Raw genomic sequence first — 60948 nt, 5'->3', positions numbered from 1 at the left:
CATGTTCGCCTCCTTGAGGACACCTGGGTTCCCGGAGAACCTTTGACTATTCGTCAGGGTTCGAGTGCGACGGATGTTCCGTCTCATGTTTCTTCTATTAATCCGCATTCTTACGGCGTGGGATTCCAATGCTATTCATAGGCTTTTTAAGCCCTCTTCGGCTCTTCGCATTCTAGCTCAAGAACGTCCTAGTAGGCCTATGGATGATTTCGTTTACTGGAATTTCTTGAGGGACGGGGACTTTAATACTAAGTCTGCCTATGCCATGTTGCTTCAGAAGTCTGTGGGTTCAGCTGTGGCAACTACGCTCCCAGCCTCGTGGTGGAAGATATCTTAGGGTTTAACATTACTCCCGGAGCTGTAATGCTTTATCTGGAAAGTTCTTAATAATGCCTTGCCTCTTTTTGATGTTTTACAGGCTAACGGGATCCCTGTGTCTTCGACATGTGTTTTTTGTCATGGCCATTCGGAGATTTCAGCTCATCTGTTTCGGGATTGTCCGGTTGTTAGCAACATTTGGGCCTCTTCTTCTAATGGCTCCATTTTTTCGGTCTCGCTTAACAAGCCTTTTCCGGAAGCCTTTGTTGATGTGGTTTTGGATTTACGACACACCAGGAATTGGGATGACTGGGTTTCATTGGCGTCCTTTCTTTGGGCTGTTTGGCTAGCTAGTAATCAGAAAGTTTTCCAGAAGGCCGTTTTATCTCCGGCTCTTGTCCTACATTTAATGTACGACTGGATTTCAAGAAGTTCTTCAGCCTAGAGTTTCGAACTCTCACTCGTTCTTCAGCCAGACGTCCTTTCTCTAGGACAGGAGACAATTCGGCTACGTGTTGTCTTCGTGGTTCCCTGACCTCTTCCTTTGAGATTTGTCTTGTGTTTAAAGGAGCATGCAGGGTTCAGGACAATACGACTGGTGCTTGGGTGGATTTTTCGGAGCCTGATTCAAATCAGGTATTGGGCAGGGGCTTTAAGGCCTTCAATTCTAGTTCGACACTTCATTCAGAATTACAGGCTTGTCTCTGAGCGCTTCGAGTGGCGATTCGACGCGGTTATCGTCGTCGGCTGGTTTACACTATTAACTTTAGTTTCTTTCCTCCGTAAGGTTACGAATAGGGATATTTCGAGCGTCTGGCTGCTTCAAGATAATCGTACAGTTATCCGGTAACTCTCTGCTTGTGAACTTCGAAAAGTTCTACAGCAATGGGTCGCTCCTGCTCACTGGTTGGCAATGAAGGCTCGTCGTCGAGATTTCCTATAGTGGTCCTTTTAGCTTGTTTTGTTTTGTTTTGTTTTTTTCTGTTCTTTTCGTTGTTTGCTCGTCTTGTAAAAAAAAAAACAAAAAAACAAAAAATAAAAACATATTGATGAACGAGTAAATCATTCTTTGATTTGTTCTTATGTAACTAGTTTCATAATATTTTTTAAAAAATTTTTTTTAATAAAACCAATTTCATCATCTATTTTAGGACCTTCAAACTGGTGATTGCCTTCATGTAAGTAACTTTGCCGTACCATCTTCCAAACAGCAAAGGTAAATTTAAGTAAGAAACCTACAACAAAATGGTATGTTAATGACTCAAGACTTTCTAAGTCGTTAATAGGGTTTCTCATAGGAACCTAACCACCCATAACTGATCTCCGAATCCGAATTAGCCCAAAGGTTGAACCTCCCCTAGTCTGTTCAAATCAATCATCGAAATTCTTCTTTTCATCCTTTGGGGTTTACAATTCAACCTAATAAGTTCGCGTATGCAATCTTCTCAAAGCTAAGACTTTATACGAGGACTGAGAAAGCACATTCTATGATTGGTAGACCAAAACCATCTCTCCAATTACCATCAAACTATGTCATTAAACCTTGATGAAGATCCAAAAGAACACAGACCATCTGATTTTGACAGTAGACTTTATGGTCGTTACCAGTTGTTCAAGTGTGAGCTACTGGAGGCAGCCAAATCATCCATATAGTATGACAGGAACTCCATAAAAAGGGGGGCAGAGGAATCATCTAGCACTGGTTGAGATACAACAAAGCAATTACTATACATTTACTTCAACTCATTATACAGTAGGTTTACTGGTTAATAGAGCAGTGGTTTACAAACAAAAGCCTCAATATCGACAGCTCTCAGGAAAACTTTGGGAAGCAGGCAGGGCACCCAGCTAGTGTGTACAAAGAATGGTATAAATCATTGAAACTAACCTACATTATGATCTAAAGACTACCTAATTAACATGTACAAAAGGATGGCTTCACTACAAAACATAAGGAAGCCATCAATAATTTTGATAGCTACTGATGAATTGATGAACTAAGCAGCTCATAAACGATTGGTAGGATCAGTATTTGGAGATTCTGGATGCAAAGAGGAATCTCGTGGAAGCGTTAAGTAATCAGAGTCAAAGAGTGGTTTTAACTGCCTCTCAACCTCTTGACTTAAGAAATTAAACTCTTCATGAATCATGGATACAGCAGACTTGCAAGATTCCTCATCCCTAAATGCTAGAGTCCATCTTCCATCAACCAAAGTCCGTGCCTTTGCTTTTCCTAATGCAGCAGTTTTTGAAGGATTCAGGGACTGTAATGTTGGTGGACGAATCCTCAAGTGTAGCCATCTAGGGTGCTTGTCATCTATTCGGGGCTGCAGCACAGAAAACCAAGATGTAGGGATGGCACAAGAATAGAATGTCGTTAATTAATGATTGCAATAAATAAAACTTTACAGCACAGTTGATTTACAGTAATTATTGTCATAAAGGCATTTAAGTTTAACACATACATTACAGGCAGCCAAAGGAGCCACAACACGAACAACTCCAACATTTTGTCTCAAGGGGAGTTCTTCTACGAGCACAATCCAGCCAGATGTTCCCATTGATACAGCTTGAAACCAAACATAACGTTCTTTACCTCTTTCGAATGCAATTCTACAAGGAATGGCATCAACTGTATGTAATAGCGAGAACTTTATTATTCTTTCTTAAGCTAAATTTGAAAATTATTCTGAACAGCCTCTTACTCATAAAAAACATAGTGAGAGGGTGAGACAAATAACCAAGACAGAACACTGACCAAGTTTTAACTCAACACCTTGCTTTGGGCCAACAGTGTCAAGACCCATGGCTCTGCCACGAGAATTTTGAGGTATGTCAACCGGAGGAAAAATTGGTGCATGATCAGGCAATGGTATGCCTTGTGAGAAAACTTGAAGTTGATAAAGAAGTACAAATGCCTGCATTGGGAAGCATTTCAAAATTATTAAATCTATACGATCTTCATTCCAAGTGTGTGTGACACTTGTGACGTAGTTGGCGGAAGCATTAGCATGTGCTACTTTCCAGTAAGGGCTGTGCATGGGGACTATTTTTAGTTGGACCACAAACTGTTCAACTGTCTCCAAGACAGCTTAAACCAAGTTGCGATATTGATAAGAGCACACAAATGAATTACAGGCCATGAAAAAAAGGACACCATGGTGCCACTGCACAGCATTCATTGCATCTTACCTGTACCACCTCATACATTCTCTCTCCAGCCGCCAAAGATTCACTTGAGATGACGCCTACAAAAGATGAATATTTTAGTCATCTTTCTGTAGAAGACACATGTTACTTATGTAACAAAGACAAATACAATTCACAAGTTTCATTATATAACCTCCTGAAGAAGACGGCAAAAGCATGCACCTCAACTCATTCCTAGGGGATGAGGATTCTGTCACTACAACAGCACGAAATCAGAAAACAAGACCACAAAAACACATATAAATGTACAGTCAGCAGGTGCTGATAAGTTAGATACCTTTTTTGCACTTTCTCCACTCATCACAAAGAACCGAGATAAGTAAATCAGCCCATGTTCCTCTTGCCTCCAAGAGGATATTGCTAGAGCTTTTAACAAAAGATTCCTGCCCATGCAACATCCATAATGTCATTAAAAGTGAACAATACATTCAAAACTGGGAATACCCCTGCATGGGTGGTCCCTCTGTCATCTTCTCATTAGTCTTAACAGTAATTTGACAGAACTCGAATAAAAGGATGAAGAGCTTAACTAACATAACTATATATTTACTATTACGCAGTGAATTGATGGATAGCTCAAGATACTAGCAGCCAAATGTTTGTAAACTTTGACTCAATAAGTCAAGAGAGACATTGGGATGGACTACAATAAAGGACGTGTACACTGGGTCAGTTTCAGACATCATTTACAGACAATGTTACAAAAGGGTGACTATCATAAGCCACAATAATCATAGATAAATAAATATGATAAAATATAATCAACATAAGACGTGTCATTCAAGGAGTTGAATCAGACAAATTTGTGCAGCTAAAGGAAGTCACAATAGCTCCACTTCAACCTTGAAATTGTCGTTTCTTTTAACTTCCATAAAATCTAGTTTTTCTCAACTGAACAATGATGTGGAGTTTTACCATATGAGATTATGAGCTACTTTTACACTTATTTTTGAGGACATTGCAGCGTAATTTTGAATTTTTATTCAGCTGTCACCGTAAGTTAGGTCAGTATTCAGGATATCCAGCAAGATTGTAAATGATTGAATTCCTGACAATATATATTTTGTGGTTTAGGTAGTTTCCATATTCCTTGATATCTACTAACAAGAGATGCTAATGTTGTCAATTTACAAGATAACTATGCATTTTACTGGCATATATTTGTTGATAACAAATAAAACTTGTGGCAAATTGGCAATTACTAAATACCCTTTCTTGGTAGGAGAGAGTTCTTACTCTGAGCAGCTTAAGATGTTGCATATTAAATTCTGCCTCACTATAAGGGAGCAACTGCCTCAAAAGCCAACCACCATGCCACAAGGTCCCGGCAGAAATATCTGACCGGCAGAAAAGGTTAACCAATGCATCAAGCACCTGAAACAAAAAACTTACCATTAAATCCTCTAAACCATGATAAATGGGCAAAAGGTGCATGGGCAGGCAAGCAAAGACCAAAGCTGTCCTCACTTCCCATAGCGTGGCCGGTATGAAATTTGAAGTAATAAAAACTCATGCAAACATATACAATCACAAGACAACCAGGTAAAAGCTGAATATAAATACCCAAAACCACCTCCAAGATGACTAGCACTAACTCCATTATTTTATCCATCCACTTTCCAGGTTAGTGTTTTTTTTTTTTTTTTTTTTTTTTTTTTTTTTCTGTTTGGCTCTACCACTTTTACCTTAAAATGATAACACCTTATACCATCTTATCCATTTACCCCACAATTAATCCACCTTTTCCTCACACGCCAACTTTCTACTTCCTATCTCTTACTTTATCCACCATTTTCTTACACACTCTCATCTTTTTCTCACTTTATTTCTTCAAGCTGAATATAAGAGTATTACTATCATCAGGAAGGAAATTTGAAGACTATAGAATAGCTCCAACCCTACAAAATTTTGATCAGTGCTAAGCCAAATCCAGCACTCCCTTAGACATTAATTCATCCTGGAGCATCTGAAAACCTTACAAATAAGCTGTCTGGTTCTCAAACTGGGACAATGAAAACATATCCAAGAGCATGCCATATAAAAAATCTTTCACATGGAGAGTAATCATCATTGCTTTGGAAACTAACTGACGAGCATCTTCACCATTGTCGGACACTGAATTTTGTACAAAATTGTGTATATCTCTGATTTCTCCACTAACTTGAAAGAGCTCTCCAATTCTCTTCAGTAATATTATTTACAGAGCTGCAAAAGAAATTTTACTCACATGCCACTTCCGAATAGCCTTTCCTCCAATTTCAGACATTCAACCATTAGCACTAACAGTTGGTGATGCATAAACTTCGGGACGAGCACGTTAATCAAAACAATCATGTCAATAAACTTACTGCAAAAAAATTGTCCTAAGCATTATGGACCAGGAACTTCAAGATCATACAATACAGGACTTCACTCATACCAAAGGCAGATATTAACTAAAAAATAAGAGCCTTTGAATCGCACTATCTACTGTCTCAAATAATTAATTGCTTGATTTGTTCGGGAGTTATATCAGCATGTCAGGAAAACTCCACATAAATGTCCCAATCTAACAAGTCTTCTTTGTCCATACTTGATTTATTCAGGAGTTACACCAATAAGCCTCTAGCTCCTTTACGAATCTCACATGCCTCAACAAACTTTCCTTCAAAATTCCCTTATGGAGAGAGAGAGAGAGAGAGAGAGAGAGAGAGAGGAGGGGGGGGGGGGTTGACAAAAGAATTTTTAACATAGATTTAAATATTAAAGACTTCAATAGATTGAATCCAGCCAATACCTGAGATCTGCATGAGCGCGGGCTTGATCTAGGTTCAAAGGAAGTAGAAACCCCATATTCCTGCATATATATGCAGATCCAAGGAAAAAGAGCATAGTTAAGATGGATAAACTTTGTGCAGTTACATTCATAGCTACACAGCACACATAGAAAATTGAGAAATGATGCTAGAGATGTGGTCTAAGTCATCAAAGTAAAAATAATTCATGCACGAACTTGTAAAATTAGTAAGTAATAAAAACTGCCCTTGAGCAGATAAACTATTTGCCTGGTTATAATCATGAAAGTCTTGTTCAATCAAAACTGAGATGATAAAAACAAGGGGTGGAAATTGGCAATTATAATTTCTCGCCAAATAACAGGCTAACAGCTTTTGAACAGTGCTCAAGATCATCACCCCAGCCCCAATGCCTAAGCAAGGTATAAGGAAGACACATGTTCACAGCCTTCCCTCTGCAATACAGAGAGCCAAGAGAGGCTATTCCTTCAAACCCCTGATGGTAAATTGACAATACTTCGCACACATCCAGAAATTTTACAGAAGATAATATGCACAAGATATTAATTAATTCATTGTAAGGTAATCCATTATAACCTAAACCTTAAACGCTGTCAGTGATGTCCCTTTCAGCTCTATTGGAAATGATATAAATAACCTCTCTTGGATCTTCATTTAACGCCATTAAGGCTCCTCATAAGATCATTCAAAGTTGAGGGCTGAGGCTTACCAACGTCTATGATTATAGCCTATGGGAAGGGGTGAACATGATACTAGTAAAAACATAAAATATCATCTCCTGAATCATGTTGCAAAAGTCTATACCCAGGTCCAAGGTTGAGATTTTATTACTACTGACATCACTCACCTAATATGTATTATTTCACCATGTGTATAGAGTTCCAGAGGTCAACTACAATTTGGAGATATATTACATATTAGATCCACTCAAAATGTCCAATATTTATGTCTCACTTTCCTTAATTGGCCTGGGTATTTGAAGGTGAAATGAGGAGTCAAATCAAATTAAATAAAAAAACAACTTAATTCCAGAATCACAAACAGATTGATAATGTCTCAAGAAAAATCTCATCCCTTACCAAACATATAAATCAAACCTAGCAAAAAGAACTTCACCTCAACACTTAAATAGGACCCTTTCTTTCCTTATTTGTTAGCCTTATAACTACAGCTGTTTAGCATACACTCCAACTCTCCAAGGTTTGGGCTAGAAAGCCTAGAATAATACTTTTTTTTTTTTCCAGTTACAAGCCAACTTCTTTCATATACATAAGCAGCTTCTTCCGGTTCCATCCTTCTCATTAAACATCACTACATCAATAGTTCAAGATAAACAGCTTTGATTTGCCTCTAATTCAAAAATGATACATGTGCCTATACCGTCAGTCTGCCACATATAAATTTTTGCATCCAAGTTTCTCAATGAATGTTTTTTATCAATTAAGACTAGCACAACATCCTTCCAGTTTCATCCTTCTCATTAATATCACTTTACTGTTTTCCCAGTTTGTTGTAGGGTTACTGCAGACAAGGAGAATATGCAAGTCCTCAAGAAGCCCTTGTCGTGAAGAATAAAAAAGACCAATCATTTGAATATGTCTAGGACCCATGCAATATCCTGTTGGATATTTCTGAATACACTAGCCAAACTCATCTGAACCTGAATATCCAAGAACAGAAGATTTAGAACTACTAAGAGGTGAAGCCTGAGACCTCTTATCTATGATACTTAAGACTTCTCAAAGCACACATTTTTTTTCTTAAAGGTGTTAACAAAGCTTCACTTTAAAGTTATTGACTTATTGCAGTTTGAAAAAGAAGGATAAAAAGGTTAGCTTGCTAATGTGTGCATAATGGTCTTGTAAGCAATTAGATGATGCAATTGGAACAAAGGAGATGTACAAATTCTTATAGCATAGCTTTGCCCTTGTAAAGGTTTCAAATATCTATTATGACGGTTAGCTGAAGTCGAGTATTGTTGGCCTCTGTACAATATTTGATGTCCCTTGAATATGTAAAAAGTGGTTTAGACTAGAGAGAGCATGGGATTCATCTCCTTAGCCCTCTTGGACACAAGCCTGATTACCCACTTGGATAATATTATCATTTGTGAGGTGCATTACTCATAGGCAGTACTCTGCCCAAGACCACTAAGAACACAATCCCTCCCACCCACCCACCCACCCCCGGTCCTTTCCTTGCTTATGTTTCTTTTTACACATAAATCATCATAAGTAACTAGTAACAAATAGAGGAAAACATAGAAAGATTATGCACCTTGAGTTTTTGTAAGTAGCTATCCAGCTCACTAACAAAACCAAATCTTGTCGAGTTACTTCCTGAAGAGAAAAGTTGTTCTTCACCTGAGCTCTCGCCAACAAGAGCTTGCTGCAAAAGACAAGCCACTTATCATGTATAGAGGTCGTTAATTGCTTCAGTATAGAAAACAAAAGATGTATGGGGCTGAAGCAAACAAACATATAATATTGTTCTCTTGCGGAGAGGAAAGTGTTCAAAGCTTGAAATTAGCATTGATTCCCATAAATGTGGATTATGAACTACTAACACATGTTTTCCAATGGTGGAATATGAAAGTTACTAAGATAGCTGTGAGAAGGAATAATGATTTCTCTAGACCCATATACAGCCGCAGTTGGCTAAACAATTACTCATGTGCAATTATACCTCTTTGACAAAGAGAATCACAATTCTTGATTGATCAAATAAATTTGTTTTAAGCATCAAAGATGGCTTCCTGAATAGAAGGAAAAAGACTATAGAATGCTTCATGATAAGCATTAAAAGAAATATGTTACTTTATGCTCATCTCTATAATGGCTACAACTATATCCTTTTGAGTTTTGTTAACACCCTTCATACAAAGCGAACCTTGTTTCCGGGATAAGCAGATGTATAAAATGACCTGGGCTTCATCTCAAATGCCTTCCTATCTTTATTTTAGAGATCTACTTAGAATTGGCAGTGGCATCAATACCACCAAGCAGGGCCCTTGACTCTCAAAGTCTCAATACCTTATTTCCAGTGTAATGTTTTATAGAAAAATGAACCACCTAGTTTGGTAAAACAAAATGCAGAACAGCTTCTCATCAAATTTTTTTTACCAAGGAAATCTGTAATGCTCTTTATAAAATCCTCACTTAAAATTGCTAAAATCTAGCATGTTTTAAAGTGTGTCTGCACCTAAAATTACATTAATAAAACATTCCCTAACCACGGCTGCCACCATTACAGATCAAAAACTTCATCAACCATCAAGCACTGAAAGATCCAAAAGCGCCACATATCTCAATCTCCGGATGACTTTCAACTTTTCAAGTCCAGCTAGCACTTGTCTCATAGTCTCATGCAAAATTGGAATCGATAAGCTTATATCGTTGACCTTAAATTGTCAAAAGATGCAGGCATATATTAATCAGTTACTCTGCAGTGCAGAAATTCCATGGTCTCTAGCTCTCCTTAGGGCTGCAATAGCATTACCCATAAATAAATGAAAAAATGCATGTATAATCATGCAAAAGCGCTGATAGGTTAATGAAGAGGCATACAAAGAGGTATATCTCCAAAGTAATAATTGACAACATTAAGAAACATAACACAAGAATCTTCCAGCTGCAAAACTTCCAATAGTTTATGTTTGAAGCTCTCATAATCCATAAAGCTTAATCTTAGTTGCTAGCATTTCTGTTCCTTATCCACTCCACATTCTGCTCGAGAATAATGTCAGAATCTTGCGCTTCAATCTTTCTACTTATGGAACACGATATTATGTATGGTAACCCTATATGGCTATAGTACAATTAATTTTTCAAACAACCTTCACCTATTTGACATTCTACGAAATAACCCAAAATTTAAATAAAACACTTAGGTACGTACATCGCTTGAAGGGACTGCCTAGTTATTGCGGTTCATATTGAAAAATAACCTACCATCTTCAAGTCTTTTAATTATCACTTTATCAGATTTGACTTCATATAAGGCTGCAAAAAAGTACAGCATCCACAACTCTCCCCCCCCCCAAACACACACACACCCAAAAAAATTAAAAAAATTTATATAAATAAATAAATAAAAAAGGGAAGAAAATTTGCAACTGCTTCTTTCTCTTTCAAGCCCTCAAACCAGCTTAAATTGTTATCCAACTTTCCCTCTTCATATAAGGCTTATAAACCTTATGACCATCAAGGACTACCATTTAATAATATCAAACTTCATACCCAAGGACAAAACCTAAATATACTAAGCACCCAAACTTCCATACGCCAATACAAATCCCAAAAAAAAAAAAAAAAAAAAAAAAAAAAAAAAAAAAAAAAATCAAAAAATTCAAAAAATTGGAGAAACCTAATACACTTTCCCATTCATATTTTTCATAATCTTTCATAAATAGCATATGCAGTCCAATAAAAGTATTACTCCCACAGTTCCTCTAATTGATAGTCCCTTTTGGGCAATTTTTACGGGAATTAATAAGCATAAATAAGTAGTTAAAGTACATTGAAAAGATAAATTCACATTGGGTATGCAAAAAAGTAGAGAGAGAAAGTAATAAAAGTACATGAAAAAACAAAATTTATATGAGATAGTTAAACTTGCACAAATATTGTTGCAAATTGAAGGGAATTATGGTAAAAAATTAATATAAGTGGTTGTTGGAAAAAGCAAATGGGGTGAACATTTTGGGACTAAAATTTAGCTAAAAGGGACTATCAATAAGGGACCCGGGGGGGTTTATAAGTTTAAAACCAAAAACCTTTGCAAAGTGAGGACACACATGTTAACATAGTGAGCAAAAATAAGTATTTTCTAATAAGTAAAATATACATACCAGTAAGAGTTTCTTATGTTGCTTCCGTTTTGGAAGAATTCCAAAAGCATCTAGCATTGACTCCTCGAGTTCTAAAATTATTAGAAAGCTTTGGTAAGAAATTAGCAAGAGAAATACTCCCCCTGTCCCATATAATTCGGATAAACAATTGGAAGAATGTCACGTAAAGCATTTCCACAAGCACATTTCATTTTCAATTCTATTGCAAAGGAAGATTTACATTTTGTTGATTTATCATCCTGGTAAAGAGATGTCAGAACTTTAAGTGTTTAACCTCATACGCCTAATGGTTTGATGTACAATTCAAACCCTTCATTTGTAGTTCTCTAAAACCAAAATTGACAATAATTTCAGGTGAAAAATTTTAAGTAACTTCAACAAACTTGATGGGATAGCTTAGTATCCAAGCCACCTAAAATCAAATTTATTACCTTTGGTTTGCGACAATGTAGCAACTACACTTAATGATCCCAAAACTTGTACGTCGTTGCCTACATTAAGATAAGAAAGAACAGTCTCCCTGCATTCAAAATATAATTCATTAATTCCAATACGAACTCCATATGATAGAAGTACTTAACTAAACAATATAATAATTTTTAAATTTCTATAGTTACCTAGAAACAAGAGTCTAAGTCAAGCTTTCAGGAAGGGAAAGACCTTATAAACCAATGTTAAGGAAAATGAACTCATAACAGAAGCATACAAATAATTAAAACACCTTATAAAATATATAATTAAGCTGATCCTGGCTCCAACAATCGGAAATGAAAAAACAACAGCACAACGTAAGATGGCTTGGTTTACTATACAAGTACACAGCTAAAACTGTTTCTGAACCCACAACAAAAAGTAAAAAGAAAAAGTTACAAAATTAACATGATAGCTTGGATTCTGATTTTACCTGAGAGACTGATTTGGATCACCACAACTATCTTGCAAGCTGACATCATCAGGAATAGAAAGTTTCAAATTTCCTTCATCCTCTGCTACATATCCATTACTACTTTGAGCATTTTCTTCAGTTTTTAGATGTTGAAGTTTGTAAGAGATTGCAGCACCATTCATTTGAGCTTCTGGAAGTGATACAAAGGCCCCTTGTGGACAAAAGAAGGCGGCAACAATGGTATTTGCCAAATCTTTGATTTTGACTATTCTCAAAATGCAACAAAGCAGATACAATGATGTGACAGCTCCAATTCCTACGCCCTGGATGCAAAAGCTACAGAAGTCTTTACAACTAATACAAAAGAAGCACTGGTCATCATAGTCACTACAAAAAATATCACAACTCTCTTCCAATTTTCCTTTCAAGAAAATGCTGAAAATTCAAGTAAGCCACACCATATTGGAATATAGAATTGGCGATAAAACTGCGACAATCAAATAAGTGTGAAAAGGAATACGAATAAAGAGGATTAACAGGCAGTATTAAGTTTCACACTTACAGCCTCAATCAGAGAAGGCAGCAACAGTGGCAATATCAAAAGCCGCAGCAAATTGTCTGTTATCAATTTGTCCACATCTGGAATCCCTGCTGAGATAACATCACTAAAATAATACAGATTGTCCTCAATTTCATCCGCAAAAGCGATGATGCTAGATGAAAAATCCTTTGATGTTTCCCTGTGTCAAACGAAGAAATAAAGTATGCTAAGTAAAAGTTTGGCCTCTGTTTTATCAATTGACATTGCAGTATGAGAGCTTACTGTGAAGCCTGAACAACCAGATCATTCAATGTGAGGCACTGCTTCTTGAAAAAAGAAACCAAATCGGTAAAATAATTGGCAAGTGTTCCGCTGGCGACATATCTATTTACACTCTCATCCCCAACTACAAACCAAGAAAGAAGATAGGAATTTATAAGGTACTTATTTAAGGAATAGATAATAATAATAATAATAATAATAATAACAATAACAATAACAATAACAATAACAATAACAATAACAATAATAATAATAATAACAATTAAAAGGGGGGGGGGGGGGGGGGGGGGGGGGGGGGGCGTAACTGACCATGGTAAACATTAAGAGTTAATGCACGTATAGCAATACGTATCATACTCTCTTCATGGAAGGCATATTGGATGGCTTCAACATACAATGGGAACGATACCACCTCATCCTAGTTCAGGAAACAGGAGAATATTAAGGAAAGAAATTCATAGTGAAAAGAGAATCTTCCATAAATATTAGACACACACTGGGTATGCAAATCTATCACCAGTTTGCTACAAAACAAAACTTGCATCAATTAGCATTTTTAAACTTCGAAGGTTGTGGTTATTTCCTAAAATACAAAAGTCTTGTATGAATCACCATCTACGATTTAAACACCCTAGTCTCGCCATCAACTCTTAAAATCATTAACCAAGAACTTTCTTCATAAACAGCTTATATAACTACTTTTTCCACACTGTTCCACCCTTTTAATTATGAAGAGAGATAGACAGCAAGCTTTGATGACTATCCATCATCACAAGCAGTTTTGGTGAAAACCAGAACAGCCATCCACATCAGACCCTGATATAGCATGACAGTAAATGACGTTATGAAACAAATAGAAAATATTAAGCTTACATTCTGTGTCTTCACAAGCAATGCTATTGTGCTCTTGTTCAGATGCCCACTTATTGCTCTGCACGAATCCCAAAAAGCAACTCATTATAGCTCATTGCAAATACAGAATCAACAACAAAAGAATTAATGAAAGGAGTACATCATTAGAAGAGAACAGACCTTAGAAAGGATATATAATATGACAACAGCTCTTCATTTCGAAAGTCAAAGGAATAAGTTATGAGATAGTTAATGTGCTCATTGCTGAAGAGATAATCTATGAAATGACAAATATAGAAACTATCAGTTTACACACAGCAAACACAACCAACAAATGAGGATAGGGCTAACTTTAGACAACTCACATATTGCATGCTCATTTTTCAAGTTTTGAATCATGATGCTCATAGTCTGAAGTAATTGGAGCGAAACAGTGACAGTTCTACTGATCTTCAGAATGCGTATAAACTCTCCCAACACTTGCTTCTCCATAAAAAAACTGCAAATGAAGCAGATATGATAATAATATCAGAAGCTAGAATCGCTAAAGAATCCTTTACAAGAATTGCCTTAGTCACAGATTGTTTTGATTTTCTAAAAGCCGTCTTGTTTTATTTAAAAAGGGCAATACAAAGCCTACGTATAAGTATTTGAATCTCCAGGAAATTATAAAATTTGCATTAGTCCATTTCTCTTCGACATGGTGACATGGGCTTAGTAGTCATTGAAATAGCAAAATTTAAAACCCCAGATTTACCCTTGTGGAGACTTGCTTTGTCAAATATAATCCACCCAGGATAAACCAGGAGATTCCAGGCAGGAAACATAAATGGGTTCCAGACACAAGAGGTTAGTTCAAAAACCTGATGTTTCCAGTGATAAAAGCTTGCATATTTATAAATTTTTTGAAAGAAAGCTTTCTTCACCATCCTAAGTAAGTTATTTCAGAAGACATGTTACTGCTGAGTGATAAGATTTGTAAATATATTAATAAGGTTTATTCAGACTGTGAACATCAATAGGATGCCCAAAAGATGCACACTACAGTTGCTCTCTTTAAAAAGCATTGTCTTTGTATTATTAACAATGGATGATAAATTAATACAAATTACTCTAGATATTATATTGGAATTTTGTTTTCAAGTGTATTTTAGGTGATGATTACAACACTAGAAACAGTTTACCTAAATAATCGCTATTTTTGCAAGAAGGAAATTTTTAACCCTAAACTTTAACACAAACATTGCAGCAAGTACAGACAAGGAACAGCAAGCTATAAGTTGGACCAAAAGATAATCAAATCCCGAGTGATCTAAGATTGGAAGAAATTACAGGGCCCCTAATGACATCAGTCCAGCCAACAAGCAACACAGCAGACCCATATTCATCTCTCCAAACTCATCAGAATCTACTTACTCCAAATTCTGTTAATTTTTGCCGAAGATTGGTGCATCTAAGTTTCACAATTCCTTACCACATAGACACACATACAACAAGAGATGCATTACAGAAATTATTTATAAAATATTTCTGAGCTAATATGCTTACTCGAAGAAGGTTGAGTCATGCTGGTCTCCATATGTTACCAATTCCGCAATTGATCTCAGTGCCTCAATAACAAAATCCTTCATAAAATATACATTACATTCATAAATTAACCACAAAAGTCGGCTGCTTAAAAGTGAACTAAACATAAGATTCAGCTGACCTTATTAACTTCATTCACGATTTGAATCTTTTGCAGCTGTTCAGTTAGATATCTGCAGTTAAGGAGAAAAATCAACATGTAACATCAATGGAAAATTAGATCATACTCGCTTGACCAAATTGGCAACTTGGACAAACAGCCTAACACCACTAACTCTCCCAAGAAACCATAACAGAGTAACCAACTAAACCAAGTCAATTTCTATAAACATGGAAAACAATAAAATCAATAAAACAAGAAAATCAAAAATCAAAAGAACTCCAGCACATTACCAAATAGTAACTTTTCTATTCTACCAAAATTATGGACGTTTTATAGAACATATGCAGGTAGTAAACTGACTTAATTATTGGACAATCTTACTGATGCAAAATCAGCATGAATCAAATGTACACGGAAATGGGTGGTAAATGTGTACATAGGTCATGTAGTCATATATAGCTAACAAGATATGATAAGCAAATTAATAAGCAACAGATATAACTTAACATAAATGTTTGCACACAGAGTGATGAAGTGATCTCAGTATCTCACTCTTAGGACTATAACTAATTCTATTACTCAACCATGACATCATTATTTGAACTTTAGTCCCTTCCATATTACTTGGACATTTTTAAAGGCCCAATTACATATCAATACTATTTTAAAGAAGGTAACTTCTTCTAGATACTCTACAAAAAATTGGAGTTGTAATATCCAAAAGTGTCAGAATATCTCCAAATGCTCTAATGATCAATCAGCCACTCAATTCTATTACACATTCATTTTCATCTCTCCACATGTAATGTTTTTGCCGGTCAAGATAGAAATAATCGACAAAGAAACCCACAATAATAAAAGCACAGAATGAACTCAAACTTCTTGATCAAAATTACTCCCTCTATTAGAAGTTGATACCACATCATCTTAATCCCTCATACAAGTGAACATTACATGATTCACAACAATATTGTTGTGTCGATAGATACTTTCCCATCAGTCCATTTACGCAGTGCATTAATAAAATCCAATAGTAAAGCATACAATCATACTATGAAAAATGGAATATAAGATTACTTGCTCTGATATACATTTGTAGTAAATGAAACTATTGATTGTAAACAGAAACCAGTTGATTCATAGTTTCTATTTGTGATCCCCACTATAAGACTTAGGATTAAAAAAAAACCCGCCCGCCCACACCAGCAAGAAGTTCGGTTTCGCGGTCCTATACTCCCAGGAACACCAACAAAAAGAGAAATAGGCATAAGATAGCAAAAAACCCAGCAACAATACATCTCACTTTTTCTTTTCTTTTCCACATTTCGTATTTGCACATCCAAATCCCTCAATTAAACATTAAATCAACTAAGTCAAATCAGAAGAATTCGAAAACTATAAACAAACACTTAAAACTCAACTAAAGCATCAATTGAGTAAACTAGAAATTCAAAATCAGCTAACAAAAATTCATTCATAAAATTTAATTTAATAAATAACAATAATTGCAACATTAATTAATCAAAATGAACTTAAGATTGAGAACAAAGCAAACAAACCTGAGTTCCTCTAAAGAGAATCGATTTCGGGATCTCCAAAAGGAAAACCACATCATTAAACAATCAAGCCTTTAAAATTAACATCCTCAGCGATCATAAACTCAGCAAATTTCAAGCGAGTCAGATTAATTCCACATGAAACAGCAATCAATCAACCAATCAATCGATCAATCACAGTGTTAATTGTGATTCTAATTAATATAATTACGATGAATGTAAAGTTCCGGGATTAAACGAGAAAGATTAGGGTTTAGAATTGGGGGAATTGAAGAGGAGAGAGAAAAGAGGGGTAAAATGGCGATGATCGGTGGTAGGGAAAAAGCGTGAAGATTGTGTCGCCGGTAAGAAAGAAGCACGAAAGAGTGAGATTTGATTGTTTTTGGTGTCGACAAATTGTTTACTCCTTTTATTTGTGTCCTTGCCTGCTGTCAATTCTAAGTTGAATAGATTTAGGCCTTGTTTGGCAATTGACGATCGCCGTTAGCTGTTGACCGTTACTCTTGGCTTGTCTGACCAGCTGTATGTATTAATTTTTTATGTTCGTTGTTTGACTGTTGGCATTTAAAAAATATGAGTGGTAAAATTGGTTATTGGTTGTTAGCTGTTTGGGGCTAAAATTACCTTTAAGGGCATTGATATGTTTTAATGATCGTGTTTGGTAAATAGCTTAAAGTTGAAAGCTGAAACTGATTATGATAGTTGATTTTGACTAGCTGATTGTAATACTGATTTGACTAACTTATTTTATTAGTTTATTGTATAAAAGTGTTTGCTAAATAGTTGATAGCTTAAAGTTGGTTGAGTATGTGAAATGACCAATAAGCTAATTGTGGGGTAGGTAGTTTTGGTAGGATTTTAAATTTATTGGAAATATAGGTGTCATTTTACCATAAATTTATTAATAAGCTAATTGAAAAAGCTCCTAACTTTTTCAAACAGAGCTTTTTTAGTGGAATAAATTGTATAAGCTTCCCATCAAACACCTTGAATTAGCTTATTTAATAGTCAATAAGCTAAAATTGGTCAAATAAGCTGTTTACCAAACACAACAAATATCTTACTAATAACAATAGTAAATTATCTTTTAACTTCTACTACCAAGTAGTATCACTGCTACTCCGTATTTTTTTTATAAATAATATTTTATTTTTTTTGTAAATAGGATTATTATTTTTACTACTACTAACTAGTATCACTATTACTTCGTATTTTTTATTTCATAATAATATTTTTTTAATTTTGATGCTTATTATTATTATTATTATCATTATTATTATTATATAAATAACAAAAAACTTCAAAGTCAATGCCTAAAAAAAACCTACAAAGTCAATCAATTTATTTGAAATTGGTGGGGAGCTGAGATACAATCTGGGCCCCCATTGTAACACCCTAGAAATTCATTTCCTTTAAAATACCTGTTTTGCTCTTTTTAAAACTCAAAATAGGAAAATCTAAGATATTACCGCCACCGTGAAAACGGCTAAAGCAACTATCAAAGACACACAGCGGAAGACTAATTTTCAAAACCATTTAAAACAAGTCAACTTAAAAAGTCAATTAAATGAAAGTAAATTCAAACCAAAGTCAAACAAAGTCAAATAAAATCAATTTACAACTTGGAACCATTGTAGGCCCTTATTAAAAACCAAACCAACTTCAAAATTTTGCGTTAGTCTCATGAATAATAATATCATAAAATAATTAAAGCATTAAGCACATCATAAACTTATAGAAACTAGTTAGCATGATTTGCTCTTCACTCATGCCCCGTCATGAATATGCTTCAATCACTTATAAAGCTTCTCTCTACTTGTTTCCACTTCTCTCCATTAAAAATGGATTATCATAGGACCAAGGTAAAGCAAGGCCAACAAACACACATACACGCAATCAGCAAAACTGAGTACATTAGTGTATTTAAACACACTAACATGCTTTCACCTATCAACACACACTTACCTCAAAGCATATGTTTACAAGCACACAACATTCAACAAAAACCTTCTCAACTTGACAACTAAATAATTTATTTAGCATTGATTACGCATCGAACGGGTTTCTCACCTAACCTCCCCCAATAATGGGGTTACTGACACGGAAGCTAGCCGTGCCAGCATCAATAACCACTCGTACCTTAAACGCATGAAGCACCACAAATCATATCCCTCGGTGTTAAAAACACCTTAAGTGCACTAAGACACCAAAATATAATTTAACACTCGTGTACAAAGACACTTAAATAGCTCTTTCCTCATGCTTAAAACATCAATAAAAATTATATGAACCATAATAAAATTCCTTTTCAATATTCCAAACCAAATTAAACATTTAGTTTAATTAGATAAACCTTCAAACAATCCAATAATAAAAATATGGTTCAATGACAATATTCCAATATCACCAATTCTAATAAATAATTTATTTAAACCAATCATGCTTCACAAATAATTCACCAAAACCATTCTCAAGTCGATCAAACCAATCCAAATCACCAATCTCATTTCAATTCAACCATTCCAATCAATTCAATTCCTAGCATGACACTAACTTGGAATCGATTAAGTAAAATAGCATGTTTCTACACGCTTAATAAATTTCTGAGTACGCGTACGTACCTCAAATAAGCTCTTAAAGTAGCCGATTACATTACCACAATTCCCGAATTAAGTCTCCTACATTAAGGGACAATAAAACTATATTAATTACCCTTGTATACTGATATGTCCATTTTATTAGAGATTTACCCCCGTCCCTTGGTCGTAATTAGTAGTGTTTTTGGCTCTTTCGAGCCACTTTTATTACTAATTAGTGTTTTCCAGTGTTTTCGTAGTTTTGTTTGAGTTTTGTAGGAAATTGCACATTTGGGGCATTTTCCCGGATTTTCGAGGAGCGACTACGAGCGCTGGAGAGCACGACCACTCATGATAGCCCAAGACCGGTTGGAAGAAGCGAATCGGTGACTAATGGCTCGGTTTTGGAAATACGAGGCATTTGGGCCAAGTTCGAAGACCCAAGGAAGAAAACTCGATTGGGCCGAGGATAAGAGGCCCAATCGAGGTTATGGGTGCCCAAGAAGCTTCGCCCGGATCCGCATAGCCTCGCTTGAAGGCGCGCCCGGCCGGGCGGGGCGAAGCATTACTCCAGCAGGCACTCGGCCCGGAGCACGCGCCCGGCCAGGTGCGAGAAGACCTCCAACATTAAAATGGCGGGCCCAGTCGGGCGGCCTCTTGCCCGACCGGGCGCGTATGTTTGAGGGGCTAATTAAGCTCCGACTAATTATGTTTAGCGGAGACTTCCTTGCTTAGTATTAATGTATTTTTATTAGGCAAGTTTAGACACTTCTCTAGACTTTATTATTATTTTCTTCTCTCTCTACTTAGACTTTCTCTCTCTAGACTTTTATTTTCTCTTGTTCCTAAACTCCATTGTAATCCCGGCCCGTCGATTCGGTACGATTTCTCTTTTATTAATCTCAGTATTTTTATTCCTTCAATTCCTTATGCCTTGTTTAATTACTTTGTTTTGTTTAGCTTTAATCATGTCTGGGCAGTTCTCTTTCTAGGGTTTAGGGGGATCTAATAAATAATATGAAGGGGTAATTTATGGTTGTTAATTGTTAATGCTTAATTGATTTCCTATTGATTGTTTAAATGCTATGCAATTAGATTTGGCTAGGTTTAATTGTATGAGTTGAGCAATATTGATTCGAGATTTGAGAGATGAGAATTGATGTTTAGGCTTAGTTTCAATAGGCAGATTAATTTATAAATGGTTAGGTCGAGATTCGAGAGATGAGATTTAATACCGGTAAATTAACTCTGTGATTGTAATACGTAGCGAAAGCCCTTTATGATCTGACTAATTAATGCATTGATAGTTAATTATTATGTTTTACCATGGAATATTGTTTATTAGTGAACCTATGCTCTAGGCTTTATTATTATTGATTTCTTTCCTATTTATTCTCCTTACTCATATTCTTCGTAGCATAATTTTTAATCACAAAAATATTGGTTACTATTGATAATTTAGATTATAATAATTAATTTGGAGTAGAAAGATTTGTTTCCCTGTGGATTCGACCCTACTTCCCTATCTGCATAAGCTAGAGGACTTAGGTAATTATTTTTTATTAGGTGATACGACTTTAGCCTGTCATATACACAATTTCCAGCAACTTAAATTCACTTTAAACAACTTTAAATAATCTGAAAATTATAGTAAAACCCTTAATTAAACTCCTCTTTAATGGGTAATTAAACCTTTTTTATAAAACCATCAAAAGTAGTACTTGGGCAAAATTCCAGCATTATAATTTAATTAAAAACCCTTCAAAAACTTCATCTAACATCACTGTTATGCTTAATTAAGTCATAGAATCACTAGATATATAAAAGCCCCAAATTAATTGTATAAGAACCCTAAAAATCACATCTTTAAATAAATTAAAATCCTACTTTAATCAAATCAAAGTCTGATAATAATAAACCAAATTAAACTTATTATGATACTAATTAAACTTGCCTTGAAGTATAAAAATCAAAGCTAACAATATATATACATAAAAAGAAACTAGTGAAAAATAAAAAGAGTATAGAGGAGATGATGATGGTGATGGTGATCCGCGGCCAACGACCGGCGACAGGTGGCCGGCGCCGATTTTCGGCGGTGAAGGGCAGCAGTAGCAGCAGTTAAGAACAGAGCAAGCTAAGTGAGAAGGGGGCATCTCACGTAGGGAAAAGAAAGGGGAAGAAGGGAGGAAGGTGTGTCACGTGCGGTCAGCGTTGACTTACGGTCTGACGGTGGTCTGAAAGGTGGCGTTTAGGGGTTGGTCATTAGGTGGTGTTGAGGGGAGGCGACCGGCAGGGTTGCGTGAACTCTCACGCATGAACCCACGGGAAGGAACAAGGGGAAAAGAAAGAAGAAAAAGAAAAGAAAGGGAAAAGGAAAAGGAAAAAGAAAGGAAAAGAAAAAAGAAAAGGAGAAAAAAAAAAAGAAATTAAAAATTAATCTTGAACTTTTGACTTTAGAGTGGGACAAATTTTGGGGATTAAAGAGTTATTTATAGTGTAGGGTAGACTTGCGATATTTTGGCCTCATAAAAAATAATAGGAGGGAGAAATAATTGGCCCAAATAAATAAAAGAATGATTGGGCTTGTAACTTGTTGTATATATATAATTTGTAATTTGGTAAAGTGAGTATTAATCAAATTTAAAACGCAATTTATTTTATACTTCCTCCCTTTTCTTATACTTGCAACACACCTTTAAAGCACGCAGTTTTAGGAGATGATTAGTGAGGTTAAACGAGCGATTTTATCAATATAATTTTTACACGAAAATTAGAATAGGGTTAAGTTTCATTTGTAAAAATTATAATGAAAAATTTGTTTGTTTACATTACATAAACCCGACCTCAAAACACGTGCCACAAGGCTGTGTTGCAAGTAAAAGAAAATGGAGGAAGTATATATTTTATAAACAAATAAATAATTTATAAAATACGTAAACATATGGGGTATTACACCCACCCCTCTAGCTATAGCGAACCCGATCTTGTTGAAAATGTGAGCAGCTGCACGGCACCAATATCCTGAGTCTTAGCGAACGCATGAACCCGCTTTAACAACGCAATAACATCCTTCTCTAATTCCCCCTACGAAGAAAAGGAGAAAGGAAGAAAACCATAGCCAATAGCCCGCTTCCGCTGAGCCACCGCAGACACAACATGACCAGGAACAAAGTCAAACAACCTAGATTGTGTCAAAGGTAAAGACCCCGTCAAGTCAACACATAATACAATCTAAAATGAATAATAGAACATAGGTAGTAACTTAGAAAAAATTGTCTTCTGACTCGCTTGGCTCGTCTAGTTTCCATCAAGCAAGCAGCAATGTTGTCACGAACAATTGTCATCTCCGTAGTTGATGATTCTTGAACACATTGAGGGACATTAGTTTCAATATCCTCAACTCCCTCGGGAGATACAAAGTTAGGATTTTTATCGACAAGTCTAAAAGCTGGATCACCAACGCTACTTCGTCTAATATAGTTGTGTAATGCAAGCAAGAGCATTTTATTCTGTTTTGATCTTTGAATGAATATCTAGGCATTTTATCTAAGATCTTCCATCGGGATTTAAGAACACCAAATGACCGTTCAATGCAACTTCGTATTGACGAATGAGCACGATTAAAAACTTCTTTGGTACCCCTTGGACTTGCACCTCGAAATTCAAATTGATGGTACCTCGTCTTAGGGTAAGGAGTCAAATACCCTTTCTTTCCTGATAGCCTTTGTCAACAACATAATATTTACCTAAAAGAAAGTTAATAACAAAAAAATTAGCTTTGACATTCATTAAAAAAATTATTTGGGGCATTAGGAATAATAATGTATAACACCTTCTGGGGGGTTTTAAAAACTTGAGTCTTAGATCACCAATTGTATCAAGAAATATTCGTCAATCATGAGTTGAGTCTTCCTACCCCGTCAACACGTATCTAAACAACAAATTAAAGTCACTTACAGCTAAAACGTTCGTAGTTGGTATGCCTTTCCTTCCTCTATAACGCAGTTGGCCTTCTTCTGGAACAATTATTGATATATGTGTACCATCTACAGCTCCAATACAATCCTAAAATGAAACGTGTTTCATGACTGTTAAGTAACTCAATCACCCACATTTGGCCGGTTAAATACGAGGTCATACAAGGTTTCTTATATATATGGTTCAAATAATACTTTGTAATGTAACATGCGTTGCAAGCAATCAAATCCCAAAAATTATACTCCTCATGTAAGTACTCTTTGCATAACAATAGCATCTTAAGTTGCATATCATAACTCATACCTATAAACAAACAAGTTTAATTTCAAAATCAATTATTATATAACATAACTAATATTATAATATATAAGATTTAAATGTACAAAACAAGGACGAATCTCAATCATCCAACAAAAGTAGCAAAAGTAATCCCATTAACACCCATATAATTTTCTCTAAATCATAAATATATATAAGAATTGGGGATGCGTACAACATTTTCTATTTCTTTTTGTTGTACACTCACTAAATAACATTTTATATGAATTATGGGTTTAAAGAGCCATTTTGAAATAAGTCATAACAAACAAAAGCTAGCAAAAGATTTCAAAAATGCATATGGTAACATTCTTAATCTAATTTCTAATTTACCATATGCAATTCTAAGTAGTTAGTAAAGTCAGTAGCACATATCACTTGTGTCCCACATTTTGTGCATACATAAACCGAATGTATTCAACTCTTTTCTTATCATCCGGAAATTTTAAAAAGATTGTCCTTCTTTCTGGTTCTTCAATGAGTGTACAAGCATAGTAAAATTCAGGTGAGCTGGAATCAAAATCATCCACGGAACTAACACAATTTAAGTATAGCATCAGTCATACTATATTTTGGTGTAGCAACATTCATAGAATTCATCATATTCACCATAGCAGTTTGAAACTCTCTAATTTTGTGGAACTATTCCTTTCAGCAATTATTTCCATCATTCCATCAATTTTACCACTAAGGCAACCCTCCCTCCAGACTTTTTATTTTTTTTAGACCTTGGACTCTTGTTACTTTGAAAGAAACCACTCTCCATTACCCTTTTTCCTTTTCTTTTATCATTGATCTCATTAGGGGTGGATATGGGGTTAGAGGATAAAGGGCTTTGTTCCCTCCACATCGCATCCCATTCGTTTCCCAAATTAGAACCTACTTCATCATAATCACTAACATAAGGAGAATGAACGTGACGAGAACTAATGGGTGGAGAAGGAACATATGCTTCATCATCCATTATAGGAGCATCGACCACTAGAGTAAACTTTTTGGCTCCTTAGGCACATCCCCCAAAAACTTGATCCATTTTGTATTCAAGCTCAGGTTCAATTCCTTCATCACGAAAGATTTCAAAATTTGCATTTTCCTATCAAAAAAAAAAAGTGACTTAAAATTTTTCTTACCTTCCCCCCATCTTGTTAATCATTAAACAACACTCTAATGATAACATTAAAAAACTAACCTTTATTTTTAAAGCCCACCACTCATCACTTGCAGTAACCGTTCCTTTCTCATGATCCCACCCTAAGTCGGTTTCCTTCGATTTCAATTGTTTTCAAAGGATCCATTTAGGCCTCATTCCATCCAATTTGTTTTTAAGCCGACCTTTATCCCATGCCAATTTTGTGGTATTTTCCCAATTTTCTACTACTTTTTTCCACATGCAATAACTCGTATGAAGTAATAACACCATTTTTTCCTTTACTCCACAATGTGTGTTTAATACAAAGCTCAAAAAGTATGTGGATTAATTCATTGGACCAAGTTATTCGATTTACATTTACCAATTCTTGGATTTCTCCATCATCTATCCTCTCCCCTAGGTGATTACTTTTGTTTTTCTTTGGGGCCATCTAAACATAAGTATTCTTTTTGTTTTCGAAAATCTACTCTATTTATGAAAATGGCCAGTCCAATTTAGTTTGGTCCATGATAAGGGTATAATAATAGTGTAGTTAGATTAGACTCGAAAGTTTTCCAACAATATATTATACGGGTTTTTCACCATATGCCCCTGAGTTTTTTGTTTATTCACCATATATCCCTAAACTTTTTTAAATTCATCAGATACTCTCAAGTTTTCACAAAAATATACCATATACCCTTGATGACTAATGATTGTTAATTTTGTCAATCACTAGAGTTAATTATAAACCGAAACCATCTTAAATACATTCCCCTACCCCGAAAACCACCCACATTCCTTTTATCCACCCCCAAAACCACCCTAAATTTCCTTTTCTCATCCTTAAATCAATCATATGAATATGGTTATGGAGATTTAGAGTGGTTTCGGGGGCTGAAAAAAGGAGAGGAATGGTTTTGGGGATGGGGGGGGGGGGGAGATCTAAGGTGATTGAGAGGTATAATTTATCAAATTCCACTCATCTTATTTTTATTAGGGGTATATAGTGAATTTTGTAACAACTTAGGGGTATATGGTGAATTTTAAAAATTTCATGGGGTATATGGTGAATAAACAAAAAACTCAGGGGTATGTAGTGAAAAAAAAACTGTATATTATAAGCCCAATTCCGATGAATAATGAGGAAATTATGGCCAAAATACTGAATTGGGCCCGAAATGAATTTTATATGCGGCCCAATGATCTAGTGGAGGGCCTATTAATTATTATTTTCTAAAGTTACTAGGATTGACTTTAATCTTCTAGAATAATCTAGAAAGTTGTTTTAAATTCTAATGGAATTAGGATTGATTATTATATTTTTAGAAAATAAAGAATTTTATTTGGAATAGAATAAGTGTTTTATCATGATAAACCTGATTTTAAAACTCATAAACGCGGAGTCTAATCACTTAATCATATTAGGAAAAGGATTTCGTACAAAGCGTGTTTTATCTTTTAATCAGCGCCAAATGACAGTTTTGTCGCACTGCGATAGACCTTGTCGCGATGCGTGATTCCTATCATTTCGTGCTGGAGCATGTCGTGTGCGACAGGAGCCATTTTATTCCGAGTCAAATTCGATCTCTTTTATATCATTTCCGGACTGTTTTCTCTATAAATAGAGTCCTTAATCCCCGTTAATCATCACAATTCTCTCTTTCTCTCTCTTAAGCGATAGCTTATTCTTTCTCCCTCTTGCTTTCTAGCTAGTCTTTTCAAACACAATTCTACATTCACAAGTTTTAGACACACCTAGCCAAGTTTGAAGTTGCTTTCGCCCTCGACGTGAAAGGTTGATAATTTAATTTATGAGGGTTTGGTCCCAATCCCTATTTCAATTATTTAATTTAATTGTTTGATTTAATATTTTATTGAAGTTTACTCACGAGTGTATTTTGTTATTAGAAAGAGGTACAAGATATCAAAGTGAGTAATTTTATTAATCTATTCTTGCGGGAAGTATGTTTAGATTATATTAATTCCTAGTATTACGTTAGGATGTTTTTAATGTTTTTTAGTATCATGTTTAGGGTTTCCTATTCTTTCCAATATTATGTTAGTATCATGTTAGGGTTAAAGCTTTGATATTTGTTTAATGACATGCTAGGATTTGTTATTAATCTTGTTAGTATCATGTTTAGGATTTTGCTAATATTATCATTATGCTTTATTGAGATTATTATGGTGATGATTGTTGTGTCAATATTATTATGTTGCTTGATATATATTATTGTAGGCTATTGCTTTATCACGCCTTTTCTGCAAATTTAAAGGGAATTTGTACTTGAAATCACGCCTAATAAGATAATTAATAAGTTGGTTTAGGCTAATATGATTTTAATTCAAGTGATCGCCAATAATAGTTTTATTTGTGCATTAATATTCAACCAACATAGATTAAACAGGTTTAGGGCTAATCTACGATTGTATGTTAGTCAGAAAGCGCACATGAATATGAGAAGAATAAACTAGAGGCCTATTTTTAGGGCGGGTTCAATCTCTTTAAGATTGGATTCGTAGCTTCATCCACGAATATCCAGTCATAGTTCAAGACCACTATGGAGTTAGTGAACTCTAGGGTCGTGAAGGGGTGTAACCTTCACTATGTGAACGGTTTACAAGTTCCTAAAATTTGTTGGCGACTCTTTTGCTCTAGCTTCTTTCTCTTTGGACGCCACCATGCTTAAGTGTACGATCACAGTGGAGTTAAGTTTGGGATGCTTGAAATTATTCCCTACAAAGAGTTATCTCAAATTAAACTTTTTAAAAGATAGCATGAGTGTATGTACGTTTTCTTGACAACACAATACAACCGATTTAAAATCTAAAAAATAAAGGAAAGGAGAAAGCTTTTCATAAACAAGGACAAGTATCTAACAAATATTTTTAGGGTATGAAACTATGAATGTTCATACACTATTTATAAAAAGTTAGAGATGTTACCGGGACAGGTTAAGTAGGAGACTCGCCCTATCCTCGCCTAAGCGATAAGGTTGGGATAAGTCTCAGGTTGGCGGGTGTTGGGGCAAGGATGGGGATAAAAACCATACCCGCTTTTTATATTTTAGGTTGTACTCACCCCACCCCACTAGCCCCACTTCATACATGCCTTGCCCCATCCGCCCACTTTGTACTTACCCTATCTCCACCCCATACTCACATTTATATACAGTTTTTTAAAAAATATATACTATTTTATAAAAAAAATAAAATTATAAATAAAATAGTAAATAATACATTCAAATACACTTATGTTATAAATATAAAAGTGTGTAATATCAACAATGATTTTTTGTTTATTGTAACCTATATTAAGGGCCTGTTTTGAACTGAGCTGCATTGAGCTTATTGAAGTTGAATTGAACTGAATATTTATGAGAGAAAGAAATTAAGAACTGAACTGAAATGAAAATAAGCTGAAGAGAACAGGGTCGGGCTAATTATGTAGGATTGTTTAAAAAAAGAATATGCAGGATTGTGTATTTGGTAGGCGAGGATTGGGCGGGGATTGGGCAGGGATTGGATCAGGATAGGTGGGGTGGATATCCAAGTGGAGGGTGGGGCGGGGATGAGGATAAATTTTGGACCCGCCGTGGGGTTGAGGATGAAAATTTTAGGTGGAGATGGGGATGAGAAGGCCAACATCTGCCCCAATTCCGCCCCATTGACATCCCTAATAAAAGTTCTCTTAAACTTTTTTGAAAATAGAGATAAACTTGAACTTTATCGTATATTTGACATTTTTCTTATCAACTAGTTTTTGGTCCAGGCGATGCCCCGCATCATTATAAGTTATAAGTTTGATCAAAATTAAATTTAGAAAGTTATTTTCTTGAAGAAAGAAAGTTAGTGTTTTACAATATTTATAATTGAATAAAAAAAAAGGATTAATGGGTTTTATTTTTTATTCATTTTACTTAACATTATAAACTAATTTTGTATAATTGTCTAACTGGTATTGATTCTAGAAAACTAGCATCTAAGGAATCAATAGCCATTAGTGTGTGATAAATATCTTACAAATTAAATTGTAGATTATTGTGCAATTATTTAGGATTTAGGACTTGCATTTTATGGAAAAAATATATAAAGGTTACACATATGAAGGGTTTTAGGGCGATGAGTGATGACATATAAGGTGACATAGTGCCCATGTGGTGGCAGATCAGAAAGAATAGTGACACATGTTGATAGCCTGTTGTTTCTATTAGTTTTAATAATAATATATTATTATAGATTATTATATTTGTGACACGACATTATCCGCATACATAAGAAGAAATTACACTGTTTTAAACCTAATCAAACAAAGATTAGCTTCGCCCTTGACCACCTCTACGTAGTTTTGGCCAAATAGCTCGTTGTTTATGGCTTAAAATGACGAGTTAGACACAATTTTACCAGCTTGGTCCGAAGACTTGGCCTGAAATAGATCGAGTTTTTGGACAAAACTCAACCCGTCCCAACCCATGATCATCTCTACTTAAATTTGCCCTATTTTAACTCACACAAACAATTAATTTCAAAAAAATTGAAAACAAAACCAATAATAAACACAGGCAGAAACAGCTAACAACGAGCCAAAAGGGAAGAGAGAGAAAACCCCAAGAAAAACTCAACCCCCGCAGCAAAAAAAAAAAACCTTTCGAAGGCGGCAACAATGGCGTCTGGTTCAGTAGTTCCGGCAAACAGAGGAAGAAGAAACCTCACCGAAGATGAAAAGCTACAATTCGAAGCAACAGAAGGTATTGAACCTGTTACAAGCTTCGAAAGAATGGGGATTAAAGACGACCTTTTACGTGGGATCTATGCTTATGGTTTCGAGAAGCCTTCTGCTATTCAACAGCGTGCTGTTATGCCGATTATTCAGGGTCGTGATGTTATTGCGCAAGCTCAGTCTGGTACTGGGAAAACTTCCATGATTTCTCTCGCTGTTTGTCAGATGGTTGATACTTCTACTCGAGAGTATGTGATTTTTTTTAATTGTTTTTTTTGCTGTGATTGGTTTTTTTTAGGGTTTTGATTGATGGGTTTTGTGATTGTTTGGTTTAATTTTAATGGGTTTGTTTTAATTGGGATTTTAGTGGTTTTAAGGAAATTAGGGTTGGCTGAAATGGGTGTTTTTTTTTGTTGATTTTGATGTATTGCTTGATTGAATGAGTTTGAGGTGAGGCTAAAGATTTGGAAATTAGGGTTCGCTTGATGTTTATCCTTAATTTTCGATTGTGTCGAAAGGCGAGGTAGGTTTATTAGAAAAGTGGGTTAATTTGCTTAGGAAGATGAGATTTTTAGGAAGAAGGCAACACAGAGTTAAGTTTTGGAAAAGTTTGTGACTGTAACAAAAAAGAATTAGCTGGTTAATTGGTTTATACTGTCTTTTCAATTCGCTTTGGGCTGAAAACTCGAGATGCTTTTTGATGTGTTATACGACTGCTTGTCATTGGGAATTAGTCGTCAAAGAAGAAAGGGGCGTAAATTTACGAGCTTGATTGGTGAGGGGCAGTGTTTTCCTCCTTATGGGATAAGTATAAAGGGAGAGAACAAGGTGTTACTAATGCTGTGGTCAATTGTATAGCCTTAGAGCAAGCGCGTGTATTAGGAAGGTTAAGCCTATTTTCTACTCTTCCCAAGAGCATGAAACTAAAAGTTTGCTGCTAATCTGTTTTAGGGTTCATTCCTTTGCTTACTTTCTCTTGTCTTTTTTCTTAATGGGGTTGGGTTGGTTATTATGGGTATAAGTTTGCATTTTTAAGCTGGTTGTATCTTGTGTAGGGTAGCCTGTGTGATAGGGAGGATAGAGGTAACCTGGCAATTTCAGTTCTCAACCATGTCTCCAAGGGGGCAGTTGAAGAGTCATGAGTTCTGCCAAATTGTATGAACCAATAGCCTGATTGCCTTTCTTTTGTCTCTTGAGCAAGGTTGCAAATTTTTTTCTTACCTTAATGACCCATCCTTATTGAAACTATTGTCCCACTAATTTGCTTTTGTAACGAACAGTTCTTACCTTGGATCCACTTTGCATTTCACTTCCATTTTTGCCTCAAGACTTTTTCCTCCTATTGTAATTTTGTTATACTCTCTTTCAATTTTATGGATATCTTTATTGTCTAGTTTTATACATTCTTCATGTGCAACCTTTTTATGCTCTCTTAATCTTAGTTGGAGGCTTGAAGCTACTGTCCTTTCAATTGTTTTCTCATTTAATTGTCAATCTATCTTACTTGAGTTTCCTCCTCTCAATTGCTGCCTTTGTCTTGCACATAACTAGTTGTTATTCACCCTTTAGACTACTCTGAGCAACCATTAATATGGAGTGCAAAGGTTTCATCTGTTGTGAGTGTAAAAGTTCTGAATATAGTAGCTGATAAAGTGTGTACTCAACCAGGTGGACTGCAAGAGAGTTAAGTAGATTACAAGGAGCTTATATTTGTTAAAGTTATCTGTTGTTTGTGGGCGGTTACGTAGTTAAGTAGTGATCTGGATCAGATGGTGAAAGGGAATCTAAGCCCATCTTTCATAAACTTGCTTTCTTTCTATTGCTTGTTTCTTGTTAGCCGTGGTGGAGATCAGTAAGAGTTATATGCTCTTTGGCTTCATGGTTCATGTTTCTCCGTGTCACATAAAGTTTCACCTTCAACTTAGAGAAGGATTACATTTTCTTGTGAAATCCAAAAATGAATCGTAGGAAAAAGAAAAATAAGGGTGCAATAGATGTGGGGGGAGCAAGAAAGTGGATCATGAGGCGATGCTCTGCTAATTTTGAATTTTTTTTAATAAATATTACATTCTTCAACAATTTTTGCACTTGTGATAAATGTTGTTGGCAAGTTTATCTTTATGGTACTCATACTTTCAGCTCCACAGGGCACGCTGCTGATTTCTTTTCTGCTTATAACATTTGTAATTTTGTACGGCAAATAATTGTAATGTTTCCTTTATTCTCTAGGGTCCAAGCATTAATTGTGTCACCTACTCGGGAGCTGGCTTCACAAACAGAAAAAGTTATAATGGCCATCGGTCTCCACATGAATATACAAGCCCATGCATGCATCGGTGGGAAAAGTGTGGGTGAGGATATCAGGAAATTGGAGTATGGAGTTCATGTTGTTTCCGGAACCCCAGGTAGAGTGTGTGACATGATCAAGAGGAGAACATTGAGAACCCGAAACATCAAACTCTTAATTCTTGTAAGTCACTGGTATTCTTTTTTATTCTCTTATATTATTGAAGATTGTATCACTGCTTTTAAGCTGTGAATGGATTGGTGTCATTTAGTAAACTCAGGTACTATTTCTTCTCTGAACAGGATGAGTCTGATGAGATGTTGAGCAGAGGTTTTAAGGACCAAATTTATGATGTCTATCGTTACCTTCCACCGGAGCTTCAGGTACCCATCCCCCCCCCCCCCCCCCCCCCAACACACACACACAAAGAAAATAATAAGTGGATTAAAAAAGATGCCTGGGCTTAATTTTCCTTCTATTGTTCTTGCTTTAGTGGGGTAGAGGCTTTGTCATGCAGTCACCCGATTCTATGATTTACAAGAAAATTTATCTTCACCTAGACCTTGGTCGTCCCAAAAGTTTCTAAATGTCTGGTTTATGGGTGCCATTGTTTGCATTTTACCATTTTATGAAGCTGCCTGTGCAAACAACATCTCTTAAAAGATTATGATAAATTATTTTTGTTGTAAATATTTGTCTAATTGGCTGATTTACTAGTTAGTTATATGAAAAGAATGGAACAGAAAATATGCAGGACAAAAACAGATAGGTAATGTTGTTTGGTTATGGAGGATGTGGTGTGAAGAAAAGGTTGTCATGATGTTTTGCTTCCTTTATTATAGTCAAAAAAATTGTATTTGGTGTGGTCATGCTAAACCAGGACAACCTTATTGCTCTCTTACTGGCCTTTATAGGTGTAATTTATGTTTGTTTAAATTTACAACATTGTACTAGGTCTTTAATATACTGGTACTAGGTCTTTAATATACGATATGTCTGTGCTGTTCGTAGGTTGTACTGATCTCTGCCACCCTCCCCAATGAAATTCTGGAGATTACCAACAAATTTATGACGGATCCTGTCAAAATCCTCGTGAAACGTGATGAATTGACTTTAGAGGTAAGTACCTTGCTCCTTTTTTATCTTGCAAATGAGACAACAGGTACAGTTTCCTTATTCTTATACTCAACCAACAATGACAGGGCATCAAGCAATTCTTCGTTGCAGTTGAGCAGGAAGATTGGAAGTTTGATACCCTTTGTGATCTTTATGATACCCTCACAATTACTCAAGCTGTTATCTTTTGCAACACTAAGAGAAAGGTAATATATTCACTTTAATTTTTATTTATTTGGGGGTTAGGTTTTCATTATACGGTTTTTCCCTCAATAAATGACCTTGATTCACTTATCACCTGGCATTAAATGTATTCTTTGTTTGTCAAGCTTGGTTGCAAGTGACTTTTTTGTTTTTGATGTTTTGCTAGAGCTCGATAGTTGTGCTTCATTATAATTATGACTAGTTTCTGAATCTGGTGTGTCGATGCTAAGAAAGCTGACTATAAATCATAGGATAAAATGGAGTGTGGGGGTGGGTGAAGGTGTGAGACAAGATGATATTGCAAGCAGAATGAAATTAAGTATTAGGAAGGCGTTACTGCATATTCGCTTCACAGGATCTCTGTTATTTTTTAATTTTCTTTGTTGAATCAGCTATCTCAGTTTTCTGTAACATCTACTTTCTTTTGTTCTGGTTCGGTTAAGTGAATTTTTCTGAACATGTGATAGGTGGATTGGCTGACTGAGAAGATGCGCAACAATAACTTCACTGTTTCATCAATGCATGGTGATATGCCCCAGAAAGAGCGAGATGCTATTATGAAAGAATTCCGTGATGGTGACACTCGTGTTTTAATCACGACAGATGTTTGGGCTCGTGGAATTGATGTCCAACAGGTAATTGTCTATACTTGGTTTGAATTTTAAGTTCTACTCTTCCCCCTCCCTCCCATAAGGTGCTTTACGTAACAACTTTGATACACAATTAATTTCAATGGTTCATTCCCTGGAGTTTGTTAGATTTTTATTCAATATTTGAATTTTATTTGTTTCCATTGTGTTTTCTAGGTTGCCAATTATCCTCTGTTTTCCATTTGGATTCTACATATGTTGATCATGAATGGTTTCTTTATGGGCAAATTTGGATTCCATTTCTTTGATAAACCTACTAGTGCAAGCTTAGTTACCCTATGTCCTGCTGGTTGTCTGAGCTAGCCATACTTTCATTCCTGATATAGAAATATAGTTGAGAGGCCATCTCCGTTACCACCCTCACTAGTATAACTTTTTACTCCTAATTGGTAAAGAAACAAACAAGAAATGAACTACAAAGGTTGCCAACAACAACAAAGCCTCAGTCCTTAAATGGGCTAAAGGCAGCTAACATGAATCATCATAAGGAACCATTCGCCATGAATATAGAGCATAGCAAGATAGTTGATTGAATAAAAGGGGGCGAAGGGAAAAAAATAGTGTAGTAATACAAATAAAGGTCATGAGAGTTTACAAAGAGTGGTGAGGGGATAAATGAGAGGCATACTCTGCTGACGGTGAGCCCTATATAATTTGTAAAACTAGGTCCTGTTCTCATCACCTCAAAAAACTAATATTCATTAAAAAAAATTCAGCAAAAACCAGTCCTAATCAGTAAAAATCTTTTTTAATCCACTAATTTAATTTCAGTTATTAAAAAATAAAAATTAAAAAAAAAAAAAAAAAAAAAAAAAAAAACCAGCAACTCCAAAGACCAAATAAGTAATAACCAAGGAAATCAGTAAAAATCATTTGTAATAAAAAAATAATAATAAGTTCCAACAATAAAAATCAGTTATAGTGAAAGTAATTTAAGTTCAGTCTAATATTTTAATTTCACCAAAAATAAGGGGAATAAAATAGGGTTTAGGTATTACTCACTTACTATCCTTTCATCATTTATTGCAATATTTACTTGATTTCAAAATTTGTCATGTGGTGTTGTTGAATTCTTCTCAATGTATACTTTTAAAATTTCCTGTGTAACATAATCAAGTATATTAATGGATTTAGCTGTGTGTTGGGATGAGCTCCAATTGTTACAATACTAAAACAATGGTGGAAGTGTTATTATTAGCCAACTGTGTATTTTCAAATTTGCAACTATTTACTATTCTCTACTTCCACTTAAGGAATAGTGCATTTACTAAATTTGGTTATCCAAAAATAATTTTTTTAATATCTTAAGTTGGATGACTGGATTTTCCAAAAAAAAAAAAAAAAAAAAGTTATGACTGGATTTCCCAAGATATTTCTTGTTCTTAAAGATTGATAACAGAAGGTTAGAAGGTCACGATTATCACAAAGATTAATTTGATGAATATTATCTTATACTGAAATATGATGGTTGGGGGTGATGTGCATAAAATTCTGAATGGATTAGGTAATATGTTAAAGGTAAATTATAACTGATTAGGTACACCTATGATATTTTAATAGCTCTTGGAGAAAATTGCCTCTGTTGTGTTTTAACTAACTTGTTAATTCCTTCAGGTTTCATTGGTAATCAACTACGATTTACCTAATAATCGTGAACTTTATATTCATCGGATTGGTCGATCTGGACGTTTTGGGCGTAAGGTATGTGATATCTTTTAAGAGCTAAGCTTGTCATATTACTTCTTATATATTAGTTAATCTTGATGTTATTATAGTAGGCATTCTCCAAGTCACACCTTGTGTTTAGATGATGTAGGCAAATTGTGATGTTTTTGGTGTAGTTTCCCTGGTATGTGCATGCTTTGTGTTATGTTGAATCTTGCCTTGTTTATTTAGGTTTGTTTCAGTGTTTACTGTTTAGCTTCCCCCCTCATCCAAAAGAGAGGAAGTCCTCATCCATCTAAAGTTGGAGGTCAAAATTTGCTAATATGTTGAATCATATTAATAACTATAATTACAATGCTTTTATTATACAAAAACTCACTTTCCTTGATTTGAAAAGTCAAGTTGCAATCTTCATAATTTCTGTAGTCTTCCTATATTGTGGAATCCTTATAGATTATATCTACAATTTTAGGAAAAATGAGAATGAAGCTCTTTTTGTCTTCTTGGGAAAAGGCACTTGATACCCGTGGTTTTATATCAATTGGTTAACTGAAAAATTGCACACTTGTGTTTGTTGATTAATATTCTCCACTTTTTATGGTGTATATGTGTTCATGGTGTCGTCTGACAATATAATGATTTGTTAATAATTTCTTATTTCTTTGTTTTGTATGAGGTTTTTCCCTAGGCATTATCTGATCATGTGAGCCAGTATTTCATTAGACAATTACTGGCACTGAGGGTCGCTTATGATACTTTTTCTTGGATCTTTGTGCAATTTGCCTCTAAAACGAAAATTTAGAGATTGCTAAACTTTAACCATATAAGTAACAACGAAAATTTGCCTCTAAAACCTTGACGTTAAACTCTGCTTAGCTGCTGTAAGTCTGACCCTGAGTTTGAGGGAAATTAACTCATAACACAGAGATTGTTAACTTAATGGTGCCTGTGAAGCTCATTCAGTTGTCTTTTTAATACACTTCCTGCTATCCTTACTTTATTTGTTTACTTAATGGTGATTATATATGTTGCAGGGTGTTGCTATTAACTTTGTCAAGAAGGATGATATCAAGATTCTAAGAGACATTGAGCAATATTACAGTACCCAAATTGACGAAATGCCGATGAATGTTGCTGATTTGATATGAGGTCAACTTGTGCATGTGTGGGATGAAATGCCGATGAATGTTGCTGATTTGATGAGGTCGACCTGTGCATTGATGTGACTGATTTCTTATGCCTGGAAACAGGGTGCGTGTTAAGTGTGGCGATAAGCTGCTATAGTGTGGATTGACCGGTTTTCAGTCGTTTCTCCTGTAATGATAGTAAACATTTTGCTTGCACGATTCTTAAACTGTTTTGATATGTTCAATATTTATGCTTCAAAGTTATAACTGGACTGAGGGTGCATTTTCTCTGCTGCTTTTTTTTTTTTTTTTTTTTTTGGTTTGAGAGTTAATTAGTTCTTATTTCACGCACCTTACAATTATGGATTAAAGTATCATACAAATCTAAATTCTTTGAATTGGAATATGGAACTTTGACTACCATTGCAAGTACTTCATACTACCCAATGATTTGTTGGAATAATGGGGTTTAAAAATGAATCAATATTGGCTTTAGATAACGTGAACCCATCTCTCGGTTGGTGTTGGTATTGCTTGAGCTCTGTAACCCCCATTAGGTTTGCACCGTTGGGACCAATGGACAAGGGTGTGCCACTGCCAGCACTGCAGCACATGCTTGCCTAGGTAGTTGGCAAATGGCATAGCCATGTAGGTGGTTTGCTCAAAATATTATTATGAGGTTATTTTTTAAACTGAAATTTTGTATTTTACAACCCTTAAAACACTAACACAATTCAACCACTTGCTCTTTCGTTTATTATATGTATATATTTTTTTTGAAATATTTTGTTTATTATATTTAATCATCCATGAAAATGCAAAAATTTAGATTTTACCACCCCTTAATAATTTGCGTTGGTAAAAACAAGCATAATTTTTGTCAATAATAAAATATTCGGTTTTGTTGCTAAAATTAACTACTGAGTATTAAGGTTTTGGGGTCTGTTTGATCCTTTAAAGTCTGATTTGAGGTTTAATTTGAAAAAACAAATAAAGTAGAAATGCCATATTCTTTGTGCTAAGAAATATGAATTACCTTTTTTTTTTAAGAAAGTAATAGAAGTATCGTGGTTTGTGTTAAAATGACCCCAACACCTTAATTGAACAACATTGATGAAAGGTTATTCCGTAGTTTTTATGCATCCATCACAAACACTACAAAAAGAAATACTTCATACCCCATACTATACAATAATTGTTATAGCAAAAACTAGATAATCCCCAAGCAAATGCTCAGACTTTTAAGTTATTTGCAAATAAGGAAATCTTCTTAAAATACAATTATTAAAATTTTTGTCATTGTTAAAGTACAGAAAATTATCAAATTCACAATAATTTATTAACTTTGACATGAATAAAAAGAAATAATAGACCAAAAATAATTAATTAACTTTTATATTTCTTAGTTTAAAAATTATCGTTTATTAGAAGAAAAAAAAAATATTTTTCATTAATTGTAGAGTTTTTATTTTATTTTATAACTTTTATTTCATGATGATAGGGTACTAGCACTGTCAAAACGGTTTGACAGTTCGGTTTCGGTTCGGTTTGAAATCGGTTCGGTATTTAATCGGGTCGGTTTGGAATCGGTTTAATTGTCTCACGGGTCGGTTTTGGTTCGGTTTAAATAGTTATCGGTTCGATTCGGTTTCGGTTTATTCTTAAGCGGTTTTAATTCGGTTCGGGTTGTAAACAGTCCGGGTAGTAAACGGTTCGGTGCAGACGGGTTGCGGTTTGTTAACGGTGCAGTGTAAACGGTTTTTATCCCAGTTCAAACAGTCTCGGGTTAGAAACAGTTCGATTCTTTTTCGGTTCAGTTTATAACTGGTTCGGTTCTTTTTCGGTTCAGTTTTTAACTGGTTCGGTTTTTTTTCGGTTCAGTTTATAACTGGTTCGGTTCTTCGATGGTTTAACCACTTTAACGTCATTCATATCGGTTCCATTTCAAGTTTACTAAATTACGGTTCGGGTCGGTTTTCGGTTTCAAAAAATAAATTGTTTATTGAGTTGTTTGGATTCGGACAGTTAAATGGTTTTGGTTTGAAATTTGATAGTACTTGCTAACCTTTTGCGTTCACAAGTTTTATATAAAGTCGCGAATCATTTCATATTTAGGCATCATATTATAAACAAATTCTCATTGATTTTATAAATACATATTATGTTCTGTTTCAAGTTTAGTCATACTGATCTTACTAGTTATATTCCCGGAAAAAAAAAAGTTTGTAAACGATTCGATTTAATTATATCCCCGTAAAAAAAAATCCATTTAATTATATAAAAAAGTTTGTAAACAGTTCGATTTAGAAGCGGTTTGGTTCATAAACGGTTCGGTTTACAATCAGTTCGGCTTTTAAATGGTTCGGTGCAAACGGGTAGCAGTTTGCTAACATTTCGGTGTAAGCGGTTTTTTTTCCAGTTTAAACGGTTTTGGGTTGGAACCGGTTTCGGGTTAGATACGGTTCGGTTCTTTTTCGGTTCGGTTTTCTTTCAGTTCGGTTTATATTTGGTTCGGTTTGTTAACGGGTTCGGTTCTTATACGGTTTAACATTATTCGGGTCGATTCGGTTTCGGGTTTACTAAAATATGGTTCGGGTCGGTTTTCGGTTTCAAAAAAATCGGTTTTTAATCGATTCGGTTCTCATTTGGGTCGGTCGGTTTCGGACAGTTAAATGGTTTCGGTTTGAAATTTGACAGCACTATAGGGTACATAAAGTTTCATATGTGGCTGGCCACACCGTGCGGCCAACCACAATTTTTTTGATACATTACAAATCTTCTCTCTTTTCTCTCTATCCTCTTTTCTTCTTCTCGAACAACCCACGCATGACGCATCAGTGCATGCATCACCATTAATTCTCCACCCATTTTCTCTCTCCTCCTTCCCAAATTCAGCTAGAGGTTTCTCATTAATTCTCCACCCATTCTGCCACTTTCTCATTCTCCTACGAGGTAGAGATTTTTAAGGCCAAATTCAGCCTCTAGAGTTTTCATGGCCGAATTTGGCCTTTTTAACTATATTCAGAGTGAAATTTGAAGCCATTATTAAATGTTAAGGTATTTGTTCATTAAATTTTTTTTTATACCATTTTTAATTTTTTTTCCCGGGTGTTTTCTGTTTGTGTTGTCGTGGTGTGGGTGTGGTTTGGGCGGGTCTAGCTGGGGTGGGGATCTGGTGGTGGGTAAGGTTTGGGTGTGGTTTTGATGTGGTTTCGGTGCTATCGTGGTGTGGGTCTGGTGTGGTGTGGTTTGGTTGTGGGTTCGGTGAATTGTGGTGGTGGCGTGGGGCAGTGGGTACGGCAGTTGGTGGTCAAGTGGTGGCGTGCAGGTGGTGTAGGTTGGTCGGGGGTTACTTAGTCGGTCAGGGGTTACTAGGTCGGTTGGAGGTTACTATGTCAGGGGATATTAGGTCGGTTAGGGGTTACTAGGTCAGTTAGGGGTTACTTGGGGTTATCAGGTTGGTCAAAGGTTACTAGATCAGTTAGGGGTTACTTGATCTGGAGGTTACTTTGTCATCTGCTGATTTGACAGCTTGCCACATGGTGCGACAACGCGCTGAATAGTAGGTCGTTTACAGTACACCTATCATCACATGATTTGTCTAAAATTTTAAATAAAAAAGAAATAGGCAGCTCCCAACCATCCCCTCCCCTAGCCCCAAGCCACTGTAAACCGGGGGGGGGGGGGGGAAGGGTCGAAAATGTTGACGAGGACAAGGCTGAAATCAAGACAGGGGTAGGGGGAGGGGGGCAGAAATTAAGGCGGGGGAATTGAAGGAGAGGGAGGTCGAAATCGAGACGAGGAAGGGGAGGGGGTTGTGATTGTGGATAAGGGGAGGGGGGCCGGGATTGTGGACGGAGAAGGGGTTTTCGAGGGTGGGGGGTGTTCATAGGGGAGGGAATGGGTTGGTAGTTCGGGGGAGGGTTGGGAGCAGCGCCGATGCCTAGGGAGGGGAGTTTGGGTTGTTAGAGCTGCGAGGAAAGGGTTCGGGTGGGTGGCTGGGAAGGTGGTTGGGCTAGTGGGGTGGTTTTTCCAACACGTGTCTCATAACTTATCATAAGAAGTTAAATGATCGGTTGAGAATAATTAGAGCGAATTAATATTAAAGTTCAATTATTAAAAAATACTCTGTAATTAAAAATTGTGATTATTTTGTACGGATGAGACAGGGTTCGAAATTCGGATTATTGTGCCCATATTTTTCTTAAAAAATTAAAAAATTGAAAATCGAAAGCTACATCGAAGAAACACCCTAAAACCCTAAGTACTAGAACCTTCGAAACCCCCTCTTTGTTTCTCCTCGAGCGTAGCCTTAACCTACATGCAGGATTGTGAGAGGAACAACAAGAAGAGCAGAGGAGAAGCCGCACCTCCCTTTTCCACTCTCTTCACCTCTTTCAAACCTCGTCAGGTTATCCTCAATTCAATGTCTAACATCAAGCTCCATCACAAAAATGGCGCTAAATCCCTTATATCACTTACTCCTGAACAGAGGAAACTTCTTCTTCAATCCATTTGTCAATTCTTAGAACTTAATGGCTTCTCCAAATCTCTTAAGAAGTTCCACAAAGAGGCTGATATCGAGGTTTGGTTCATTTTTCAGTTTTTGTTGATTTTTGTAAGCTTAATTTGTAATGAATTTGTTCAATTTTTTTTTCTTTGATTTGCTAATTTGATTTTTGGGGTTTTTTTTTGGAGCTTAATTTGTAATGGGGTTTGTTCAATTTTTTTGTCTTTGATTTGCAAATTTGATTTTGGGGTTTTTTTGGAGCTTAATTTGTAATGGGGTTTGTTCAGTTTTATGTCTTTTATTTGCAAAAATTTATTTTGAGTTTTGTACAAGCTTAATTTGTAATGGGGTTTGTTCAGTTTTTTGTCCCTGATTTGTGATTTCGAATTTGCAGAAGGAGAGTTGGAAGAGTTGTTTGCTCAATTTGGAAGAGATGTGTTACCAGTTTTTAAAGTTGAGGTAGGTTGAAAACTACTTATCAATGTGAAATATTGCTAGTGTGTTTATAAAGTTGTTGCTCATTTCATGTATCATGATTTATAAACTGTTTAATGTTGTCCTAGATTGCTTATACTGGATTCGTTTCGACATGTCATTGGTTGCTGTTGTTTTTGGAAATTAATTGGGGGTGTTAAAGTGGTAATGTTATACTTCTTCTGGGTTTTATGTTCTCTTTTTTAGGGAAGAGTTCAAGAAAATGTTTATTATGTGTATTACAAGTCAAATTTCTTGTGTCGGCTGGTAAAATTATGTGCCTTTTGGTGTGGCCTTGTATGATCAATGGTCATCGTTGGATTTCGATAGCCTTTTGGATAAAATATGTTGTTGTTTTTGTTGATTATTTGGTTGTAGAGTGGTAGGAATGATCATGCTTTTGTCACCTTTAAGGGTCTGTGTTTCCTTCTCTTGTTATTGTAGTTGTTTTGGTAGTTTGCTTGGGTCAAGATTCTGTGTTGTCTGGTCTTAAGAACATGTTCGCTTAGTTACTTGGGTCTAGAGTCTGTGTCCTAATGCTATTTGTGTTTCCATTGTGCGCAGGGATGATGCTAAAGTTAGTGATTGTGCCACCAATGAGAAAGCTACTGACCTAAAGGATGGAAGTTTAAATGGTGTCGCATCTTTGGAAAAGGAAAATGGAGGTGATGAAGGCCATGCTGATGATGTTGGTGTAAAACAAAAGAAGAAAAAGAAAAGCAAAAGTGCTAGTGATCCTTCTGCTCAATTTGCTGAGGAAACTCACCCAAAACCCTCAGAAAACCCTGAAGATGTTTCTTTGAGTGTGCCAAACGAATTTGAAAAGAAATCCAAGGACAAGAAGAAGAAGCGTAAGGAAGAATCTCAGGAGGAAAAGAAAGAGGACAAAGAAACATTAGAAAAATCTGATGTTACACATGAAGAGAAGAAAGAGAAGTCCAAAAATAAGAAAAAGAAAGAAAATACTTTGATTCCCAATGGTTCAACTGTAGAGACTACAGAGGTTGATAAAGAGAAAAAAAGTTCAAAAAAGAGAAAGAAGTCCTCATCTGATGAAAATGAGACTGACTGTGCTGAAAAGGCAGCACTTGATGACTCTAAGCGTAGGAAGATAGAGGATCTAGATCAATCAAATGGAACTATTCTTCCTAAAACACCTAATGGATCTGCCAATGGAGTCTTGGAAGATGGTGAAAAAGAGTCCCATAAAAAGGATAAAATAAGGCAGCTCAATGGTTCTGCTGAGGTATGCATTCGCAACATAGTGCTTTCTTTGGCATGGTCTGAATTCTATTTATAATACGATTAATATGTCTAATTGTCTATTGCATGTGAGCCTGACTGCTTGAGCTGAGGAGACTTGACATGATCTAGAATTACACTATGCCATGATAAACTATTATCTAACTGAAAATTTTGGTAATTTGAGATTTTTTTTTTATTTATTTTTTTATTTTTTATTTTTTATTTTTTAAAAAAAAGGGTGTAGTGTCAATTATTTGCTATTCCACAAAGCATACACATTATATTGTAGTTTAAGGCTCATGTCCACACGACATACACATTATATTGTAGAATTACACCAGTATATTGTATCTTTGGAAATAATGTTGGACATGATCTAGAATGTCATGGTGTAATTCTAAATCATGTCTGACATCATTTCCAAAAAGAAACTAAAAAATCTTGGCATGACAAGACAAGAGGCTTAAAGATTGCAGTATTGCCTGCTTCCTATTCTCTTGGTAGAATTCCTTGAGAATATGTGGAATTATATCTTTGATCTTTTGCCTAGAATATGATCTAAATATATACTTACAATGAGGGATAGGGATATATGAGGAATGATCTTAATGTTGTCAAGAATAGAAATGAGAAGTGCGAATGCTCAAGAATTACAAGTATGAGGAGATGCTAACATTTGTGATTGTGCCTTGATGGAAGATGTGTAATGCACTTGACTATGTTACATGATAGCCTTGTATATTGATCCACAAAAATCTTTTTCCTCCACCCCTAAAGATCAAATACCTCATTTTCATGCATATTCATATGCTTCATATCCTTCTTATCTCCTTCCAACCAAGCCTTGTTCATTCTCCTTCTCCCTCGTTTAACCTCTCCATAGTCCCACTCTTCTACTCTTCATACCGGTGCATCCTCAAGTCCCCGTTGCACGCCCGAACCAACGCTGGAAATTTTCCCTTGATTTGTTTGCAATGCCTATGACTCGCTCTTTCTTTCCAATAGCCTCATTTTTTTTTTATTCTATCTCAGTGTTCTCGCACATCCATCTTAACATGCGCATTTTTGTAACCTCCATGTTAATGTGGTTCTTCTTAGAAGCTCAACATAATGTAAATAGAGCAACACTGGCCTTATGACAGCCTTTTATAATTTCCCCTTCAATTGTAAAGGAATGTTTAACACTCTCGTGGTTGCTCTTCATTTAAGCGGCCCCTACTTAATCATGTGGGCGACGTCTTGATTCATGTCACCATTTTACTAGATGATCGTCCCAAAATATTTAAAACATTCACCCATTGCCAAATCCTTAATGAAGTCTTGGGTGCTATACATCACTAATGAGACACCCCTACAATGAGTATTATATAGCTACATTCTGTGCTTGCAAAGGAAATGCTTACTTATTAAGATACCAGAAGTGACTTATTAAGATTCCCATGTTTCAATCGTTCTAATGGTAAAGAACTTGAGAGATAGATGAACTATTACTCTCTTTTTACGGTTCACTAATAGGTAACGCACACATTTAAACATGATTGGACAAATATACCCTCGTGTGTATACCATGTTTTTCTTGCTTTTTAATTCGGTCTAATATTTTCTCCTTCCAACAAACGACCACCAACCAAGGGCAAGGTCATCATCGGAGTTAAAGTCTATTTATTTTTAATTTTTGGGTGGAGGCCAAACGCCCGATCTTTTCAAAATATAGGGTAGAAAAGCCTAGAAATTTTCTAAATTCCACGTGATATTCGATAATTTTAAGCATTTCCCGCGTTTATTTTCTAGTATTTTTAGGGTTTTTGTTATCGTAACTTTTGATCGCGGACTATGATTAACATAAATAATATATCGTTGGAAAGCTCTGAAAGTGAAATCAGGTCAATATCATTTCTAATTAAGATATGGCTGAAATATTAAACTCGGGCTAAAACCAACACCCTTGCATTATTTCGACCATGTCTTAAGATCTATAAACGATATTGAACCAATTCTATTTGGGTTGGAAAGTAGGCTTCCAGAGCTTTTCAACGATATGTTATTCGTGTCAATTTGAGTTGGAGATCAAAGATAAAAACAAAAAACTAAAAAAAAAATAACTGAAAAAACGCGGTAGAAACGCCTAGAATTTTCGAATCTCCTCGAAATTCCTGGCATTTCTCCCCTATAATTTTGAAAAAGTTTTGTGTTTGGCCTTCACCACAAAAATAATAGTAAAAAGGAGAGAGTGTTAGATTGAGTTAGAGGGAAGAAAAACATGGAATACACGTGATGATATGTTTGTCCATTTATGTTTAAGTCCAAGTGTTACGTGGTAAAATGAGGCCGTTAGCTTAACAACCCCCGCGTTTTATATTGAGATATTTTGCTCTTTCTAAAGTTATTTTTATTTTTCTTCGCTGTGGGTATATAAGTTGGCAATGGTGGTCGGTGGTGAAGCAAAGATAATTTTGGGAGGGGTGATGTCGAAGATGGATTGCAACTTGTGGAGGATGAGGGTGGGGAGGGGGGGGGGGGGGGAGGGGTTGGGGAGAAGGGAATTATTTTTATTTACTCCCCTTGTCCTTCTAATTCACATGATGACATGTCTATTAATTTTTCTTTTAGATGTCATCATTTGATCATTTCCTGAGTTGGTTTGATGGTGATGGTTCAAGTTTTACTAGGTTGTAGGCTCAAGTATCAACATACTTTTCTTTTATCTTATATTTTATTTGAACTTATGTGCATCTTTATGTGGCATCTTATAGTGAAAGGTGGCCCATTGATAAACTTTAGGAGCCACATGTTTGATTGACCAAGAGACAATGCCTTTCAATATAAAATACTTGCTTTGTTTCTAAATTAGTGCTACATTTTTCTCACTCTTGTACATGCATTACTTTTACTATCAATATCTCTCTAATTGTATGAGTGTATGACAGTTTATATTTTGATGATTTAAAAATAAAAAATTGAAACTAATCCATTTATATTTTACATGATTGCATTTATTATTGTAAACTAGCAATAGAATTTGGTAAAGGGTTAGTGTATGAGTAGTTCATAGTCAAAGTTTATTGTCTATATTGAAATGGAAGTGGTTTTATTATACCCTCATTGCTCCACTCTCTTACCTCGACCTTAGTTCATTAGTTATTATGCTTCTTGTCAAGTCAATTTATGTTGCGAGATTCTCAGTATTAGACTTTTTACCTCAGCATATCTCTGCTGTCAGGATACATAGTTTGCAAATCATATAGTCATCCACTTCTTTTTGATCCGAGGATTTCGAGTTTCTTATATATTGTTAATCAGCATTATAATCTGTAAGAAGGCACTATGCCTTGCCTTGTGAAAGTAGTGAAACATGAGTTGTTAGTTTGTTACTGATTTTATTTAGTTGCATTATGCTCTGAAATCATAGGCAACTTGAGTCAATTCCTAGAAGCTACAATTATGCTGATCAGAAATGCTGTGTGCTTTTGTGTGTGTGTGTGTGTGTTTGTTTTTTATATTTATATTTCCTTTATTTGTATGTACTGTGTGTTTGTGCGTGTTTGGTTGGGGGGGGGGGGGGGGGGTGGGGCTGGTATTTTTTACTGTGTTGGAATGAAAAGAAGTTACTCTTTCAAAAAAAAATTGAAGTTACTGAATAGTTCATGTTTCTGCCATTCTAATACTTCCTCCGTTTCTTTATACTTGCAACACTTCTCTAAAATGAAAATGTCACAATACTTGCGACACACTAAAATTAGAAATTTTTTTTTGTTAAAAGTTGTACTATTACCCTTATTTTAATCTTATGGCTCACTAGATTATACTCCTAACCATCTCTCGCCCTCATTTTAATTGTATTAAATCATATGAGCCCCACTTTTCTTAAATACTGTGAAAAAGTGTGTTGCAAGGTTTTATCTTTTTTGGGATTAGGCTGCTTATATTTTGAATCTCTTGGATTTCATCTCAATGGGACTTAAGCTGGTGGTTGTTTATTTGAACTACCTTTCACCAGGATTGTGATTTATATTTTACCACCCCCCCCCCCCCCCCCGGTCTTTCTATATGTATCATCACTTGATCTGTGCACAGATGAATGGACGTGCATGGTCGCTGTAATTCTACCACATCAAATATTGTATGATTGAAACTAAAACTGATGATTAATGCTTACTTTTGCAGCCAAGAACTTCTGCAAATGCCTTCCGGAGGGTCAAAGAGGAGGAGGTGGAATTTGTAGATGAAAGGCTTCAAGATAATTCTTATTGGGCAAAGGTCTGGTGATTCAGAATTGTTCTTTTAATTTTATTCTTTATCTCTTGTGTCATTTCAGACCCTTTAGAGTATGTGATTCTTACAAAAGTATCTGTAGTATGTCTAAACACCTTCCCCATGTTTACAGGATGGTGCAGATAGTGGCTACGGTGCTAAAGCACAGGAGGTTTTGGGGCAAGTTAGAGGAAGGTAAATCCCTACTCTGCTTTTCTATCTACATGGAAATGCTCTATTTACCCTATAGGCTCGTACTATCAAGGGTTATAGGCATTATGCTGGCGTCATTTTTAACTGCTATAAAAAGTATAATGAATGATAGTTAAGACTTAAGGGAGCCACTCCTCCCCTATCCTCTTTACCTCTGTTGCTTTTTAGTTATGACTTATGAGAATATTGATTTGCAAATGCCCCTGTTTAACTGTATTCCATTCAAGCTAGTCATTGAGTATCGACTTGTTTGAGAATTAAGTCCAGTACCTTTTCTGTTCTTTCTATCCTGGACTAGTCTTTCCTTGAGTGACAAATTTATTCGTCACATATTTACATATTTACTCTCTTGCTGGAGTTTTGTGAATAGCTTGCAACCAAACTGTTTTAGGGTGCGTTTTCTTCACCTGAATTTTTCAGAACTTGAGACTTGATAATCACCTTATTTATATTATTTATATCTGATTAGACCTTGTGCATTGTCGACTTCAAGAATTTTGAACATTATGAATATGTTTTACTGTTTATCTTGATTTCGTTCCCTATATTGTTAATAGGGATTTTCGCCATGAGAAAACCAAGAAAAAACGTGGAAGCTACAGAGGAGGGCACATTGATCTGCAATCTCATTCAGTTAAGTTCAATTATGATGATGAAGAATGACACTTGCCTCAATGTTCTTGAATGTGGACTAACATCTGGGCAAATTTTTGGTCGAATGTTCACTTACTATTAATTTTTATATTTTGTATAACAATTAAGGATTATTTGTTGATTGAAATGGCAATTGGCTTGATATAATTGATATATATCTGTTTCCTACATCTTATAACTCTCTTTTATGTTAGTATATCTCTTCAAATGGACTAGTGCTGCCTATGCTATTCAAATCACCCGTTGCTATTCATATCCTTATCTCATCGGCCACCCACCAAAAACAGCCCACGGGCAGCAGACACCACCGCTCTTAGCTTAGCCGGACAGACACCTTCTCTTCTTTTTCCTTCTCTCTGAAACGGTGAACCGGACCACACTGTTTTCCTTGTCTCTCCTTAAACCCACACAAAGGAGGACAATGAGCCCCACCACCTCTCCCACCCAATTATCATAACATATGTGCATGATGGGTGTCAAATTTGAGGCACAATTGCGCTAATTTGAGGCACAATATTAACAATTGCTCCATTTTGAGGGATAAAATAATTTAGTTTTTTATTCAATTGGTGTATATAAAAGGTGGTGGTAACTGGTAAGGGTGGTTTTTGAGTTTTTGATCCATTAGTAAGCATGGTAAAGTGGTTTTTATGGTGGAAGATGAATGATGACAAAGAGCAAGAGTGGTAGAAAAGGTGGGCAAGTTTAATCCATTCCTATAATTAATGAAGTTAATTGAATAATGAATAGTTAGCATTAACCATAAAATGATATTGAAAAAGAATTATGGTTTGGTACCAATCTAGACTTGGAACTAATTATATGGTAATAACAATATACTTTTTTTTTTTAAACTTTATTTCTACAATGTGCATTCCGTACTCTATTTATGGATTCCACATCAATTACATTTTATGATTTATACTTTAAGAAAACTATGGTCATTTAAATCCTTGTTAAATTCATTTCAGTGCATGTGTAATTTATATAATGCATAATTAAGATAGTATTACCCGTTGAAGTTTTGCATCGACGAACATAAAATAATAAATCAAACTAGTTATTAAAAGATCTAGGTATGTAAGCCCCCCCCCCCCCCCCACCAAAAAAAAAACAAAAACAAAAACAAAAAACAATCTAGGTTAGTAAAATATTAGGTTAGTTATTAATTAAATAATTATTGCCATAATTTTTGTTTACATGAAATAATTATTGCCATTGTTCGAGTAACTTGATGACACATCTAAAATTATCCTAGATTACTTATTAAAGTTGCGGAAACTCCATCCATCCTGCAATATTTGTGATTCTTTCTATGGCAAAAAAAGTTTATGAAATAAAAGTAATAGGTTGATTTCATTAACTTGTTTATGTAAAAGTGAAGTTGATTGGATAATATTTTAATGATGCAAATTAAACAAGCGATGCATAGAAAAGGTCCGAGGTGAGGCTTTGGGGTGGGTACCATTATAACATTAATTACTTAAAATGGTTAAATCATGGGCATTTATTCAAGTAGAATAGTATTCGTTAAAACATAAGGATTAATCCATAGGGGGCCGTGATTACTACTGCTTGCTCTGTATCGAACGACATTAATCAGTGCGAGGTGATGAGCTACAAAATTCGACTAGAGCAGCCCAAGTCTTTGACTAGAGCAGCTTGAAGTCCGCTTCAGACTCCCATAACAGAAATTTGTTAATAATAAAGTATAGAATTGACCCATAACATAAGCTTTACTTCACAAATGTTGCATACATTAAGTGTGTACTTAAAACATTACTTAAAAGGATTATGAGGAACAAAAGCACGCAAAGTAATGAATATTTCTACACTTTGTTACAATTACTATAGCTCATACTTCGTATTTGGAAGTGCTCAGTATGTATTAAGCTATACAAACGTTGTAGCCAAGGCCGTCTGTAGACATGTTTTTTATCACACACGTAACAGTACCCCCCAAAATCAGGGCCCATAATTTAAAAAAATAAAAATTATAACCTTACAAATTCACCTTCTTCCTCGTAAAAGACCATCATTTTCAAACTAAAACCTAAAAATTCATCTTTGATTATGAAGATATATTTGTGGATTTTGCTTCAAAAAAATTAAAAGGATGACACTTTTTAAATAAAAAGTTTTTGTTTGTTGTTTTATTGAATTGCTATGAAACTTATTACTATGAATATTTAAGCTCTATAATAATTTGTAGTACTGTACTCGAAAAAAAAAAGCCATTTTATAATAATAATATTTTTAACCTTTTAAAATAGTCCTCCAAAATTAAAGGGCCCGATTTTAAAAGGTAGAACAGGGCCACCAAATTCTCGGAGACGGCCCTGATTGTAGCTCATAAGAGTCATGACCCGAAAAATCCATTTGGTCACATTCCATCACACTCCCTCGCTATGTTTCTAACGATAGATAATCCTATTAAGAATCTTGACACTATTTAGTTTTAAAAATGAGAGAACTTTTAAATTTACTGTTTATAAAATATAACAACATAGTTATGTTGGGTCTCGTTTGATTTAACTTAATAAATACTAATTACTTCGTATTAATTAAAGATTTTCATAGTTAAAATAACGCGTTGACAAACATATACAGTTAATTTAAGATCATTTTGAAATGGGGAGAAAAGTATTGACAATACTTATGAACAAATTATAGTTACTTATTATTATGTTTAACAATGACGCATTTGTTTTCCTGTGTATTTATTAGTGAAATGTCAAGATACATGTGACAAACATATATATTACCTACAAATCAAGTGTAGAATTGGGACAAAAGATGCCTATAAAATCAAGTGTGGTTTTGGGTTTGACCTTTAAATAGGCGTTTTCCCCTTAAAGATTATTACGTACATGAATACATCCTTCCTTGTGCCTGATAAATACAATGTACTGTAATACGTACAAATGGTTGACAGTTGGCATTTGTCCAACATTTTGGGAACCCGTGGAATTTTGCGGTGGCTAGACAGCAGCTTTTTTAAATCTTCTTCCTCTTTCCGAAATTTCTAAGTGGTGGTATTAACATTTACGGGAGTACTCCTTTCGTCCTACAATAATTATTGTGAAAATTCCATTTCAGTAAAATACAAAGCAAAATTTAATAAGATTATACTTGATATATATAAGGTTAAAGTTTGGTCGAATCAGTCAATTAATTCAGATTACATCATATCATACCTGTTTAGATCAAATCAAATAAGCTACAAAAAGTTGAACTAAAAAGTACTGAATGACTTGATACATCTTATATACGGGTGTATAGATGGACCTTACGAAAAATAGAAAGAAAACAAAATGCCACTAGATTTAATTTGAGTGTATGCAATCTAAAGATTAAGTAAATAGTTGAAGTCCAAAATTAATTTATACTTTGTATACTATATCACGCTTCATTGCATAATAGCACAAATATGGATGCAAGTTGGACTTTCTCATGCTATACAAATTCCTCTTAAAAGAAATGATGAATGGGATATTATTTATAATCTGTTTGTTCATGTTGACTCTTAATACCATATCAAAGAACTAATTCAATCAAAAGTTAAAGATAATGGTTAAAAACCGATAAATAATTTATAACAAACTTTCTCTATTTATTTTACTTACAACACACTTTTAGGCATGCAATTTTAGGAGTGATTAGCGAAGGTAAATGAGCAACTTTATATATCAAAATTATTTTAACATGAGAATCAGAGTATAGTTAGGTATCATGTGTAAAAATTATTTTGAATAATTTATCCATTTACATTATAAAATCTTGACTTCAAACTATGTGCTACGGAGTACAAGGCTATATTCCAAGCAAATAAAAAACGGAAGAAGTAATATACTACCTCCGTTAATGGTTATCTGCAACTTTAGGGTATTATTTGTGAGGTATATAATATTTCTAAAGTTGCAAATAACCATTAACGGATATAGTATATATATTACTTGTATATCATCTTATGCTTATTTATTTAATCCCTATATATATTGTTTATGTCCATGTTCAAACATAAAATTAAAATGAGCATGTTTATGAAGTAAACTCTTAACAATCCAAGGCCAACTTTTGAAGCTGGAGTTACCTTGAACACAATCAACCAAATTTAGAATAGAATAAAGGGAAGTTTGGTGATTTGCAAATGTGTGGTCACATGATTTCTGACGCTGACACATGCAGTATGCTGCACATTTGAATCAATGACACGTGTATTTTCTGACAACAGGGAAATTACCTTGAAAGAATAGCCAAGCCGATAGGATTGCCCATAATGATAAATCATTTGCTCTTTCTATAAAAACCCACGATTTTGTCATATGGTTTTGTTCATTTTTGGCCCAACATTCCTCGTGGAATTACCGATGCTGTGATTTCGTATGATGTGCAAAGTAATTTATTTTGAGTAACCGTTATTTTCGGACGTAAATTTATTGTTTTGAAATTTCGATACTTGCTACATTGGGACATTAGGTATTGGATTTTTCGGTTCGGTTCATTTCGATTTAGTTTTATACTCTCTTCGTCCCCTTTTTGATAGTTTTTTATAGAAAAATTTTAGTCCCAAAATTTTCACCCCATTTGCTTTTTTCTATAGCCATTAATATTAATTTTTTTTACCAAAATTCCCTCCAATTTGCAACAATATTTGTGCAAATTTAACTTTTTTATGTAAATTTTGTTTTTCAATGTACCTTTATTACTTTGTCTCTCTACTATTTTGCATACACAATGTCAATTTACTTTTTCAATGTGCTTTTACTATTTTTATTTGTGTTTATTAATTCCCGTGAAAATGGCCATAAGGGACTATTAAAAAGTGACAGAGGGAGTAATACGAAGTACTCCGTAGTTAGATTGAATTCATAAAATTTCTTCATAAAAAGAAATTATATTAGTAATGCAAAGTTTCATATGTGGTTGGCTACACCGTGTAGTTAGGGTTACTTGATAAGGATATACTTGATCAAAGTGCAAGCTGGGCCGAGTCGAGGCTAAGAAAATTAGCCTATTTCTTGGATCGGGTCAAACTTCGGGGTGTAAATTACATGCCCAAGTTTAATAACATGTTAGATAACTCACCTGATAAGGCTAATTCAAACAAGTCCAAAACAACAATATAACTCAATCTTCTACCATTCATGTTTAGCTCCTTTATGTAGCTTCCCCAAAATTAAGAAAATAATGTCGAAATAGGTGGTTTAAGTACCACTAGTAATGTACCACAAGAGGAGGAAAAATTAATATAAGACGTTTAGTCCTCATGATCCGACGAAACGAATAAAACGAATAAAACATAAAGGATTATCCTCAAAACCAAACTAACTCAAGAAAACTTTATTTAATTTGTTTCATCCTTGTTTAACTGTATGCCATAAGATATTTCTTTTGGGTTTTTTAAGCCGCAAAACTTTAACTATTAAACTATTTATTTGTTCAATATTTTCTCAAACTATGCAATTTTTGATTGTCGTCCCCTAATTGGTACCGTTGCTGGGCAGGGCAGCCGGGGTGGTCGCCTAAGCCCCCAAATCAAATTCACTGTTTTAAGGAAATTATTTAAGCTATAACAATAAATCTCCTTAAATGTTTAACAATTAAGCAAACTAGCTTAGTGGTCAAAGCAAGTTGTTGTTATAGTGGAATGAAGGAGTAATATGGATCATGGTACTCCTTACACAATATATTTGATTTATTTTGCGCACACTTTATGTTATTGTTTAAATGTTGTGTTATTTTGTTACAACAATATGTTATTTACTTCAACCTCAACTCATGCTATTTTTAATTTACATTAAATAACATGTACTTATTTAAAAATAACATATATAAAAATTGAAATAATAATAAATTCACATCAAAATAACATTAGCGTTGTTGAGTTTTAAGGCATCATGAATAGAATCAAACACTTTAGAAGATATTTAATTACTGGACATAACATTTAAACCCTTAAATTACCTTCAAATCAATTGATTTCTAGGAAACCCAGAAAATTAGAAGAAAAAAGAGGAGAGAGAAAGTGTGTTTGATTTAGAGTTGGAGTAGTGAGAGGAAGAGAGAGAGAGAGAGAGAGAGAGAGAGAGAGAGAGAGAGAGAGAGAGAGAGAGAGAGAGAGAGAGAGAGAATGAGAGTGAGGTTGATTCCTCAAAAACCCAGAATATTGAAAGAAGAAAGGAGAGAGAAAGTGTATGATTTTGTTAGAGTAGTTGAGAGGAAGAGAGAGTGAGTGCGGGAGGAAGATGAATGAGAAAAGGGCAAAATAATATACATGTATTTAAAAATAACATATATACAATTTGAAGTAACAAAGAGTTAACGTCAAAATAACATGAGTTTTATAAAACCAGGAGTACCGTGTACATGGTACTCCATGAGTATGATAGAAATTGCGTTAAACAAATTCTTTTTTTTTTCTTCTGTTTTAATTTTTTTGGAAATTTTACAAGAGCTTTTTTTTTTGAAAGAAATTTTACAAGAGCATATAATTTTCCTTACCTGTTTTCTTTTTGTATTTGTTTCAATCTCCCCTCTCATTTTTTTATTTTATTTTTTTAAGTTTTATTTTTATAGTCGCCTTTCAATTTTCTTATTTACTACTCTCCCATTCCATAATATTAGATGAAGCCCGTGTAATACACGGTTTGTTTGAATTTTTTTATAATACATATTTTTTCTTAATTTATGTGCTAAAATTGGTTATATATTTAGATAAAATTCCTTAATTTATTTTGCTTACGTGGCATTTGAATTATTAATTATAAAAGATTTTAATAATCTCTTATTTAATTGGCTACTACTAAAATTTATAATTCTACCTGGCGCACTAAGAAAATTAAATCCTACGTGACTATCTAAAAACTCAGCAAAATATATATAAAAATAGGACATTTACGACATTTTAAAACACCAAATATAGAATACATGCAGTATAATATGAGACGAACAGGCTATAATATTTCTAATAAATCTTATAAAAAGCTAAGTATTATAACACTATTCATTTTGAACATATCCAAGGTACATATATGATCCTCCCAAGTCCTATCCCCGTGACTTTCTTGTTTTTTTTTTTTTTTTTTTTGCTACTTTTTTCATTTTTTTTAAATAAATTTTATAGATAAACATTTTTATTTAGACTATAGCGTATTCGTACTTTAAGTTAATACTTCCTCTGTTTCATAATGTTAGTCCCATTTGGAATATTTTAACTCTAAAAAAATAAAGGGATTCTTCTAAATTTCTCTCTATATATAATAACAAATATAGTCATGTGAGATATAGTTTTATTCGTCTCGATGAGTACTTTATTAATATCTAATTTTTTTATAATTTTTACTACTATAATGCGATCAAAGATTTGCATCGATATACGTAAATGAGACTAACATTATATATGAAACGGAGGGAGTACTATTTTTAAGTATAATTTTTTTAAAAATTTAATGTAAATTTAGTATATCACACAAACACCCAAATTTATAGGGGGACCCTAATTATTAGTTTGCCCCTAGGCCCTTAAAAACTCAGAAACAGCCCTGCCCCTAGTTAAAGATTCATGGCTCCACAATCGTTTGTTGGAAATCAATTTAAAAATCTTGTTTATTGAAATTTTGATTTATAAGTTATAACACCACAAAAATCACAAAATTGGATTATAACATCACAAAAATCAAAACTATTATTATAACATCAGAAAAAAAAAACCAAAAAAAATGAATTTCACCATCACTTAACCCATTATTGGATTGAATATGTTAGTGGGCCCACAATGTACACATGTCACTAATGTATTATTTTGAAAAAAGATAAATAGAAAGAAAAAGAAAAAAAACCCCAAACTCTAACCTAACAACCTTACCCCCATCGTCGACACCCCTTCCCTATCCTACCCCCACCACCAACACCCCTAACCTACTACCATCACTAGTGAAACCCACCCTAGCCGACCACCAACACGAAGCACCACCCTACACTACAAAAAAATGTCCATATAGAAACGGAATTCTAGCGACGGAATTTTATCCGTTTCTAAATTAGAGACGGAATCAAAAAATCCGTCTCTAAATTAATTTAGAGACGGAATTAAGAAATCCATTTCTAAATTAGAGACGGAATTAAAAATTCCGTCGCTAAATTAGCAACGGGATTGAAAATTCGTCTCTAAATTAGCAACGGATTTTTTTTCCGTTGCTAAATCAGCAACGGATTTTTTTTCCATTGCTGAATCTAGCAACAGATTTATTTTCCGTTGCTAAATTTAGAGACGGATTTTTTTTCCGTAGCTAAGTTAGAGACGGATTTATTTTTCCGTTGCTAAGTTAGAGACGGATTTATTTTTCCATTGCTAAGTTAGAGACGGATCCGTCTCTAATATTTCTTTCATTTATTATCATTTATTAGCAATTCTTGCGATTGGAGATTCAAGGAGCCTTACATGGAAAGCCGAGTTGGGTTGACCCGAGTAAGGTCGACAAATCCGAGTCGGGTTGACCCGAGTGAGGTCGACCCAAATAGCAGTTTTTTTTAGATTCAAAATGTTTTTTTTTTCCGTTGCTGAATCTAGCAACGGATTTTTTTAATCCGTTGCTAAATCCAGCGACGGATTTATTTTTTCCGTTGCTAAATCTAGCGACGGATTTATTTTTTCCGTTGCTAAATCCAGCGACGGATTTTTTTTTTCCGTTGCTAAGTCCAGCGACGGATTTTTTTTTCGTTTCTAAATTCATTTAGCGACAAGGTTTTTACCAACGGAGTGATTCTGTCGATATATCTGTAGCTAGCTATGTCCAGCAACAGATTTTTAGCAATTAGCAACGGCTTTTACCCATAGCTATAAGGACAAATTTTTGTAGTGCTAGCACAACCCTAAAACACCCCACCACAGAGTTTTGTCCTCCTCTCCTTTCCCTCACTCCAAATCGGCAACCTAAACCCATTCGACCCACCCTTGCCTTACCTTTCACCTTTAAAACAACCGAAATCCGTGGCAGTCCTAGAACGACCGATTTCAATGATCAATTTTTGTTGTTTCAAGGGTGAGGGAAAGGTGGGTGGTTTTCAAGGTGGGCCGAAGGGGCTAGGGTGGTTTGAGGAAGGGGAAAGGAAATGGAGAGGTCGGCGGTTTTAGGGGTGGTCGATGGGCTAGTTATGACGATCAAGGAAGGGCTTTTGGCGACGAGGTGGGATGGAGCAGGGGTGCCGGCGGTGGAGGGTTGGGATGCCGGCAGTGGGGGTTAAGGGTTGCCGACTTGCCGTTGGTGGGGGTGGTGGCCGGCTGGGTTAGGGTTTATGGTTATTTTCTAATTTCTCCTTTTCTCCTTATTTGTCAACCAAATGCATTAGTGACAGGTGTATGTGGTGGACCCCACTAAAGAATTTCTTCCAAGAATCCATTAAGTGATGGTGAAAGCCATTTTTTTTGGCGGTGTTATGATAAACTTTCGGTTTTTGTGGTGTTATAATAAAACTTTGTGCTTATTTATGGTGCTATAAGTTAAAAAAAAACTTTTATTTTCCACTTTTTATTTTTTTATTTTTTTTTTTTATGAAAAACTATCTTTAAAAAAAAAAGAAATAATTACTCAATTAAAATTATTTATTGTGATTCACCACCTAATGCATGAAAATGAACTTTAACCATTTTCTCCAACGTTAACAAGTTATCGGTTATTTGGGTGCATTTTGGGAAAATAAATGCAAACTTAGGTGTATTTTTGGGTTGGGAGAACGGGGTAAAGGTCGGTGCATTCTTGTTAAAATTTCCTAACATTATGAGACCAAATAAGTAAATAAATTATTTTAGAGGGTATAATTGTCCAAACACTAAGAGTTTGAAAAAAAAGATGTAGTTAACATCAATAAAGGGAAATAAATTATAAACATTTTAAATGGTATAATTATCCAAATACTATTTATAAGAATTATCCCAAACTTTTTATAAGGTAAGGATACACAAGATCTTACTCTTATTAACAAGTAGGGTAATACGTCAGTGAAATTTGGTAATATGACAGGCGTACAGGCGTATAACTAAAGGTCTTGCCCTACTTGTTAATACTATTATCATATTTCTACAATGTATAATTTGTCAATTACTACCGCGTATTAATGTCTTTTGAAAATTAGTACCGCAAATTTAAATTATTGTGATTTACTACTGTAAATAGTTTAATTTTTTTTTTATTTTACTACTAGACTCTACTTAAGACCATATATGACGTTACATACTTTAGGGGGTGTTTGGTATAAACATTGTAAATGAAAGGGATTGGATTCAAATAAGTAGGGGAAAGGGTAATGATAAACGTTACGTTTACTATATGTTTGGTATCCTAATTGAATGAAAACAATTTCAGTAGCTTAAATTGTGATTGAGTAAGGAAACGGTATTTTGTTTCCACTAGTACAGTTTGTCAAGGGTAACAAATTGGGGGAATTTGTTACTTTTAACACATACCAAACAAGTAGAAATGGAAACACTTAATTGAATCAGTATCCTACATCTAAAATTACTATACCAAACACCCCCTTAGACCCTTAACTCAAGTTTAACCTTTGGTTAAGCTTTTTAACGTTCAATAAAAAAAAAATCCCTAACCCATGGTTACCCCCTTAACCTAAACCATTATTAGTGTGGATTTAGAGTAGCAAAGTTAGGGCCTATTCACATTTACTGAACTGAATTGATTGGAGCTAACTAGACTGAACTGATTAGAGCTAATTAAACTGAAGTGAACTGAAATGAATAGAGCTAATGAATATTTTATGAGAGAACGAAATTAGGAGCTGAACTGAACTGATTGGAGTTGAACTAAACTTAACTGATTGAAGCTGAGCTGAACTGAACTGGACTAAACTGAAATTAACCTAAAGTGAACAGGCCTTTAGAGGGATTTTACAAATGGTGAAGAGAGAGATCGACGAGGGAGAGAAAATGGAAATGAGGGAGGGGGTTTTAATGAAGTAAGTTAAAATCAAATACTTAGTATAGAGGTGATCAAGGTTAGCCTAGCCCGATGTTGGGCGGGTTTTGGGCAGAATTTTCCGGCCCGACCCGAAAAATTAAAATTTTTGGACGGGTTTGGGATTACGTTTTTACACATATTTAGTTGATTTTTTAGGCTCGGCCCGAAATTGGCCCGATCATTTTGGACTGGTGTTGGGCACAAAAATCCTGGCCCAAAGCTTGGTCCGACCCAACCCGAGAAATGGGTATAATTTTTAGCTTCGGCCCAGCCCGAACCCGGCCCAACCCGTCCAATGATCACCTTTAGCTTAGTTGTATTTCAAATTTTGGGTATTGGACTTTTGATTGAGAAATTCTCTGTTTCTCATGGTGAGACACGAAATTTGTCTCATGGGGGCATTTTCGTGAATAAATTAACAACTTTTTCATTATTGTGGGCTCCACAGTTCAATAAAGTTGTTGGTTTATTTACGAAAATGCCATGTGAGAAACAATATTTGTTTCTTACCGTTAGAAATTGGGGCATCCTCCTTTTGATTCGAAAATATTCCTGGTTAGATCGGATATCCAAACCATCATGCTTTTAAACGCACAACCTTAAGTCATGCGGAGTAAAGTAATACTCCTATGCATTCGGAGAATTATACTAGCAAATCTCTTCTGAAGTCTGAACACAACACTCCTATTTTACTGACACTTTTCTCTCCATCTTTCAAATAAACGACATTGTCTCTTAGAACTTTCTATAACTCACTCTTCACCCCACTTCAAAACTATCTGTTAGACACTACAAATTAAACAGTATAGTAGTACATGTTAGTAATATATTCAAGCTTATTACTGATATTCAATCTAATTAATTAAATAAAACTAGAATAACCGTTAAATTGTTCATGCCCTACTAAAGACGACGTCAATGGATGCTCAACTCGTAGTTCGTTCACCATAGCTGTCCATAACAGATAACACTAATATATACTATAACTCGTATTTTCTCCACTAGCTAGTAGCCACTAACATAACCCTTTGAATTGATAATGTAAACAAGATTTGATTCCAAGTCTTCTCTACCATCATCAAGACTATAACCGACTAAACTACTATTTTTTTGTAATAATACTATATGTAGCATGCACAATTGCACAAATATATAGTATGTACTATGTAGCTAGCTCATCATAGCTGTCAAAATATAGCTGAAGACAGTAGCATCAGATAAACTCCAACTCATAAAATGCTATTCCTAAAAAAAACTACATTAAAAAACTATACGTACCCAAATAAAAGTAGCTTGATTCCAAACAATGATGAGAATAAATGTTACTGCAGCAGATAGTTGTTCTGAAATTTGAGCACACTAATTTCTTACAAGCCCATCACTCTCGATCATGAGCAACCCAGTGCAGACATGAACTCGTGGTATAACTGATTTAAACATTTGTTTATGCACACATCGATCCTTTATACCGCCCTCGCTCCACTTTTTTAAATCGACTATTTTTAATTTAATAAATTGACTGTGTTTAATTAAATGTCTCATTTATATTATAGGACGTGCTCTCTTGTTTAATTTATTATTATTATTATTATTATTATTATTATTATTATATCTCTGTTCTCGCATGATTTTCAATTTCCCCTTTAAAACTTTTTCAGCAATTATAGTGTGTGGTGGCCAGCTAACACACAAATAACGCCTAATCGACCGAGTAACTAATGACCAAGTAACTCCTAATCGACTGAGTAACCCCTGACTAACCGAGTAATCTTTGATTGACTAAATAACTTCTAATAAAGGAAACCCTGACTGAACGAGTAAACCCTAATTGAGTGAGTAACCTCTAAAAAAATGTAGCTGATCACACGGTGTG

At 34.9% G+C, this 60948-nt stretch overlaps 3 protein-coding genes across 5 annotated transcripts; 2 read left to right on the top strand and 1 right to left on the bottom strand.

Annotated features, from left to right (window-relative positions):
* Positions 1-2021: 2021 nt before the first annotated feature.
* Positions 2022-17345, bottom strand: LOC145611746 (protein TRANSPARENT TESTA 9-like). 3 transcript variants are annotated; one of them, XM_081667109.1, is made up of 21 exons: positions 16983-17345; positions 15442-15493; positions 15282-15358; positions 14099-14232; positions 13914-14010; positions 13755-13812; positions 13191-13299; positions 12882-13005; positions 12621-12798; positions 12077-12381; positions 11604-11692; positions 11173-11243; positions 8601-8711; positions 6305-6364; positions 4765-4902; positions 3806-3911; positions 3662-3724; positions 3511-3566; positions 3077-3236; positions 2784-2950; positions 2022-2645 (listed from the first exon to the last, which is right to left on the bottom strand). In XM_081667109.1, exons 1-21 carry the CDS (start codon positions 17036-17038, stop codon positions 2325-2327), a joined length of 2532 nt encoding a protein of 843 aa, XP_081523235.1. In that variant the 5' UTR covers positions 17039-17345; the 3' UTR covers positions 2022-2324. The 3 variants fall into 3 exon arrangements, 2 of the variants coding, with proteins under 2 accessions (XP_081523235.1, XP_081523236.1); XM_081667110.1 differs by having other exon boundaries at positions 3662-3718; XR_014106445.1 differs by having other exon boundaries at positions 2506-2645; positions 2784-2931.
* A 12186-nt stretch (positions 17346-29531) lies between these two features.
* On the top strand, positions 29532-37060 carry LOC145610211 (eukaryotic initiation factor 4A-3). Its single transcript, XM_081665496.1, has 8 exons — positions 29532-29954; positions 31936-32176; positions 32296-32376; positions 33005-33112; positions 33196-33315; positions 33781-33948; positions 35578-35664; positions 36663-37060. The coding sequence occupies exons 1-8, from the start codon at positions 29650-29652 to the stop codon at positions 36774-36776; spliced, it is 1224 nt and encodes a 407-aa protein (XP_081521622.1). The 5' UTR covers positions 29532-29649; the 3' UTR covers positions 36777-37060.
* Positions 37061-41059: 3999 nt separating this feature from the next.
* LOC145611284 (uncharacterized) lies at positions 41060-48272 on the top strand. The gene is made up of 6 exons (XM_081666597.1): positions 41060-41340; positions 41660-41724; positions 42304-42985; positions 47149-47241; positions 47369-47430; positions 48006-48272. The coding sequence occupies exons 1-6, from the start codon at positions 41077-41079 to the stop codon at positions 48109-48111; spliced, it is 1272 nt and encodes a 423-aa protein (XP_081522723.1). The 5' UTR covers positions 41060-41076; the 3' UTR covers positions 48112-48272.
* The last annotated feature ends 12676 nt before the right edge of the window (positions 48273-60948 follow it).

Source organism: Chenopodium album, chromosome 24 (assembly GCF_948465745.1).
Source record: "Chenopodium album chromosome 24, dcCheAlbu1.1, whole genome shotgun sequence".
NCBI lineage: Eukaryota > Viridiplantae > Streptophyta > Magnoliopsida > Caryophyllales > Amaranthaceae > Chenopodium > Chenopodium album.
This window is presented reverse-complemented; position numbering and strand designations above follow the sequence as displayed.

Excerpts from the sequence above, each read along its gene's own strand:
- LOC145611746 (XM_081667109.1), bottom strand. The coding sequence starts at position 17,038 with ATGATGTGGTTTTCCTTTTGGAGATCCCGAAATCGATTCTCTTTAGAG. Across the intron at positions 15,494-16,982 it reads TTCTCTTTAGAGGAACTCAG|ATATCTAACTGAACAGCTGC; the intron begins GTTTGTTTGCTT and ends CCTTAACTGCAG. Across the intron at positions 3,237-3,510 it reads GAATGTATGAGGTGGTACAG|GCATTTGTACTTCTTTATCA; the intron begins GTAAGATGCAAT and ends TTCCCAATGCAG.
- LOC145610211 (XM_081665496.1), top strand. The coding sequence starts at position 29,650 with ATGGCGTCTGGTTCAGTAGTTCCGGCAAACAGAGGAAGAAGAAACCTC. Across the intron at positions 29,955-31,935 it reads GTTGATACTTCTACTCGAGA|GGTCCAAGCATTAATTGTGT; the intron begins GTATGTGATTTT and ends TTTATTCTCTAG. Across the intron at positions 33,949-35,577 it reads GTGGAATTGATGTCCAACAG|GTTTCATTGGTAATCAACTA; the intron begins GTAATTGTCTAT and ends TAATTCCTTCAG.
- LOC145611284 (XM_081666597.1), top strand. The coding sequence starts at position 41,077 with ATGCAGGATTGTGAGAGGAACAACAAGAAGAGCAGAGGAGAAGCCGCA. Across the intron at positions 41,341-41,659 it reads ACAAAGAGGCTGATATCGAG|AAGGAGAGTTGGAAGAGTTG; the intron begins GTTTGGTTCATT and ends TCGAATTTGCAG. Across the intron at positions 42,986-47,148 it reads AGCTCAATGGTTCTGCTGAG|CCAAGAACTTCTGCAAATGC; the intron begins GTATGCATTCGC and ends TTACTTTTGCAG.